Source organism: Paramacrobiotus metropolitanus, unplaced genomic scaffold (genome assembly GCF_019649055.1).
Source record: "Paramacrobiotus metropolitanus isolate TYO unplaced genomic scaffold, Prichtersi_v1.0 Parri_scaffold0000060, whole genome shotgun sequence".
Taxonomy (NCBI): Eukaryota; Metazoa; Tardigrada; class Eutardigrada; order Parachela; family Macrobiotidae; genus Paramacrobiotus; species Paramacrobiotus metropolitanus.
The window spans coordinates 782,445-851,555 of record NW_026570280.1 but is presented as its reverse complement, the minus strand read 5'-3'; the positions used below and the strand labels follow the sequence as shown (position 1 = coordinate 851,555).

At 47.2% G+C, this 69,111-nt stretch overlaps 7 protein-coding genes across 16 annotated transcripts in view; 3 read left to right on the top strand and 4 right to left on the bottom strand.

Moving 5' to 3' along the window:
• Positions 1 to 19,680: 19,680 nt before the first annotated feature.
• Positions 19,681 to 22,316, bottom strand: LOC129593162 (uncharacterized). The gene is made up of 2 exons (XM_055489367.1): positions 22,044 to 22,316; positions 19,681 to 21,107 (listed from the first exon to the last, which is right to left on the bottom strand). The coding sequence occupies exons 1-2, from the start codon at positions 22,159 to 22,161 to the stop codon at positions 20,485 to 20,487; spliced, it is 741 nt and encodes a 246-aa protein (XP_055345342.1). The 5' UTR covers positions 22,162 to 22,316; the 3' UTR covers positions 19,681 to 20,484.
• Positions 22,317 to 23,495: 1,179 nt separating this feature from the next.
• Positions 23,496 to 26,869, bottom strand: LOC129593197 (fibroblast growth factor receptor-like 1). 2 transcript variants are annotated; one of them, XM_055489405.1, is made up of 5 exons: positions 26,622 to 26,869; positions 25,638 to 26,018; positions 25,325 to 25,485; positions 23,949 to 24,087; positions 23,496 to 23,729 (listed from the first exon to the last, which is right to left on the bottom strand). In XM_055489405.1, exons 1-5 carry the CDS (start codon positions 26,701 to 26,703, stop codon positions 23,716 to 23,718), a joined length of 777 nt encoding a protein of 258 aa, XP_055345380.1. In that variant the 5' UTR covers positions 26,704 to 26,869; the 3' UTR covers positions 23,496 to 23,715. The 2 variants fall into 2 exon arrangements, with proteins under 2 accessions (XP_055345380.1, XP_055345381.1); XM_055489406.1 differs by having other exon boundaries at positions 23,949 to 24,079.
• A 2,922-nt stretch (positions 26,870 to 29,791) lies between these two features.
• On the bottom strand, positions 29,792 to 30,864 carry LOC129593211 (uncharacterized). Its single transcript, XM_055489426.1, has 2 exons — positions 30,382 to 30,864; positions 29,792 to 30,194 (listed from the first exon to the last, which is right to left on the bottom strand). The coding sequence occupies exons 1-2, from the start codon at positions 30,637 to 30,639 to the stop codon at positions 30,147 to 30,149; spliced, it is 306 nt and encodes a 101-aa protein (XP_055345401.1). The 5' UTR covers positions 30,640 to 30,864; the 3' UTR covers positions 29,792 to 30,146.
• A 1,046-nt stretch (positions 30,865 to 31,910) lies between these two features.
• On the top strand, positions 31,911 to 33,473 carry LOC129593204 (uncharacterized). Its single transcript, XM_055489416.1, has 2 exons — positions 31,911 to 32,310; positions 32,962 to 33,473. Exons 1-2 carry the CDS (start codon positions 32,053 to 32,055, stop codon positions 33,199 to 33,201), a joined length of 498 nt encoding a protein of 165 aa, XP_055345391.1. The 5' UTR covers positions 31,911 to 32,052; the 3' UTR covers positions 33,202 to 33,473.
• A 4,229-nt stretch (positions 33,474 to 37,702) lies between these two features.
• LOC129593200 (uncharacterized) lies at positions 37,703 to 44,771 on the top strand. 2 transcript variants are annotated; one of them, XM_055489410.1, is made up of 3 exons: positions 37,703 to 37,984; positions 40,520 to 41,168; positions 44,702 to 44,771. In XM_055489410.1, exons 1-2 carry the CDS (start codon positions 37,870 to 37,872, stop codon positions 41,128 to 41,130), a joined length of 726 nt encoding a protein of 241 aa, XP_055345385.1. In that variant the 5' UTR covers positions 37,703 to 37,869; the 3' UTR covers positions 41,131 to 41,168; positions 44,702 to 44,771. The 2 variants fall into 2 exon arrangements, with proteins under 2 accessions (XP_055345385.1, XP_055345384.1); XM_055489409.1 differs by lacking the exon at positions 44,702 to 44,771 and having other exon boundaries at positions 40,520 to 41,888.
• A 471-nt stretch (positions 44,772 to 45,242) lies between these two features.
• LOC129593203 (uncharacterized) lies at positions 45,243 to 47,394 on the top strand. Its single transcript, XM_055489415.1, has 3 exons — positions 45,243 to 45,606; positions 45,978 to 46,148; positions 46,782 to 47,394. The coding sequence occupies exons 1-3, from the start codon at positions 45,558 to 45,560 to the stop codon at positions 47,105 to 47,107; spliced, it is 546 nt and encodes a 181-aa protein (XP_055345390.1). The 5' UTR covers positions 45,243 to 45,557; the 3' UTR covers positions 47,108 to 47,394.
• Positions 47,395 to 63,188: 15,794 nt separating this feature from the next.
• LOC129593153 (uncharacterized) overlaps positions 63,189 to 69,111 on the bottom strand; it is a 9,266-nt gene continuing 3,343 nt past the window's right edge. For 5 of the 8 annotated variants that reach the window (XR_008691068.1, XR_008691069.1, XR_008691065.1 and 2 more), the window contains 7 exons: positions 68,555 to 69,041; positions 68,228 to 68,429; positions 67,621 to 68,102; positions 66,916 to 67,124; positions 66,790 to 66,858; positions 66,447 to 66,703; positions 65,997 to 66,148 (listed from right to left, as the gene is read on the bottom strand). Coding sequence is in view for 3 of the 8 variants with exons in the window: in XM_055489354.1 (XP_055345329.1) it covers positions 63,416 to 63,905; positions 64,396 to 64,618; positions 65,992 to 66,148; positions 66,435 to 66,703; positions 66,790 to 66,817 (1,167 nt within the window). In the remaining 5 variants the exon portion in view is untranslated. Of the gene's footprint in view, positions 63,906 to 64,395; positions 64,619 to 65,991; positions 66,149 to 66,434; positions 66,704 to 66,789; positions 66,859 to 66,915; positions 67,125 to 67,620; positions 68,103 to 68,227; positions 68,430 to 68,554; positions 69,042 to 69,111 lie in introns of those variants that run through there. The other 3 variants (XM_055489354.1, XM_055489355.1, XM_055489356.1) reach the window with 3 other exon arrangements.

Here is a 69,111-nt window from a genome sequence, read left to right as displayed (position 1 = left end):
GATGGGTGGCAAGTCCGGGTTTACGTTCAGCGCCATCCTAGGTTGGGGTTGGCTCGTCGGGACGACTGCTGGTTGAGTCGTCGGCTGTAACGCTCGGACTTCGTTATCCCTCTCCGTTAACTTCTTCGTCCAATGTGCTAGCTGGTTAGTGTTAGCTTCGAGGAATGCCGAGTAGCTCTGATGGGTTGGATCGAGTCCGGCCAGGCGTTTCTTCACCTCGTTTATGTGGTGAAGCGCTTCTTCGCGTTTCTTCGCTGAGTTGTCCAGCCGAGCCATGCGGATTTCCTCGTCGATCACCGCCTGTGTGGTCGGTGTCGGCGTGTCCGATGGATACAGAGTTCGTTCCCTGGCTCGTATCTGGCGTTCCATGTTGGCCGCGTAGTCGAGCTGTTTCCGCTCCAGTCGGCTTATTTTATCCAGCTCCAGACTGTAATTCTCCGTGGTCGCGGGAAGTTTTGTATAGCTCATTCTGAGCTTTACTGCCTCTTTCATGTTTTCCTCCTTTTGGAGTCTCATCTTTCCGATCTCCAGAGACGGTGTTCGGCTGGTCGTATGTTGGGCTGCCGAAGTCGACGTCACGGTCTGTGTGGCCGTGGTCGGAGTGTCTTCCTCCAGTCTCTGGGCCACTAGTCGGGCTACCGCTTCTTGGCAGATTCGAAGGCTTTCTGCTTCCCGTTCGGCTGCTACCGCCTGTTGTCTGGCGTGTAACTGCCGATTATTGTCGTTAATGTTGACCTGGTGATTGGCGATCTGGGCCCGCAGCGCTTCCCGGTATTGGGTCAGGTTCGGATCCGTCTGGGAGGTCTGCGACAATGCCTGTGTTAGCATTGCGATCTGAGAATGGGCCATTTGCGTCTGATAGCGCAGTTGCTCGTCGGATATTCCGGAGTCAGTTACCGGTGGAGGCATCGACGTTACGCCCTGTGTGGTCGTCGTCGGAACAGATCCTTGTGGGTTCTGTCCTCCAGTCTGAATCCTGTGTTGGTTCAGTCTATCCAGCAAGTACGTCGTCGCGTTCGGATTCGCCCATAGATTCTGTTGTCCGGGATGTCCGAGCTGGTTTGGCGAAATCGGTGGGGAGAGCGGTCCGACTGGTGTCATCAGCACGGCCCTCGGTGGCGAAACAGTGTTGTTCGGACCGACCATGGTGATTGTTGCCAGTCTGGTCGGAGATACCATTCCCGGTGTTGGGGGTATCGGTACAAATCGCATCGGCGGTCCGCTGTATGCCATGCTACTCGGCGCCATTGTGGGCGTCGTATAGATCGGTCCGGTTACGTTGACCATCCCTGGCGCCAATGTTGGTGCCGGGTAAATTGAAACAGGTGTGTTCATAAACCCTGGTACCGTTGTTGGTACTGGGTAGATCGGTCCAGTCATCATTGTTGATGCTGGACTGATCGGTCCAACTATTGTCGTCGGCACTGGCCATCGGTAAGGTGGCATTTGACCATGTGGGTCTGCTGCCGTTACCGGAGTCGTCTGACTCGCTGTGCCAAGATTCCATAAGCAGCCGGTGTCGTCGACCGCCGTGTTCGGTGGCAAGTTCTGTTGCGGGATCGGGCGGTACTGTGTCCGTTGTTGGGGTTGCCCGACCGTAAGACCTGCTAAAACGTTAACTGTTACGTTAGCATTCGGATTTTCTACCTGCGGTAATGGCGTCTGCATGGCCGACCGCGAATTATCCGATCGCGATGTCGAGCGATGAGAAGTGTAAGGGTGCGATCGGTTCGATCCGCTACCACTGCGTCCGCTGTTGGATCCGCTAGAAGGTTGGTCGTGTCGACGTCGGTCTGACATGTTGTTCGCTGTTAAGGAGATTAAATACGGCGCGTTAGAATTCTACCAACTCCCGTACATTCAACTGAAGATGTTCCGGTCAACTGAAGAGGTTTCATTTCGACACCAAAAGGTCCATACCTAGCTACTGTTGAGCTACCTAAGTTAAGTTCTTAGAAAATTTTAAGTTTTTCTCCTATGGCCCTATGACTGAGTCAATTCTGTTGTGACTGTTTTGGGTGTCTTTGGTTTTGCTATTTTGACTGGTTTTTCCGAGTCTGCCCGTCCTTCCGAAATTCGTTCGAGGATTTCCTTATGGGCTTCATCTTCAGCGACTTCAGTTTCCTCCAGCATTTGTTGTGCCGTCAGCTTCGGCTTCTTTGCCGTTCCATACTTCCTTTTAGGCTTGGTCGGTTCGACTGCCTGATCGGCTACTACGACGTCCGTGGTCGGTGCCGATGTGTTGGACTGGTCGACCTTCCGTTTCGTATACTTTCGCTTCGGCTTAGTCAGTTCGACTGCCGGGTCGGCTGCAACGGCCTGTGTGGTCGGTGCCGACGGGTCGGTTGTCTTAACCGTCCTCTTTTTCCGAGCTGGTGTAGTTACCGGCTTCGGTCCCATAAATTGGTTCGGTGTTTCCGCTTTATCCCCCGATTCCTCCGGTTTCTCCGTGGTCGGTTGGGGTATCTTCTCTACCGGTTCTTCCATTGTCGGTTCCGGTTCGGCGGCTATGACATCCTGCTTCTGCAGTTCTTGCAGTGCCGGTGTTTCGAAGTCGTTCGGTGGTTTCTTCCGAGGTCGACCTCGTTTCTTCTTTACCGTCGGTTCGGTTTTATCCGTCTGGTTGGTCGGATCCGAAGGTTTTTCGACGGTTTCGTCCGGTTTCTTCTTAAATTTTTCAGTTGCCTTCCCCTTTGTGAGGTCGGCTACTGGACCGGATGATCGAGTTACCGGCCGACGTGTTACGGCTGGGCAACGTTTTACTCGATCGACGGCTACCGTATCTTCACGTCCGTCCTCGCATCGAAGGAGCAAGTTGTTCGGGCCAACATAGTTGATGACCGTCCAAACTCCGTCGTAGCGTTCCATTCTAGCTGGGTCCTTAGTTGGAATTTCCACCGTTACCTTGTCCCTCGGTTTGAAGGTCGGAGACGACTTCTTTTTGTTATAATATTCGGCGTTCCGCTCGAATGCGTCATCAATGTTGATGCGTGCGATTTCGTGCGACCGCTGAAGTCGTTGCTTTATCCGTCGGATATAGTGTTCCTTATTCGTGAAGGTTTCCGGTGTGTTTGTTCCGGCCACTATGTCCTGTGGCATAGGAATTTCTCGCCCGTACAGCATATAGAATGGTGAGAACTTCGTCGAGGCATGGACTGCTCTGTTCATCCCGCAGACGACGTAGGGTAAGGCTCTGTGCCAACGGTGTCCGTCCTTTACGTCGCGGAACTTACGTATTCCGTCCCATATCGTCTGCATTTGCCGTTCGACTTGTCCTTGTCCTTCCGGATGATAGGCGGTTCCAAGTGTGTGTTCGATGCCGAAGATCCGTGCGACCTTGGCGAATGTTTTCGCCGTGAAATGAGTCCCTCTGTCCGAGTGGATGAAGGTCGGCATTCCGTACTTTAGTAGTACGTCTTCTACGAAGAATTTTTCGAAGTCCCTCGCTGTGTTGGTCTTTGTTGCCCGGGCAATGGTGAACTTCGTTAACTGGTCCGTTACCACCGCGATATATTGGTATCCCTTCGTCTCCGTCCGAGGAAGAGGACCTTTGAAGTCCGCGTAAATGCGATACCAAGCTTCGCCAATCTCCGTCTTTTGGAGTTTTCCCGGTGGTGGACGTCGGATTTTGTTCGACATGATGCACTGTCGGCATTTCTCGATGTATTCGATGATGTCCGTAGACATGCTTTTCCAGAAGTATCGTAACTTTGCTGCTTCGATCGTCTTCTCCCGTCCGAAGTGGTTTCCGGTTTTTCCGTCGTGGAGTGATCGAATGATTTGGTTGCGCATGAAGAGCGTTACGGCGAAGCATCGTTCCAACTTTGTGTTGATCGTCTTCAGTCGGTACAGAACTCCCTGAGCCATCTGGTAGTGTTCCAGATGCTTCGACTTGTGGTCGAGTTTTTCAGGTTTCTCCAGCTCATCAATGATTTTCCGTAGTTGCGGGTCTCGTAACTGCGCTTTCCGAAGTTCTTCGTTCGGGTGGGCCGGTTGTGGGAGCGTCTCTTCGGCTTCCAATCCGTCCGACCCCTCCTCCGCGTTGAGGGTCCTAACCGTCGATTCCGGTGTCTCCGGTGCTGGGATGTTAATGACATGTACCTGTGTGGTACTTAAGTCATGCCAATCTGTTATGACATTACATCCCGGAAGAGGCGGTGGGGGTAGAAACCTTTGTGGTTTCTCCTCGTCTTTTCGCTTCTTCTTCCGTGCGTTATCCTTCAGACGTCGGATGGTCCGAATGGTACAAGTTTTAATTTCGTCCTTGAAGTCCTCGAAGTTGGGGACTTGATCCAGTTCTTCGTGTGGATCTTTGTCGTCACTGCGTTCCAGTGGCCATCTCGACAGGGCATCTGCATTGTCGCAGAATACTCCTGGCTTGTACTGGATGGTTATGTCCCTTCCTTGTAGAGCCAGTGCCCATCGCGTTAGTCGAGGGTTGATGCCAGGTCGGTTCGACTCGCATCGAAGCAGGTTCTGCAGTGCTCGGTGATCCGTTCTCACGGTGAATGGTCCATGGTCGATGAAGTGCTTGAATTTCTGCACAGCCCATACCACGGCTAAACATTCCCATTCAGTAACTCCGTAGTTGAGTTCCGGTCCTCGTAAGACTCTGCTGGCGTAGGCGATTGGGTGTCCGTCCTGTGAGATCACCGCGCCAAGTCCGGCTCCGCTTGCGTCACATTCGATGACGGTCTCCTTGGTCGGGTCGAACTTCGCCAGTACAGGTGCTTCTGTTAGCGCCTTCTTAATGTCGTTGAACTCGGCCGTGTGGGCGTCCGTCCAATCGAGTTTAATGTTTTTATCCTTCCGGAGGAGCTCATACATTAGTGATGTCTTCTGAGCGTATCCTCGGATGAACTTCCGGTAATAGTTGGCCAGTCCGAGGAACGACCTGAGTTGGCGTTCCGTTCTCGGGCAGCTTTGTTCTGCTATACAGGCCACTTTTTCGTCATCGGTCTGGACTCCGTTCTTGCTAAGGACGTGTCCGAGGAACAGCAGTCTGTCCGTTCCGACCTCACATTTGGAGGGTTTGACCGTAAATCCGGCATCCCTTAGGCATTCGAGAGTCGCTCGGAAAGCCTCGACAAAGTCGTCGAAGGTTTTGCCGAAGAAGATGACGTCGTCGATGTAGGCGAACACACCTTTCTTCCTGGCTGATGCCGTTATCTTATCCATATGCATCTGGAATGTAGCTGGTCCGTTGCAGACTCCAAATGGCATGCGGTTAAATCGCCACATCCCCTCCGGTGTTACGAAGGTGGTGTAGTCCTTGGAACTTTCGTCCATGGGAATTTGCCAGAAACCAGACTGACAATCTACCTTTCCGTAGTACTCCATTCCGGCGCACCGGTCCAGTAGTTCGTCTGGGTTCGGTAGTGGGTAGTTGTTTTTCTTCGTCACTGAATTCAACTTGATATAGTTGATACAGAAACGAGTTCCTACCGTGCCGTCTCCGTTCCGTTTCGCGGCTAAGACGACGGGGAAACTCCATGCAGCCGATGACGGTTCGATGACTCCTTGGTCGAGCATCTCCTGCACGTGTTTCTGGATGAATTCCCTTCCTTTCCAGCTTGTCCTGGTGGGGTTCATCTTAATCGGCTGTGCGCCTTGGACATCAATGGTATGTGTTACCCCTTTGACGTCTCCGTAAGGTTTCTTCGAGGTCGGAAAGACGGTCCGGTAATCCCATGCAACTGCCTTCAGTATGGCTAGTTGCTCGTCGGTCAAGTTCTTACCGAAGTTCATGGAATCGATGATTCTTCGTCGTTCCTCCTGGGATTCCGCATCTTCTCCTTCCACGTGAGTTGTGTTAACTCGAGCTTCTTCTATCTTTTGGTCGTCCGTCATCATGTTGAAGGGTTCGACCCTTCCCATCGGTGCACCCTTGCGTAGGATGACCGAGTGGTTGGTGTGATTTGCCACCAAGACGGTAAATGTCTTTCCGTCGTGCATTGTTACACCGTCCATCATGTCGATCCCACATTGTTGGGGATCGGATCCACCCAAATACATGAGGTTCTGTAAGGGGGATACCGGGACATCTAGGACGACTTCGACTTCGGTTACTGTTCGAGGTAGGATGTTGACTTTCCGTTGGGCCCTAACTCCGGTTGTCTCGAAGATGTCGAACTTGGGAGATGGCTTCGGTTCCGGTCCGGCCGGCCATGTCTTCGCTACTCCAAGTGGGAGTTCCCAAATAACATGTTCGTTATCGATATCTGGTTCGTAGATATCGCTGTATTGCATGTGGCCGAGTCGTGCGCCTTTCTTCAGTAACTTCGGGTGTGAGGTAGTATTCTGGATGTTTATCCAGGCCGTGTCTATTTGAGGTCGGATGTCGATCTCTGCTTCGATCGGTCGGATAGGTCGGATTTTTCTCCGAAGTGTTACGAAGTGTATCCGCCTCCTCGGGTCCATTGGTTTGGCCGTCCGTACCTTGATAGAACAGGTGGAGTTCGGTGGGAGGGAGACTCGTTCATTGTTGAAGACCACTTGTCGGTTCAATGGCCTGAAATCTCCTCCGTCCAATTTCAGGTGGCAAACTTCTGGGCTTTTGTTGTCCAGGTTTAACTCTTCCATCGTCGCTTTTACGGTTCGGACTTTCCGTGAGTCCTGCTGTCCCAACTTCTGTTGGTCGGTTAAATTAGCCGACGTCGGTTGCATTGTTGCCAACTGTTGGACGACGACTGTTGGAGGTCGGGGGTCGGTTTCCTCCGGTTGTCCTCCTGCCCATTCGAATAAGGCTGCTAGTTGATCCTGTTCGGCTTGTGTTTCCGGGTCAACTGCTTCGGGTTGCTCGGTCGACTGTGTGTCGACTATGAGTCCGTATGGACGATCGACCGTAAAGCAGTTGTTAGCCTTACGTCGAAGGTCAGTTCTTCGTCCTCCGATGACGATTCGTCCGTGTCGCCGTGTCGCGGTTTATCCGTCCTGCAATGTCGGACTGACGGGTCGAATTCTTCGTCGTCATCATCTTCCTCTTCGGATTCTTCCGAAGGTCGGTTATCGGAGTCAGTGTCCGCCGAATCGCTCGTGCTTGGTACGTCCGAGCTGTCCGAGTCGCAGGGTTCGAATTCTACGGCCGATCCGTCTTCGTCGACGTCGACCTGTGGCATGTTACCGTATCCGACCTGTGTGGTCGGTTCGAACTGGTCGGCCATGTCCGTCGGTTGGGTTGGTCGACTGGTTCCGTCCTGATTCTCAGGGTCGGTTGGCCGTGAGTCTGTGTGGCTCGGCCATCGGATGACTGTCCGTTGAGTCTTCCGAAAACGGTCTACCTTCCGTTCTGGTTGCGGAGGTGCCGGAGACGACGGTCTGTCGTCCGACCAAGTCAGGTCGTGGTGAGCCTTTATGGCTCGTACCACTCCGTCAATATTGTCTTGACAGATGATACACCGATAAGGTTTATCGGTTTCTTCCAATAGGACATTGTCGTCCGGTTTGGGTAAGCTTCCCAAGAATTTCACGTTCCTCGGGTAATGTTCCGTGGTTGGTGGTAACGGGTCGGGGATTCGCCGAGTTATGGTGGTATCCTCGCCGTATCTTTGCCAGAACGCTGTTGTTCCGGTTGCTCCATACTGCCGTGTACGTTGCAGGTAGGAGAAGAGTTGACTGCCGAGTTCTTGGCAGCACATCTCCAAAGGGCGCGGTACGGGGAGTCCGTATTCCATGTACTGTCGATGGATTGGAACTCGTTCATCTTCCCATTCCCATGCTTCATCGTCAATGGTCTGTTCCAAGGCGATTATTGGTTCGCACTACCGTTGTGCTGTACTTATCTGGTCAGGTGTCGTTGCTCCGTTCTGTTGCAGAGTCGCTACTAACTCTAACGTCCGTTGGTCGAGAAAGCTGGCTCGCTCCAACGATGCCTCTGGTATCGGGAGACTGCACTACCGTCGTTCCTTCCGGTGGTTCCGGGTTAGGGATCGGTGTTAAGATGAAGGTGAACTTCGAATTAATCGCACCGTACTCGTCGGCTCTAGTGTGGTGACTCGTAAAGCCCTGCATTGTTACAGGTGCTGTACAACAGTGAGTGACCATAAAGGCGACTTGTCCGCCCACACCAAGTATTTTGGTGTAATGTCCGAGGGGTTGCATTGTCAATCCGTTCCTCTCGCAAAATCGTTTCTCGATGAGCGAAGTCTCCGCTCCGGTATCCAACATTGCCATTGTGGGTGTGGATCCGACCTGGATTTCATGTGTCCAGGCTCTGACCGTCTTCGGTTTCTTATGTGTGCCTTTTTCGAAGGTCACTCCCCGTACTGTCGGTTTGACGGGAATTAAGGACACTGGTCCAGGGTCGACGTCTGTTCGTCTCACTTCGGCTGTGACCACTTCTTGTACTTCGGGTCGGTTAGCTACTCCGTCCTTCAGTGCGTTGGCAGTTGCGAGCCGTCGTGCTTGTTCCCGTATCCACTCTTCTGTGGAGACGTCTGTCGGTCTTACAGTCGATAGGATGTACTTGATATTCTGGAACGTTCTTGAGCCAGTTACTTTTCGTGGCTGAGGTTGGAAGAAGTCCGGTTCCTGCTGCAGACAGTAGTCGGGTACTTGTGCTTCCAATGGGACAGTTTCCCATTCCTCGAATCCTCCCGGTTCTTCGGTGAGGTCGATGGCTGCTAATGTTGCAGCGTATCTATCCGTTCCGGATACGGATGATACATTGGGGTAGTTTCTGTTGCCCCCCTGCGCGAATTTGCGTCCCGGTCCTCCGCGTCTTGGGCCACGTCTGGGCTGCTCGGTGGGGTTTCTCATCACCGGCAATCCGGTCCAACTTCCGTGGCCGGTCCGTTCAGCGTCACTTTGTGTGGCTGACGGCGCGGATGCTGTGTTAGCTCCACGTAGGTCGGGCAATTCTTGCGTTCCGACCTCCGACGTTCCAGTGCCAAGTCGAGGCATTGGGTCGGCCAATCCGGGCAATCCATGCGTTCTGGCCTTCGACGTTCCAGTGCCAAGTTGATACACTGGGTCGGTTGGGTCGGGCATTTCCTGCGTTCCGAATCGGATCTCAAATCCGTCATTGTTGGCGAATATACCGAGTTGGGCTGCCTTGTTTCGAGCAGTCCTTGCCTCCTGTGTTGGGGCTGTAAGTGCCATCAAGAATTCTTCTTCGGTGCTGTTGGCATCCAGTCCCAGTATGTTTAGGACCGTTAATATCCGTTCTTGTGACGGAGTAAAAGTTGGTTCGTTCCGGTTAAAGTCAGTTCGGTTAGTCGGGTTATCCTTGTCCGGTGGTTCGGTGGGATGTTGGAGGTCGAATGAGTCACCGGGGCTCATCGACCTTAGGCGTTTCCCGGGGAGTTCCCCCGAGCCGGTCCATTGTTGGACTGTGGCACGCCAAAAGGCTGATGTGGCGGTAACTGTTGCCGCTGTTCCGGAGACCCTTGTTGGCTCCCACCGCTATTCCTGCGGTTTCCCCCCGACCCATTTCCTGAGCCGGCCTGCTGGTTTCCGTTACCAGCTCCACCCGAGCCTCGCCCCTGTTGGCGTTGGCGCGGGGGTGGCACGATCTGTGCCGAGTTCTGGTTGGCCGATCCTACCGGTGCTCCCGACAGGTATCGTGTATGCCAATCCTCGTACCATCGGCGGTTCGGGTTGTCCTGCACCCGAGTGCCTGCGAACGCGCAGCGTGCCTGGTCGTGGTTGCCAAACTTGCAAAGGTGGCAAGTAAAGCTGTTCGCTAGCGTCCATTGGAGGAACAGTTGTTCCATCTTATCGGCGTATGTTGCCGCTTGCCGAGCACTCTGTTGTGCTTGGGGGGACCGGTTCCCTTGTTGGTTTCCTCCTCCTCCTTTGTTGGAGAAGTTACCGCGGCCTCGATTCCCGAAGCCACGTCCTCTACCGCGTCCATAACCTCCGCCGCCATATCCCTGTGTCGGAACTTGGCCGTATGCGGAGTACCCTTGGTTAGAGTTCTGGTTGTAGGCAAAACCTGCGTTGTTTTGGTTACCACCCGGGCTATAACCTGCGCCTCCGTAGTTGTTAACGGGAGCTCCAGTTCCAGGTGCCGGGGGTGGGTTCAAGTTCATCGCTACCGTTCCGGCCCAGGTCGGTTGCTGGACGGGTGCTTGTTGCATCGGTGGCGTCGCCGCTCGGCTCGGTTGTCCGAACTGTGCCGTAGGGGTTTGGTATCCTGGCATCGTATGCGGCTGATACACGGTCTGTTGCGGTATCGGTGACGGCAAAGCCAGAGCCGGTGCGGGTGTTGCAACTCGGACTCGGACTTGGTCGCTGTCGCGCGACTTCCTTACTTCGTACATTTCTTTGCCGTTGACGAAGCTCCGTATGTAGTCTCGGAGTTCGACTGGTGTTGTCGGCATCCTGATTTCCAGGGCCGCCCGCAGTTGGGGCTCATGGATATTCTCCTTAAGGTGATATAATACCATATCATCGGTAATCGTGCGGACTTGGGATTTGATGAACATCATGGCATCGTAGTACTGTTCCGGTGTTTCTTCGCCGAAACGGAATGTCCGTTTGTTCATCCGTGCTATGGCGTTCACCTCCCTGTTTTTGTCCGCGAACCGTTCCTCGAACTTGGTCAGCCATACGTTGACTGGCCATCCTCCGAGCGGTTCTTCGGCGGCAGTTTGAATGTGCCATTCCTCCGCTTGACCCTTAAGTTCAGCTATCAAGTCGGCCATGAAAGTCTGATCGGTTTCGTACCATTGTTGGGCTTGCCGATGCAGGCTGCGGATTTGTTTTAACCACCCATGAAGTTTGGTGTGGTCGCCGTCGAAGTCCGGCATGGGTTGCCTTCTTCCGTGGGCCATCGCTCGTACGATGGCGACGTGTGCTGGGTCTTGTTCCGGGGGAATTGGCTGTGCCACCGGCGCAGGCTGTTGTGCGACCGGGGCAGGTGCCGCATTGGCATATTGTATCCGACCTTGTTGGTTCGGATAGCCCGCCTGATGGTGAGCCGGTTCGTACTCGCCATCGTATCCGTCCTGTTGCGGATGCGGTGCCTGGACCTGGTTCGCGTAACGAGGCTGTTCCGGCCTGCCTCCATACTGTTGTGGGGGCGGCGTCCGAGCCTGTGACGTCGGTTGTCGTGGCCTCGGTTGTTCCGAGTAGCCGCCGTATGCCTCCGGTCCCGCTTGTGGTGCCGGGATCGTCCTTAGGGGTGGTGGGTAAAATCCCCTGGGTTGTTCGTTAACCCTGCCGTACAAGTTGGGTTGGGTTCCTCTCGACGGCAATCGACTTTCCGTTGGTCGATGTGGCGGTGCCCGGCTTTGTTCCGGGTAGCCATTTGAATGGCGGTTCGGCTCCTGTTGGTCGTAGTGTCCGCTCGGGTCGGCCATGTTATGTGACGGACTCCTTGATCGCTCGTAATCGAACCCTCGTTGGTTCGGGCAATCCGAATTTCCCATTTCCGGGTGTGAGTTCGTTCGCTCTCCCAATACCCGTCGTTGTGGGCGGGTAAATGGAAATCCCCTTGGTGCTTCCGCTCCGTCGCTGTTGTCAGGGTGGGACGCGTTGGGGATCGGCGCGTGCATTGTTGTACGCGTCGAGAAGGAGGTGCTCGTATACGCACCGGCCGTCGCTACCGTTGTAGTCGGCACGTTCGAGGTCGGAACATACGACGTCGCTGTTGACGTGTTACGTTCCGGCTCGGGCTGACTCGGTATCGGGTTCGGCTGAGGAGGCGCTCCAGTAGACGGGTCGGTTGTTACGACTCCGACGAAGTAGGAGGTGTTCGTCTCCTTCTTCCCCAGTTCTTGGGCTGGATTATCGCCCCACAGGATGTCGCGTATTGTTTGCGACGGGTGGTAATCCTGTGCCATGGACGTCCTGTAGGATGGGGGGTCGGCCCTGGTTTGTTCCAGGTGCTTCTTTTCCTCCCGGAGGCACCGGATCTCGGTGTCCAACTCGTCCATCTGCCGCATCATTTCCGTAATGTTGCTGGCGGCTTCGGTCCCGTAGTCGAACAGTTCGTTCTCACGGGCTGCAAGGTAGACGATGCGGTTCCGTTGCGCTTCGTTCACCTTGTGAGCTTCGGCCAGGTTGTATTCCAGCTGGGCTCGGAGTTTCTCCTCCTGTTTGAGGTACTCATTTAAGCCGTAGACTTGGTCGACCAACTGTGTGTTGGCGTCTTGCAGGTCGGCTATGATGGTTCTGTGTTCCGGCGAGGGTTGCTGGCGGCCAAGGTAAGTCGGACTCTGTTGTCGACTCCTGGCCGTTAGCACTTCCAACTCGGTTTGGAGTCGGTCGGCTAATAGTCGAAGCTGGTCGACCTCGTTGTCGGCCTGCCGTAGTTCGACTATGTACCGGTCCACTTCGTTCCGGTACACTTCCGCTTCTTCGTTAGCTCGGTTGAGCATTTCGTGGAAATGTCCCGCGGCTTGTTCCGAGGCGACCAAGGCCGTTTGTGTGTCGGCCAATTCCTTTTCCGCGTCGGCGAGTTGTCTCTTCAGTTCGGAGACGGCCTGTGTTGCCTGATCCAACTTGTTGTTAAGTTTGGTGACTTCATCGGTGTCGTACCGACATGGTCCTTCAACTCGTTTTATGAAGGCTCTTAGCCGGTCGATCTCACGCTGTTGGTCGGCGATGCCTTTGTTGGCGGCCGCCATGTCAGCTTCCCATTTCCTCCGTTCGAGGCGGTGAGTGTCTTCCGACCTTGCGCCTGAGTCTTCCGCTGCGTTAACGAGTTTGTCAGCCAGCCCGATCTGTGTGATCAGCTGGTGACATCGTTGTCGAAGCACATTGATGTCTTCGATCTTCTCCGGCGGTGTTGCCGAAGTCCACTTGCGTGCGGTGTATTCCAGCACACCAGCGTCGTATGTGTCCTTGTTGGACTTGGCTGGCGTCTGGAGGGATTCATCCCCGCTGTTGGGTAATGATCCCGTTAGGTCGAAGACGTCGTCGGTTGGCAACGATGTTTCGCTGTCCGACTCTCCGACCGCGAACTTAGGGAATGCTGTCCGGTTGTCAGGTCGGCTTGTTGTCGACTTCCCTTTTGTTTGAGTCTCCGTTGTTCGGGTCGACTTATCCATTGTTGGTAGAGGTCGACTCACCGGTGAGGTAACCCGTTCGTTGGGTGCCGGTGTGTTAGTCGGTGATCCAACTGGGTGGGGGCCACTTCGTGGTGGCACTTCGAATTCTTCCGTTCTGACCGTGGGTTTGGTCGGCTGGACTCCGATATCCGACCTGTTGTCGGTTGGTTGTTGTTGTGGGTTGGTCGGCTTCGAGTATCCGACCTCCTTTTGACCAGCCTCCGAGGTCGGACATTGTTGTCCGACCTTCGTGGTCAGTCGCTGTTGACCGACCTTCGAGGTTGGTGACGTCCTTCCGACCTGTGTGATCGGTTGGACTTTGCCGACATCGGTTGTCGGCTGTTCGACCTTCCGTTGGTCGACTCCGGACATCGGACTCTGTTGTCCGACCTTGGCCGGTTGCTGTTGATTGGCTTCGGTGATCGGACTTTGTTGTCCGAACTCCTTTGTTGATGGTTGGTCGACCTTCCGTTGGTCGACTTCCTTAATCAGTTGCTGTTGACCGGCTTCAGAGGTCGGCGATTTTCGTTGTTTGACCTCGCCGATCTCCGAAGTCGGACGACAGGAGCCGATCTCCTTAGCCGCTTCGCCAATGTTGGACGAGGTCGACTTCGGTTGCTCACCCTTTGAGTTGGGTGATTTGCGTCCGAACTCGGTGGCCTGTGTAGCCGTTACCGAGACAGGGTCGGCGTGAGACAATGTGGTCTCCGCCTGCAGCTGTTCCGCATCCCCCCCAGTCGGGTGGGACGGGGCTGCTGTGTCAGCGTGGGCCTCCAGGAACGTTTTGTCCCGGGCATCCTCGAAACTGTCATCCGATGTTGGATTCGAGTCCGCGTGGAGGATCCGCTCGTTACGCTTCTCCCTTGCTTCCGCCGACTTGGTCGAGTCGGTTGAAGACGGCTGACTTCGTTCTTGACCGGAGTGCCGAAGTGAGTACGGCGCGGTCGATGTTGCACGCCGCGAGTAGTCGGTGTTGAACTCTCGGGCGTAGATATCCTTCTTCGGGTTCGACATTGTTGTCGAATGAGGTCGGCTCTGATGGAGCCTTAGAGATCTGTTGCTCAGAGAATGTCAGATCGAACTATCTCTTGTGTAGAGATGTTCGATGAGTTCAGGGACGTCTTTAGGTTCAGGAACTTCCGAGTGTCAGGAACGTCCGGAGAGATGTTGGTGTTGATGTTGTTGTGTCTGTTGGTGACTCAGTACACAGGGTTAATATGCAGTACTATAGTACAGTACAGTATGTAATAAGAGTACGGTGTAGTACGTCCTATACTACTGTGCTGACCAGTATGACGTAACAGGGTTAAGTGGTCTTGCACTTATCTGCCTACGTCACAGAATGCGAGCCGCGTGCAAAAGTTTAAAAAATGATGATTCACGCCTATGTTAGACTATGGGAACTTTCCCCTGCACGCTGATTGGCTGCCCTCTAAGTACTGAAATCCGGTCGTTATGACGTCACAAGGAAGTTCGCGCTATTTTCCGCGAAAATTAATTTATTTTTAGTTCGGCCAGAAGGTTTATCTGGTCGGATTTTTAGGTTTTTATCCGTTAGAAATTAGTTTTAGGAATTAAGAAATTTTTCTGGCGGTTGAAACGCCGTTAGAAATCAAAAAGAGGAAAATGTCCGACCTGTTGTCGGTTAGCCTTTGTTAGACTGGGTACGTTGACCTGGGAGGTCGGTTCTCGACCAAAAGTAAAGTTTTGAGTTCGGATTCTCCGTCAAAATTTACTTTTTCACCGTTAGAAAATAAAATTTAACCGTTAGAAATAGTTTTCTACGGTCAGAAAGTTGAAAGCCGACCTAGTTACGGCTAAAATCGACCTAAACCGTGACTTTACCGGTGTCGGCGTCGGTGTCGGTTCTGGTCGGTTGCACTTCGTCCGAGGTCGGAAATCCGTCGTTTCTCGATGGAATTCCGCGAGTAAAGTTGCGGGTCGGTGTTCAAACCGATGGTCCCCGTATAATGGGTTAATCCTATCGCGCTGCGGACTCTCGTTCGAGTCCGGTCCGTCAGTTGGGAAAGAGAATGTCCGTGCGTTCGGGACGCGTGCTCTTCAGTGTCGAAGAGACAAGAAAACCGTGGCTCACCAGCTGGGCAGAAATCACTTCAGTGATCTCCGTTTCGCCGCAGCTGTAAGACGATGCGACCGTTTGTTGATCGACAGTCAAAGAAGAGGCTGCTTCAGCAGTCTCAAACAGTGACTGAAAAGGTTCTCCCGAGTTCTCCGAAAAGATGCCTTCACCGTCTCCTCAAAGATTCCGTAGGAAGGAAAACCAGAAAGATGCTGCTACCATGTAACAGACTATGGCGAGGAGCTCACGATGCTGTCTTTATTAGACAATAAAGGCTGACAATACTGCGTAATAGCAGGAAGAAAAGAACAAAGGCACGTGTGGCCAAATAGCAAGTGTATGCTCAAAAGGTTCTTGATGCGTCTCGTTGGCGAGTAAGTGTCAAGTGATCCTGGCGGCAAACACGTGCGTGGTGATGCGGGCCAAGACGTGAATCAGCTGTGTGATGCGCAGACTGGACTCTACCCAACGCGAGCGTATGAACGCTGAGTAGTACTGCGAAAGAGGGACGAGAGAGCAAGTACGCTCAGTGTGTGCGCTGTGCGGTATATCCACTTCAGTGGATGGGTGCAGTGCAGCGTCACACGTACGTACACGAGAGAGGCAATATGGCATGTAAGTGAGTGCAAGTACGCTCTATGTTGAGCCGTACGCACCACGCACAGGCTCATGTGCCTGACAGTACCTAGTACAAATTGTACGTACTAGGTTGTGCTGTCAGTCAACAAAATTACTGCTTAATTTAAAGTTAAAAGGTTAACGCACTTCGTTCACAGTTTGGTCATTATTCCGGCATTGCATGGTACATCGCTGATATATTTCGCGCAGTTTGCGCAGGGTCAGCTAATTTTGAGTAGAGAAATGTTGGCGTTCCTTTTCATTTTAGTATCGCAACTAGCTTGTACAAGAAAAGTTTTACTAACAAAATTAATATAAATATATTATATAGTTAACAGGAAAGTGAGCACAAGTTAAAATTAAAAATTCCAGCCCAAGAATCTTTAAACTGCAAAGAGCTGAGAAAACGTAGTTTTGCGAAATAGTCTCAGGTCGCGATATGAACGGAGAGACTCCTCGCCAACCGATCAGTTTAAATTGCAAAGTTAGTTTCGTTGATTACGTTTCTGCTATACACTGGCGCGGTGTTGGGTTGCCTTTAGACCAAAAACCAGTCAGCTGTCCTGTTTGGTCGACATTGCAAGCATTGGTCCACTCGGCTAGCTCGTCTCCTGTGCAGTTGTTTGGTAAACACCATTTTTCTTATCACTTACTGCTCACATCGTAGTAAATGTCAGTTGTGAACGAACAAACCGCTGTATCACGCTGGGGAAAATGTATATTTGCTGGATAATGATATCTAACATTAAGGGGCACAAAATAGTTATGGAGTAGTGCTACATAGAGTACTTTGCATAATAAGGAAAGTATTATCGATTCTCTTCGTTCTTAAAGGTAGGGAAAATCTGGAAAAGCCTTCATAGTTGGTCCGGTCTTCTCGCGGTACATGAAAGGAAATTCGTGTACACTCACGAAAACTTTCGCTTTCAGCACTCAACAACTTCTTTGCTTTATTCTGTGACATTTTGTAGCCAGTTGATTTGTGTACGGAAGCGTGAAAACTGTTTGTGCGCGCAACATCCGGTTGGGAAGTTATGACTGTCAGGAAATTCCTAGACGTTAATCGCTTCTAGGTGAAACCGAAGGTGTCTTTATGACCGATCTTATTTAAATTTTGCACTAACTGTACAATGTGCATAAATCGAACCAGAGTTACAATAATTATTTCTTTCACAATGGACCATTGGACACGCAGCTGACACTGTATGGCTGGCTTCGTTGTACTGCGGCTGATTGGCAACCGATGAGGTCGGGAGCAGATTCGCTCAGTTCTGCCCGACGTTAACTGCGCTTAGTGCACTACCGACTCCGTTGGACTTACACCTCCGCCGCTCCGCGTGCGACATCGCCGTGCGTAATAGCATGTTTACGCATTAAAACATGCTTACTCTGATCCAGATTTGTTTGAATATTTCCAACTGCCGTTTTCGTATTTATATCGACGCGTGATAATTTTTTTTTCAATGTTCTTAATATTTATTGTACAAGCCAAACGCCATTTGACACTTGAACTTCTGAAACCAACTTAGAATAAGTAGAATAATTCTTCTAGTTCTCTAGAACACCCAACCGTTCCCAAAACAGAAGCAGCGTTTCCACGCTGAATTTCAACACTTATACGCTGCCACAAAAATTCGGTAGCGCGCGTTAATACAGCGCGTGATAATACAATTCGGTAGCGCGTGATAATACAGCGCAAGCGCAGGTACGGATTGTATAAAACATACTGTAATATTCAAGCACATAAAAAAGTCGCTCATGGAATTTATCATGTCAGCCCGGTGTCATCCTGTTAGAGAACTATCCAAACCTAGGTTTTTTCACTTTATTTGGAATTACAACCGCAGACTCCGCAGTTTCCTGTTGGCGCCTTACCGCTATCTGCAATAAATCCCCAAACTCACTAAAATCCCCGGTCTGGTCATCAGTTTCCATCGAAACGTGTCGGTGCCCGGTGGTCCTGGCCTGTTCTGCGCGACCACGTCAACCATCATTGTAAGCGAAGCGACCAGTCCGCAGTCGGCGCGGGTGGAATACTGGCTGCGGACCGGTCTCCGACGGCATGAAGGCTACCATCTAGCATTTGTGCCGACGGCATAGAAAGATCCAGAAGTATTTGAAAAAGTCCATAATCTGAACTGAAATGCACCGTATCGATAATAATGATACGAGTAAAACATTCCCGGGGTTATGCCTTAAAACGTTCTGATGAGACATAAGTACTGGTACAACACTACTTTTTCTTGCTTATAGTACAAATTTATTGGGCAAAGGCCATCAATGTAACAAAAAGTGCATTCGCGTAATACTGCTTAAAATGATAGAAATTTAAACGTTAAAAAATTACTAATACTTGCTTACTACTTATGTCCAGTTGTAGTGTCCCAGATTACTACGCATGCACGCGCCTTGGATTCGCCCATACAGAGCACATACTCTTAACTATAACGTAGGTTTAGAATACTATATAATAGTACTACTCGAAACGCACTTTAAATGCGTTCTGTAAGATACAGAGCCGCGAGGTCTGTAAAAGTGAATCTACCAATGGTACAGCGCTGAATCTTATAGAGCGCTACAGAGCAATGAGACCACGGTTTCTAAAAGCGCCCAGTTACCGTAGTTGAATTGGTCAACGATTTATTTATTTTTCACAACAATTTTGTGGCCGTTTCCTTTCTGTTTTTCTGACGATTTTAAGTTTTGTTAAGTTACGAAATCAAACGACTGGTGAAAAAGCGAAAGGCAGTTGCACGTAAAGTGCGCCGAGGTATTCCTCGCGCTGACGGCTATGGCGAAGTTGCCTGTTGCCATCGATACAAATTCAAACATGCACAGTCGGAGGCAGCTAAAATCACTGAACAAAGCAGAACTGGAATGTTTTCGATAGAAACAATTAAACTCCCGTTAATTACACCCTCAAAACTTGAAAATTAAAAACAAGACTTCAGACTTACAGCGGACTGTGCATCCACATCAAAAAATAAATGCTGAAGGCTCCTCATACCACCGTTTACCACCTTAGGCTCCTAATACCACCTTTCGTACCGCCTTTGGCTCCTAATACCACCTTTTGCAGACCACGTTTGACTCCGCATACCACCATAATTTTTTTTTTACTTTTAATAAAATGATATAAAAATGGTGTTGACTGTGTGCCATTTGCTGCGGCATTCGCATATGTCCTTTTCCACAAAAGAAGCCCGGCAGAGACATCGTGTACCGGCAAAAGTATTCGAAAATGGATTTTAGAATAATTTGAGAAAAAAAACTGCTTCCACTAAAAAGACGCACCGGAGGAAAAGCCCTGAGAATTACCAATCCGGGATTTGATTTCATATATCCGCTTTAGATGCGGGATTGTACGAAGCGCAGCGTGTAGATATGGATGTAGCTGCGCAATCTAACCATTCAGCTATTTCAGATATAAAAAATTTAATAAAAATGGATAGACACATGCATAAGTTAAGTACTAAATAAATGGTGGCATGCGGAGTCAAAAATGGTGTCCAAAAGGTGGTACTAGGAGCCAAAGGTGGTACGAAAGGTGGTATTAGGAGCCAAAGGTGGTATAAAGGTGGTATGCGGAGCCTTCACCAAAATAAATTTGACCTAGCAAGAAATGCGAGTTCTGTATCGTAACGGAGCCAGGAGAGTTCCTTTTAGATACAGAACACTTTAACTCGGCCGTTTAATCAGCTGTAAGGGGGTGTGATCGAAACGACACAGAACTTCCGGCTCTGTATCGTAGATAATCGTACAGAACGCATTTGCCTTTCGAGTACAGCTAATATTATCTGGACTGCCTTTCCGGGCGGCCGTTGCAGTAGCCTGACTTATCGATCGTAACTGTAATCAACTATGGTGGTGCTGCAATAATGGAAATACCGGATAGTGGTGACAACAGCAGATTGGGGCAGTAGTTTAATGCCGTTCGGTCGGCCGATCATTCATTCGTAAGCGTTAGCATCGAATCCGGAAATAATGGAAATACCGGATAGTGACAACAGCAGTTTGGCGGCAGTAGTTTAATGAAGCTCGGTCGAGCGTTAGCATCGAATCCTCTAACATTGACAGACTGTCTTTTTTATGGAAGTAGGCGAACAAATTACAGAAACGTAAGCTGTAACGTAGGTAGGACAAAATGGGAAAGTGAAGATTTTAAACTTACGAATTTACGATCATACAGTTTTCAACACTCTATAAACAACTAGTTACGGTCACAGTAAACAGTGGGTTAACGCTAAACTATACGTTGCACAACAGGGCAAGTCTTCGGTAAGGAAAGCAGCCATGGTTGTGCGGGAACATTCCTATCGGAAATGGCGGAAGGAACACTACACGGGGAAAGCAATGGATGAGAAAGCACGTCGGCTGGGAGGGGGTTTGCAGTGGCCGGAGTTAAGCACCGTGGGTGATCCGTAATGGCGCCGTGACGCGGGAAATACGAGAGATAAACAGAAAGTTCTCCAGAATATATAATGATACTTATTATGATAGCCAAACAGGAGAAGCTCTAGGGAATCGAAGCAAACAACAATGCCGTACCGAAATACTATGTGCTAAGATAAAAGTCATGGGGCAGAAGATGTATGATATATAAAAATCTGCCGATAAAAGCTGTAGTACAGGTATCGAGACAAATATCTAAGCACTGTCTACTATATACGCATATTAAAGGGATGTAAACCGTAAAACTGTTTAGCGCTTTACTGTTAAAGGTCATTCATTAACAGCGAACTCAACGATGAATCGATGCCTCCAGGTAAAGGTCACATTTGTCACCTTATCCTACGCCGACAGCGCAATTTTTCCGCCACTGTACGCGGGCGGTGGTTCGTTATACTCCTTCAAACGGGCGAGAAGCTTGTGCTCTTCCTTGCAGGACTTGCGATCATCCGCATTCCTATCAGCCAACTGCAGCTCTTCTCGGACGGCTTTACTTTGCCGAAGAATGAAGACCACCACGATGACACCGGCGATCTGCAGCAGCACCGCTGCCAGCATGACCATCTGTCCGGTGAAGTCCGCCTGGAAGGCTTGCTGAACGGCTTCCCACGCCCCCAGTTTGGGTTTGGGTATAGCGTCCGGTTTGGGAAACATGAGGTCCAGTTTGGCCGACAAAAGGAGGCGGTTCGCGACGAAGCCGACCTGGCAGAACCAGGCGAGGACCAGGGCCAGCAGGCACACGCAGCAGCTCATGAGAGCCAACACCTGGCACATTGTGAATTCCCGCGCAGGAATGTTGCGGACACCTTCCCCGAAGAAGGCGGAATTTCTCTGGCCCCGCATTAGGCGCACACTGGCCACCATGAGACGGACGCCGCATACCAGCTGCGTTGCGTACAACGGGATGGACACGATAAAGATCAGCGTCTGCCCCATCGGAATACTCTCGTCCGGCGCCAGGATGCCTGCAAAACAACACATAGAAAATTCTACAAAGTGATCAAAAAATCTTTCAAAGAGAAAATCGAGTTATTGTGATGAATGTCTTACATTAAAATTTCAATGATGAGAAAAAAGTATCAATCTCAGCTTCTCAGGAGCGTGTTCTCAGCGAAATTTTTGCAAGGAACCAGGAAAACGAATATCACTGCCGGCTCAATAAATTTTTATCATAACCAATTTTTTTAAAAAATAGAAGTCCTTGATGTTTTAACACTGCGAAGCTATCGAATGGGACGATAATGTGGGAAACTGTAGTCTGTCTCCAACATCATGCAGGAATTCTTATTACTGAAAATTGCAGCCGGCTGATCCGTGAATACAAGGCAATAATTACATGCAATAACACGATAATACATAGCAGTAAAGACACACCTAACATGTGTGGTAATACGCAATGCAGGTTAGAAAATATATTAGGACTATTTAGTCATGTATTGTACTGTAATCAGACTGTACTGCCGATCGATGAAAGCTTAAGACAGCACGGCATGTGATCGCTGTGCATCATCGCAGGCACAGTTTGTACGTAGAGTAGCACCCCGGCGTTACATGCAGAATGATGTCAGTGGAAATTAGAATAGTGCCCGCTGTTAGTCACATCTTTTGCGCTCTGCCAACCACGTCCGAATCTAATTATCTATTTTGCAGAGTTAAAAAACAAGCAGATAATGAACGAGTAACATTAAGCCAGATGGTTCATGGTTGAAAAACAGCTTGACGGAAATTAAAAATTTAAACCGCAAACAGCGAAAGGAAGATATCAAAATATCAATGTAAACTTTATTAAAAATGAACTTTAGTTGGCTTTATTATACGTAAATTTGGTCCTGTTCCAGTGCTAGATAATGCATACAGCTTGCAGGAAATAAAAAAACGGCATCCGCTGTTTCGCTGCTTACCGTAAAACAGGTTGTAGAAATTTGCCGCGAATCCCACAAGTGCCAAGAGGACTTCCGCAATGCTGAGTGCCAACACACTGCAAGTGGCCTTTGGAATCTGCGGTAGCTTCTCCATCATGTAGTCGGATCAACAGTCAGAAACTCAGGCGTTAGTCAAACCAATGCGGGTTTCAGAAATGTTTCAGAAATAATACGAGTAACTCGCTATTTTAAGCGATAATGAATAAGCACCGAAACAGTCAACTGGTTTCACAGATCGTTCAGACGGAGATCGTGCACGACATGGCGCATGCGGTATTAATGCTTATAATTGAGGATACTATCGATCGACAGTCAAAATACGAAGGCGGTCCTTGGATAACCAAGTGCCGAGTAACAGTACAACGTATAACGTCTTTATGGTACTGCCTTCTCGAATCATCAGGCCCGGATTGTGTCGTATACGATGCCGCGCCCCCAAAGAGTCGATGTTGGTAACCTGCACCGTACCTGCTTGGTTAGGTTTGTAAGCTTGAGAAACCGCGCGTAAAGCGGATCTCGGTCATAATACTCGTGCTACGGTAATGCTCCAGAGCCATGAATATGTAGATACAACATCAGTAATTCTTAATATCAACAAGCAATCAAAGGTAGTACGTACTAGGTACAGTCTAATGTAAATTGAAGCTTAATGTAAATGCTTAATGTAAATTGAAGACTTTAAAGCAGTCAGAATTCATTAATTAACATTTATCAGTACTTTGCATTTAATAATCTCGAGTACATCACCATAGGTTAAGAGCCTGACAGCATTTACCCGGCATGCAACATCAATTCTGACCGAACATAATGGAGATATGCTTGTTGTCGTTAACAACTTCGCTAAACGCAGGAAATGATCAGAGTAAACATATCAGAATGGTGGATCTTCGGCAAAAAAGCGAGCCGCCCACCTTTCTTCCAAGGTCGGAAGAAAGTGGACGTTGACCTTTAGAAAAGGTGAATGTACTTCGGCAGAAAATTCGACAGCTAATCCACCAATCTGTTGACCTTCGTTAGAAAGGTAGATGCGATTGCACTGAACAAGTGAATCCGCCGTTTCCGCGCATTTTTGCCTCCTTACTAAACGCCGGAACTTTTTGTACTTATGTCTATATATGTACATGGGCCAGCACGACCAATTTTTGGATCGTTGTGGCGTAGTGCAGTGGCACTGGGGTCACGAAAATGTTGTGTCCTGTGGCGTAGTGCAGTGGCACTGAGGTCACGAGAATGTTGTGTCCGCTGTGACCTCTACGTGGTGTGTTGTCCAGCATGGCAACTGCGGTTGCAGCGTGCCATTGTTGTCCTGATGACAACGATCAGTTGGTTGTTTGCGCCCTCAGTGGCGCTTCATAATAAATACATTATGCCGCCACCTTCAAGTCGTGACAATCGTGTTTTCAGGTTTTTGTTGTAATAAATTACACACTGTTTCACTTTACATACTTTAATGTACGTAGGTGCTTGATTGGTTCCGAGAAACAAGCAAAAAGTAAGAACGGGCAGCGATCGACCACCTCGAAAGTGAACAAGCAGTCAGGCAATTGCATGACTGGCATCGCGTCGTCTGCTTGATAACGGATTATGCGGGAGGAACTTCCAGATGCACGCGCAAACCATTAACTGGCTGACGCATGCTGTCTTTTCCCGATCAGCTTTTAATGTCTGAAATCAACACTTCTCATTAGTTATGGTGCAAACTCACTGAAGGGCGCTGCCAGTACTGTATGTACACAGTACAATGTACAGTGCGTCGGATGAGCCATGCAACAAATAAAAATGACAGTTATCCAAGTTTTTTGTACAGTTACTACTTACTCGTATATCGTATATCTTTCCGAATAATTTGTACTTTTTTCAATCGATTTTGTTGTTAAAACTTACCGACGACAGCAAGAGCGTATTTCGCCACTACTGATCCGTAAATATTTGTGGCAGTGCATTGGTAATGCCCTCTGTCGCTCGCTTGCAGATCTTCGATCCGCAGGGAGAAGTCTTCTTGAGACACGGAAATCCTTTTCGTCTATGTGCAGTGAAAACGCCAGATCAATTCATAAGGAAAGTGGGCCGGTACATGCGTGCAAAATTCGTGTGCATGCATAATCTAATTTATCTGTAGAAGCCTGTACTGAAATAATCTGAAGCATCTTAAGGAAAGTGGCCCGGTACATGGTACCAAATTCCTGTTCATGCACAAAATCTTTCACTTTCGCGCACACCCGCATCCTTTTTTCTCTTGTTTTATGACATTCTACAGATATAGCCAGAAGATTTGTATACACTGGCTTGAAAACCGGTTGCGCGCGCAACATCCGGTTCGAGAGTTAGGGCGGTTAGAAAATTACAAAAAGTTTGAATGCATTCGGGCGTGCCAAAAGTCACATTATGGGCCAATCTCCCTCAAATTTTGCACGTAAATGTGCATGTCCATGAACATCGTTTGTACACCGATCCAGACTTCCATGATTTTTTTCAAATTTTAAAATGAATATTAAAATTTTTGAAATTCATTTTAAAATTTGAAAAACATGCTAGAATAGTGGATCGGTGTAAAAACGTTTTTCCTGGTTATGTGCATTTCCGTGCAAAATTTGAGGGAAATCGGTCCATAATGAGACCTCTGGAACACCCGAACGCATTCAAACTTTTTGTAATTTTCTAACAGCCATAACTTCCGAACCGGATGTTGCGCGCACAAACGGTTTTCACGCCAGTGTATACAAATCTTTTGTCTACAGAATGTCATAAACCGAAACAAAAATGTGTTTTCGTGCAGGTACACGAATTTGTTACCATGTACCGGCCCACTTCCCTTAAATGCTCAATTCCTGAAGCAAGCATCTAACTTGAATGATAATAAATACTTACTAATCTGCAGTCACGCAAGCGCCGGTATGCTATTCTAATCGCAAGCGCTGGCGTGCTGCACTACTCTGTAATTTTAGCGCAAGTACACTAGTACGCAAGATATTTAGCGTGAAAGTTGCACTATACAGTGCACGGCAAAAAGAAGTTCATGAGGGGCGACCGCACACTGGCCGGTCGATTTCAACCTCTTTCTGTCGTCCATTGTAAGCAGCTCCCACTACACTACGTGCAACTCATGAACTCAATTTCGTAACTCATGAATTTTTTATTGTTGCTTGTACATTAATATAAGAAAGAAACAGTTAATCGCCATGTTGATGCGTGAGAAATTACGGGAGAAGCTTGTACTAATGCAGCTATCGCCAGTTAGGCACTAGGCAGTACCAGCTTACACTATTATGAACCACCGCCCCGTCCTTCGTCCAGACGACCAACGACTGCGGGTATCCCACTGCCAAACATCCCAATAATCCGCTGGCACCCACCAGTTTTGTCATTTTAAATTCCAGCGTTTTGGTTCCGGAATGCATGAAAAAGTACGGCGCTTGCGGTTCTAAAAACTAGCCCGGTAATCGTTGTTCTTGCTGTGCGCTACGGTACATTCGTATTAGTTTTCTGATGTACTGTACTTCCGATGTACGCAGAGTTTGTTGACAGACAGACTAAGCAGTCAGACGTGTGAAACAGCTACCAGAATCCACATACCATCCTGTTTTGCTTGTTCCACGTTGTCGTCCTCAAATATACTGGGCATGCGGGGGTGTCCTGGTATTTTTGCCTCAGAAATCACTATCAAGGTCACATTATGCCATGTTGTACCGTGTGCGTTGGTTAATCGGCAGCCGATGACGCTGTTATGATCGGATAACGTTAAATTATGCAGCACCAGCACGAAACCGGCCTTTTTGGTGACGAAGCGTCGGTTGTCAGGATCCCCGTAAGGAATTATCTCGGATCCATTGCGAAACCACGTAACGGATGTGGAGTTTGAACTGTCGTCGATTTCGCAGTTAACTTCGGTCTTCCTGGTTCCCGCCATGGCATACAGCTCCGGCTCATCTGCTTGCAGCAAGTGCGGACGATTATCTATGCAAACATAATCTTTAATTTGATGGTTTTGTCAATTCGTAATTTCCCATTAAATTCCATGAGATCCGAACGCAAACCTCAGAGCTGAATAATTTATTATCCTTACTTAAATACAGCAGAAAGATTACTAAAGCCGGGTTGAAAATACTGGTATAATGCCAAGCCTTCACCAGTGCCAAGCTGTTAAAACTAGCAAGATTTAACAATCTGCAGTAATCTAATGTCCTACTGCATGTCTCCAGAGATAATATGGTATCTGTATTAAGGGAAGTGTGCTGGTACATGGTACCAAATTCCGGTACATGTGCTAAAACTCCCAACTGGATGTTGCACGCGCAAACGGTTTTCACGCCAATGTATACAAGCCGTTTGGCTATAGAATTCATAAAACAATGCAAAAAAAAGTGTCGAAGTGCGAGAAAGCGAACGTTTAAGCACATGTCCCCAAATTTGGTACCATGTACCAGTGTACCGGCACGCTTCCCTAAATTCTGTTCGCAATTGGTGATTTAAATCCTTCGATTGGGAAGTCTTGGTCTATAAAAAGACTTTATTTTAGTCTACATCTTTCCTTCCTCACGTTCACTGTAACGTACGTACCAGTTATTAACGAGTGGTGCCCATTCTGGGCAGGATGTCCATTTGTTAACGATAACAAGCAAAAGAGCCGAAGTAAATGCATTGCAAGTAAATGTATTTATTTACGGTACATTAAAATTGTGCGAAGCTCGGCGAAAAGCAATAATTTTATATTATTACGATTTTTAGTACGAGATAAAAACTATTGACTTCTCTAAGTCGGTTGCTAGGCGGATGTTCAGTATAGTACACCCTGAAACCAGACTGAAAATGCGCTTAGAAGGAAGAAAAAATATGAGGCTTGCGTTATTCATCTATGATACTTCGTACTACACTTCCACAGATTGCACATGCATGCGCACTTTAGACTTGTCACAAGCTAACCATGCGGCATTGGCGTGAAACTGTTTAAAAATGTTTTTCGATGCTTGTGACTACCTGACTTTACACGTCAATGTACACGAAATGTTATGGTATACCGTAAAATCCGATATTAACGCCCTGGGCGTTTATTTTTTCGAGAGGCTCGGGAGGGGGCGTTTAAAACCGCAGGGGGCGTTTATTACGGGGGGGGGGGCGTTAATATCGGATTTTACGGTATGTACTTTATACACTATGTACCTGCATATGTAAGTGTCTCGTAATTATCTGAATTTTTTTGGATGATATATTGATCAGACTGTACCACCAAATTTATATCAGTATGTATCTTTAGGAGAAAATATATATATATATATATATATATATATATATATATACATTTACCGCTCTATATATAAAAAACTTTATTTTTCCGCCTGTCATGTCAATACTAATCTTTCACCAAATTAATTTAAAGGCGGACTTCAAGACGGACACAGTAGACACCGTCATATTGCGCAGCGGCCATCCTCCATTCCGCTAAGGCCTTGCGTACCGGAGGCATCTCTGAGGCGCTTGTTCCTCCAGAACCGTGGAAATAGTTCTCTGCATTATTTCCACGTATTCTATGTATTCTATTTAATTCTATGTATTCTATGGAGTCTGTGTATTACTATGTATTCTGGCACTAATTAATTCTATGTATTCTATGTACTCTTTGGGTAATAGTACAAGCCGGGCCGGGGAATTAGCACGAAAGAAAACATCAGGTTATATAAATCGAAATGGCTACGCGCGAGAGTATCGCGCGCGCAGTACTTTGATTACGTGCGAGAGTTTCTCGCTCAAAGTCAAGTAACTACGCGCGCGAGTTACCGAAATTAGAAATTTATCGATTTTGAACTGACTGTTATTATATCTGAATCAGCAGCCAAGGTCAAAATTATTAATGTTATGCTGGTGTCCGATTTCTTGCATATATACCAGTACTGTGTGCAAGCCGGCATAATTCGTATTACAAGCCGGAACAATTAAGCTACCTACCGGTACTCGTGACGGTTGTTATTCTTAATTTTGTACTATTTACTCCTCTAAAAAGGACTCGCCTCTGCTTTAAACTGGAGGTCGTTTTATGTCATACGAAGCAGCTGTAGAAGCTGTCCAAGATCAAGGACAACTGATCAACCAAGTTTTCGCAAACCCTGGAGGAAACGCGAGGACATCGAAAACACATCCGCACCATGCAACTTTCCCATACAGTTCCGCCCGCCCATCTATAAAAAGGGAAGCGAATATCGCCCACACGGGAAGGACGAGCAGGTTACCCACAAGTCCATCACAACGACGCTCAGGAGTGGTTGCAAACCATACGTTCATCTGAAGCTTCTTAACGGTATGATGGAAATCGTGCATCTGCCGGCGTGGAGGACCATAACCATGCGCTTACAAGCACCATAGTCAAACATATCCCGGAGAACAAAAGACTGTCCGCAACGGGAGTTGACACCGGGCTCTTCATCACCCGCGTACCACCTCGTATTATCGCGGGTGCCATTAACGCGACGGGAATTTTCGGGACAGTCATTACGAAAGACAGTTTTATACAAGGGACGAGATTTTGCAAGGAGAACGACTGGGGTGCACTGGTAGTATTTCTGTACACGCACAGGCTTCCGAGTCCGGAAGTCGGCCGAGCGCTGGGCACTGCAGTTACTTATTCTTCCGCGAGAGTCATCAGAGGTCAGTGTCTGCTGTTTCTCACCCCGTGTACGCACTGTACGATTGTCTGAAGCCTGACGTTGTAAGGATCTTCTGCTCGACGGGACAACAGCCAACAGATCTTCTAAAGTTGCAACTATTTCGCTTGTTCTGTTTCCCGGATTCAAATAGTCAGGTTGAAATTGAGTACGTCGCAGTCTGCGGACAGCCGCCGGTGAGGAGCAACTGCCTAATTTATGCGTTTGCATTTGCTTATGACCTGCTGCTGGAAAACTTAACTAGACAGCAAATTATTACCCCGACCGAAAACTTCGGGAATGGTTTCGCGAAATCGTTATAACGGGAGTGCTGAAGCAACCGCCAAAAACTAAGGGGCGAAATGCCCGTAGTAAGACAGTGATCACCTTTCAAAGCATACGCGTTTCCTCACAAGAAGCCTAAGCGGTGGAGAAAAGCAGTGAAGCTGCCGCTTTAACGAGGAGATACTGCTCTCTGAACTCAAATTATGATTTTAGAATTATTATCTGTAATGGTGCGGCATTTGTAGTTTATTATTGCTCGTTTATGAAAATAAAAAAAAACAACAAAACTATCGCGCGTAGCTGATTCTATACAAGTTTTACTACAGGCGAGAGCTCTCGCGCGTAATCAAACTACTACGCGCAGGAGCTCTCGCGCGTGAGTTCTTTCGCGCGTAGACCTGACCAATATAAATTCATGGCTTACCGTTATGCCACTTACGTCAAAGGTCAAACTACCGCACATTCTATGGCGCGCCACACCACGGTATTTTACATGGTACACGCTTTTGGCAAAGTTGGTGTTTGCCAAATAGTCGGGAACACTCGTAATCTGTATTAACGAATCACAGTAACCGTGTTCGCCCAGTGGATAGTAGTTACGCGAAAGTCGGTGCAATAGAGAAGATCTAGGTAACTATGGAGCACCGTTTTCCATTGCAACAATTGCAGACTAATGTGTCGGTCATGGTTCTTAGCGCTGTGTCGCTGACAGCGCGCTCACTAAGCACTAGCTGTATGTTTAGTAGTTTACGTGTTGAAATTTCGGACCGCCAGGCTATTGTAACGTTATTCTAATTAAAGCGATATCTCAACTCGCAACTCCCAAAAGAAAATTATGTCGTAGCATAACGTGCGATTTTTACAAGAGACTCTTTCTGCGTCCTTGTAAAGTATCCAAGATGGCTATTTTTCTCAGATTTACATCTTTTAGGTTATGTCGTGTGAGCGAAGAGCGCCATCGCAAAAGACTCGAAAGCGTCTTCAAATGTATGAGTGTTCTTGCATATTATTGCCGCGTAATGCATAGTTCAGATGCGTTAATACAGCACAGCAAGCACTTTGTATTAATATATAGAGTCAAGTGCACAAAGCATGAAAAACAACGATACAATTCACGGATCACTGCAGAGTGAACACCCCGGTGCGCTTGATTAATCACTTCCCATCACAAGGCTTGTCCGTTTGTGCTGTTGTTCCCGTTATCGGTCTGCACCTGCATAATACATAATAATAAATATTTACTGCAAGCGATACCAGATATTGAAGAAGCTACATTGCACCCGTGTTTTGTGAAATGCGAGTGAAAAAATAACATTGCTGGTGCAGGAATGCACGAAACGCTTGGCATGCGACAACGTTATCTCAAAACTGCTTTACTTAGGTATCGGTACTACTCTTACCGTCTCTGTGGATCGCTTGCGCCGATTTCCGCCTCCAATGTCCGCATCGCCGTTGGAGCCGGTTCCGCGGCAGTACCTGTTGCAGCCATTGGCGCCGCAGTAGCTGCAGCACATGCTGCCCCATCCGCGGCGAATGCAGTCGGTGTCGGTGTGGCAGTTGTCGATGGGTCTTCCGTTGGGGATGTAACGCGGACAGCCGCCGCAGACCAGGCCCAGCAGCCCGGCCAACAGGACGACAACTACCAGGATTTTCTCCATTTCGTCAAGGCGGTGGAGTGCTAAGCGCGTTAAGCTCAGCTTTGTGGAATGGTCTTTACTGAGGCTACTTAAACACGTTGTTTTCGACTCATAAACAGGTCTAACGCATAGCGCATACTATGACGGTGTACTGTAGAACAAATCGGTTTTTTATACAGAAGTCAGAAATCCCACGACCTGAAATCAGTGACGGCATATCCGTCGGTGAGCCTGCCCTTTGCACATCCTGTTCTACTACTCATTTTGGGCTGGCAGCATACGTTGGGTGCGTGCACTAACTGCAGCGCCCTTGTCAGAACGTTCAAGGTTGTCAGCGACATACACGAACCTAAACCGTGGTACACTCAGGAGGGTCAAAGTGCAAACTCCAAGTGCAACTCAGTTGATTTTTGCAGTACAGCTATAACGTTGACAGGTCCTTCCGGCTTCCAGTGTGAATAACGGAGCTTGTGTCGTTTAAAGGTCTTACGTCCTCCAACAGCTTGCAAACCTGATGGCAGAGGCAATTACTGTAAATGACGAACGACATCCACGAAAAATAGTAACTGGACCACTACTGCGGTAAATTTATGCTGGATCTAGAACCACATACTAAATGTTCGAGTTGCCGCAGATTTAATTTTTATTTGCATCAACTTGGGTGTAGTCCGGACTTATATACCGTACAACTGCTTAATTGACCAAAATATTTCCTGCAGCTTACTTTCCGGTTCCCAAAGCATTGTTTGTGCAGACTTTTCCCTGTTAAATACTGGAAAAATCGTGATACTCATTATAGCGTATTACGGGAACAGAAACAGGCAGAAAACCATAAAACAGGTGTTACGAAACGTGTCTGCTGCTGCACAGTTGCGGACTGCTGATTGCGCCTACATTGCAAGTGTAGAAGCACCTCATGGTTAGCTACTTAGCTTCGCTCGACAAAATCGCCGAGCATAGTCTCGAGAGTCGTGACACACGGCCACTACCCTTTACCACGGAGCACGGAAACACAGTCGGAATTGGTCCAGAAAACGTACAATAAACGGACTTTGACATTAACAGCGGATTTTCTCACATGCATATATCAACGGTCCGTATCAGCCTTTAAAGAAATCACGACAAGAAGGAGTGACAAAGTATTGTGCCAAGGACGTTAGTGCACGCACCCAACGTATGCTGCCAGCCCAAAATGAGTAGTAGAACAGGATGTGCAAAGGGCAAGCTCAACGACGGATATGCCGTCACTGATTTCAAGTCGTGGGATTTCTCACTTCTGTATAAAAAACCGATTTGTTCTACAGTACACCGTCATAGTATGCGCTATGCGTTAGACCTGTTTATGAGTTGAAAACAACGTGTTTAAGTAGCCTCAGTAAAGACCATTCCACAAAGCTGAGCTTAACGCGCTTAGCACTCCACCGCCTTGACGAAATGGAGAAAATCCTGGTAGTTGTCGTCCTGTTGGCCGGGCTGCTGGGCCTGGTCTGCGGCGGCTGTCCGCGTTACATCCCCAACGGAAGACCCATCGACAACTGCCACACCGACACCGACTGCATTCGCCGCGGATGGGGCAGCATGTGCTGCAGCTACTGCGGCGCCAATGGCTGCAACAGGTACTGCCGCGGAACCGGCTCCAACGGCGATGCGGACATTGGAGGCGGAAATCGGCGCAAGCGATCCACAGAGACGGTAACAGTAATATCACTGTAGTAAATCAGATTGTTGTTGTTTGACTATGGACTATGTAGTCAGAGATTCAAAAGCACTTTCTCGAATTTAGGATAATAACCTTTTAGAATACTTTAGAAAGTTTCAAAAAGGTCAACAACTGCATTAAATTTCCTACAGTTTTTATGCGCAATGAGCTGGAGGTGCTTATAAGTTATAGCAATATTAAACGATAAATAATTTTCATGTATGTATTGACATTCGATTTTTTCAATATTTCTGAATATTTATAAATATATCCAGTTCTTCGGAGATCCACATTCTTTTTACCTTTGAATTTCAATGTGCTTGAAAATTTCAAACTTTCAGAATTTTAAAAGTATTTCCAAAGCTGGTTCGAAGCAGAGATCAGTACCTCTTTATTTCGATTTCGAATGGCTATATGCGCGACCGGTATTTGCAATAACTTAGTAATAACAACTACTAAGTACTAATACTTATTTTTCTAATGTATTACATTGTTTTGATTTTATCGGTAAATAATATTATTATGTATTCCGTGGTACTCCGATTCAGGAGTTCCATACGGCACCTTCAGTTGTTCTGCTCACAATCCGTTGGTCTAACGGGTGAACATTTCGGTCGGACCGTCTTGACGTTCTCTCGTTCCAGGAGGATACGCGTGAGCTGGTTCGTGTGGAGAGGGCGATTCCCCTGACCACCTGGGCAGCCATGGTGGCCGCCGGGGGAACGGCGGCTGGTGGGGCCGCAGCCATTGCGGCGGCCGCCAAGAGCGGCAGCCCAGGTGCGCCTCCTGCCGGACCGCCAGCTAACGATTTCGGAGGAATGGCGGGCAACGGTGCCACTCCGTTCGGATCGGGTGGCAGCTATGCTACGCCCTGGGGAGGATAAGCCTGTTGGATTATACGTACTTTAACTTCGAAATGACCAATCATATGTGTACATCCCGCAACCGTTTTACAATTCTGCCCGTCTATCTCTGAGATCTGGCGTGGCTCAGTAAGAGAGTTTTACGGCGTTCAAACCTGTTTTTTTGTACTCCCTAAGGCAGACTCACTGGTGTACTTTATGAAGGTAACCAGATTTCTGAGTTATCTCAATGTCTTTGGCCTTGGGTGTACGTGCGGGTGTGGAATAAGAAAATAAAGGGCAGAGAAACGGAACTTAAGGAAAATGGCCCGGTACAGAGCGTCAAAAATGGTATACATACACTAAAACTTTCGCTTGCGCGCATTCCAAATCACGTTTTGGTGATACTTTATGTCATCCTAAAGATAAGCTAGGGAAGTGCACCGCTTTTGGCTAGCACTATAAGACCGAAGCGAAGCCCGAAAAGTTCGCACAATTAGATACTCCTCATACTATGCACATACATTAAATCATCTAAAGTTAAGTAGGGCTTGACAGGACAGACAAGGCAATTGTCTGATGTACATCTAAAAAAAAATCTGCTTTCTCCCTATGGAAATTTTCCTTGTAGATTTGTTTATAGATTGTAATTTCTACTTATCTTAAAATGACTGAGCTCAAAATTCCTCGATTTTAAAAATCGTTTTCGAACATTTCATAGTACAGCACTTTTCCCCAGTTCCTTTTGCAATACCATCCATTTATGTCAATACCAGGGTCGTCTTCCGGTACAGAGCATGTGCTTGTTGAAGACCGCTGTATGAACTTAAACAAAAGAGAAAATGGCGAACATCCATGCTTGAACTACTCAGGGCGGGTCTTCGCACATAATTTTTCATTTGAATTTTTTTAAACGCTGCAGGGTGGTTGGTTTTATTATGATCAGCTATGAGTATCTACTTTGAATCTTTGTTTTCTTTCTTTTCTGAATTCATTCTGTTTCTACTGTTGCATGTGAGTTTTAAAAATATGGATTCTGTCGTTTCTGAACAACGGTACGCTAATAAAGTGAATCACTATAGGCAATCCTCTACACCCTCGTCAATATAAGCACCCCTTTCCGCACCCAGTATTTTACAGACACCTTTTTCTACTCGTATTTATTAAAAAGAAACACCCGGTTAATGTATTTTGTAGGCAACCTCTTCAATTCGTTTTTGTACATACATAATTTCATGTGCGTGCGTTGTCTTAAAACAGTGCACTTGCATACAATCATGTATTCCATCCGATTACCGAGCGGTGACGTTGATCTGCTGATTTAGATCCAGTGAGAATGGCTTTGTCAGCAGTAATTTTGATGTTTCGTTTCGAAATCATAATTTCGTTGGCCGGTTCTCTTTATACGCCGGCCGCGAATGACCTCCTCGTTGTTCAGCGCTTTTGCTAACCATTATTTACATAACGCTTTTAGCCTTGAAGTGTCTGATAAAAAGTTACGAGAACGCTACGTTACACAATACTTAAAAGAACATAATAATATTAATACTATTATAGTTACTGTATTGTGGTGTATGTGTGTACACATACAAATGTTGTACGAGTATTTCGTGAATCTGGTTGATGTCCTACGGATAAGGCGCCGTAGGAACGGGATAGCAATATCCAGTGTTGTTGTTAAGTTTAGAGTTTAGTTGTATAATTGGCTGGGTAGCGAGCAGTCTAATGAACTACTGAATACACCGCTGCTATATATATATATCTCACGTACATAGGTTCTGAAGCTATAGTTATAAGCTAAAGCTGCAAGGGGTGCCCATAAAAAACAGGGTGTACGAAAGAAGTTAATTAATAAGATAAGAGCGCCTTTAGTTAACGGGGTGCGGACAAGGGATGCTTATGCAAAAAAAGGGTTTTCGGAGTGCCTACAGTGTCACCCAATAAAAAAAACCAAATTTGATTTCATAACAAAAAGAGACCTTCAGTTTCATGTTCTCAGGTATTGCATTTCAGGCTGCCTTAGTGCTCTACTTGTCAGGTGCTAAGGTTAGCGGCTAGTCTTGCTTATGCCGTGAACGACGGATAGGTTAGTGCACGACCGACGGACAGAAAAGATTCCAGTTAGCCTTAACACAGGGCGCCTTGGCTTCGATACTAAACCTTCGTAGGTACAAAGCCTTAGTAGGTACTAAGGCTTAGTAGGTACTAATCTTTAGTATGTACTAAGACATAAGTAGCTTTAGTACCTACTAAGGCTTAGTAGGTAGCGTAACTTAGTGTGTGACCGACGGACAGATTAGTGCGTGACAGACGGACAGACAAAAGTCCTAATTTCCTGAACATAGAGGACCTCCGCTTCGCTTCGGTCGATTATTTGTATACATTGTTATGAAAACGTGATGAATATAGATACGTGTTCTAAATGATCTGTATACATGTTTGCGCGCGCAACACCCGGTTGCCGAGATATGGCGCATTAAAATGGGCAAGAAGTTTAAATGCATTGTCGCGTACCAAAAGTCTAGTTATTACCCTATCTTCTTGAAGCTTTGTTGCAAAAGACACATGGCCATGAAGTCAAAAGCGAACTAATTTCAGGTTCATAGCACTTTTCCATAATTTTTAAATGAATTATAAAGTTTTTGAAATTGATTTTATAAAATCGAAACAAATACAGAGAACTATGGATATGATATCGGATCACTTTCGACTAAGAGCATTTACTACATTGCAGTAAGGGTATTCGAAACTGAAAAAGCGACTGAATACGCGGCGAATGCATGGAGGCGCGAAAGCTGAGTGAGCGCGCTGGAGATAAGATAACGCGCGCATGTACGTGCCGTTGTATGAAGATTCACGCCATACGCGGCCAGAAAAGCTACTCCGGAGTAGCTATTCTGGCCGCGAATCGCGGGAAACGGCGATTTCTCTCATACAGCGTCACGTACATGCGCGCGTTATCTTATCTCAAGCGCGCTCACTCAGCTTTCGCGCCTCAATGCATTCGCCGCGTATGCAGTCGCTTTTTCAGTTTCGAATACCACCAGTGTATCCGTGTATTTCATAACAAAATTTCGAACGATAAGAAAAGAATACAAGGGGAGAGGATAACCAGTGCTCACACAGTGACGCACCCTGTTGTCCGATGAAAACGAGTCTTCCTCATCTGATAATGTAAAGTACGTTACTCATAGAACGTAGGCAATGATCAAAATTAAAAGGTCCGCGCAGGCGTTCCATTTCGCGGTATTTTGTTGGGTACTATTCTGCCCATTGGGTAGCATATTTTTCGTCAGTTGCTGGACGTTGGCCGGTAATAGTGACCGGTGGTGTGGATAATGGATCTCAGTTACCGGTTGAACATTATTCTGAGTGAACAATTTTCCATCCCTTGGAGTGTGGAAATAGTTAAACCTTTAAACTTTTCTCGTCCTACTCCGGAAGCAGGCTGTCTCTCTTTACAGAACCGGTAATTTCTCATCTCGATTCAGCTATCAGGCAGATTCTGTTTAGGTGCAAAACAGCAGCTCCACTTATAAGTCAGCATAGCTGCGCTTTTCTGAACAACTGGATAAAGAAAGAAATTTCCAGGTTCAGCCAGCTTTCCAGCACTGTGCTGTTCGAACACAAACTTCCATCCGTATGATTTCCTCTATAGTGAACATCTGCAGCGAGTATTTCATGACATAACCTGCCAGGTGTCTGTGACGGACGCAGCCCACCATATCTTTTCGCCCTGCAATAAGCCGCGCTCCATATCATACAGATACAGCACTGTATGTGTATGATAATCGGGTCATTTGAGTGTACTTTAGTTTTTTATGGTTGCAGGCTTACAGCAGTACCAGTCATATAAAAAAACTATTTCTGATATCTTCGCTCTGATCATTCCTGCTTTGGCGAAGGTAGTAATGACTATTAAACCGTATCTCTATGTTATGTTCGGTTAGATTTAATACTGCATGCGGTGTTGAACTTAACCAGGTCATCTTAACTAGGTCTTAACCAGGTTGAACTTAACCAGGAACTAATCACCCTATCATGATATAATTATTAAGCGCAAAGTACGGATCAGTGCTATCGCCTCCTGACTGCATTAAAATCCTAACTTTGCATAAGGCATTAATTATAGATGGCTGTACCTAGTACGTCCTACCAGCGATTGCTTGTTGATATTACTACAAAATTACGAGTCTACTCAGGTACTATATGTACATATTCATGGCATATCAAACATTAGGGCGAGTATTAAAGAAATCTGTATTATCTGTACATGCGGATTCTGAGGTTGCAAACGGCTAACCAACAGCTCATTCGAGAGCCGACGAATTTTATACTAAGAATCCACAACTGTACTGCTTTGAGTCATTGACTGAGCCTGATGATTCGAGAATGCTATACCATGAAGACGTTATACGCTGTACTGTTATTAATATACAGTCTGTACTTGGTTCTCCAAGTACCGCCTTTTTACTTAGACTGCCGATCGACAGAATTCTTGTTACCATTACCATGCATGCGCCGTGCGGCGTACGATCTCCGTCTGAACGATCTGTGAAACCAGTTGACTGCTTCCGCACCATAATAATATTACGGTCATTATTCAGTATCGCTACTCAAGAATTACTCGTCTTGTTTCTGAAAGCGAACATTACAAACGGCACTGGGTTGGCTAACGCCAGACTTTCTAACTGTTTATCCGACTGCATAATGGAGAAACTATCGAAGGTCCAGAAGGCAACTGGCAGTGTGTTGGCACTCAGCATTGCGGAAGTCCTCCTGGCTGTTGCGGGATTCGCGGCAAACTTCTACAACCTGTTTTACGGTAAGCAGCGAAGTAGCGGATGCCCTTTTTTATTTCCGGCAAGCTGTATGCTTTATCCAGCACTGGAACGGTGCCGTAAATTTACGTATAAAGTTAGCTGTAATTGGTCTTATGATAAAGTCTGCACTGATAGTTTTATATCTTCCTTTCGCCGTCTGCGGCTTAACTTTTCTGTTCTTTTCCGTCAAGCTTTTTTAACGATGAACCATCTGCCCAGTCGTTGCTTAATAAAATCCACTTGTTTTTAACTCTGCAAAAAAGATAATTATTTATGAAGATTCGAACGGAGTACACACCGCGCAAAAGATGTGACTCACCGTCAATTTTCAAACTGGCGGATGTAATCGCTTTACCAAAAACTATTCATCCAACAACACCGGATGAATTTCGTCCTATTTCACTTTTGTGTAATTTGTCAAAATTGTTTGAAAAATGCGCCCAACTGCAGCTGAACAAATTTTTGAAAAAAGAAGGCATTCTTGCGCCTAACCAATCCGGTTTCCGCAACGGCCATTCATGTGAAACGTTACTGTTAAAAGTGACGGAGACATGGAAAAAGGCTGTCGATAGCAAAAAGTGTGTTGCAGTTGTTTTTCTTGATTTGAAAAGAGCTTTTCCGTCAGTGTGCCATTTGACTCTGTTGGAGACACTCCGCGATATAGGAGTAAAGTCTTCAGCGTTAAAATGGTTTTATTCGTATCTGACCGGTCGCTCGCAACGTGTACGTCATGGCTTGAAGTTCTCTTCGTGGGAACATGTTTGGGCAGGCGTTCCGCAAGGGTCTATACTTGGTCCCATTTTATTTACAATTTACATTAATGCCCTACTGAAACTGCGGCTAACAAACGTGCACTTAGAAAGCTTTGCTGACGACACCATCTGCTATGCTGTTGCTAACACGAAAGCGGATGCAGCAAATGATCTGACTGAAGCACTACCGGCAGTCTGTGAGTGGCTTAATTCCAACCGGTTGTTCGTCAACGAGAAAAAATCAAATTTGTTACTAATAAGCTCAGCGCATAACCGCGAAAACAACGTAAGCGTATCGCTGAACGGTCATAAATTACTTCCAGAAAAGTCAGTGAAACATCTTGGAGTGATACTGGATGAACATCTCAGTTGGGCTGATCATGTTAAAAAGGTCCAAAAGAATGTTCGGTACGGTATATCACTGTTAAATCGTGTTAAAGTCGGCCTGCCAACATCCCAACGCATTGCGCTTTTCTATGCCTTTGTTCAGTCTCATCTGGACTATTGCTCTACAGTGTGGAGCGGGGCATCTGTGCGCTTGCGGGAAAAATTGGCCGCAATGCATCGTAACGGCGTCCGAGCGGCTGCAAACTACGCAAAGATACCCACGGAATCGTTCATGAACCAACATGGGATCGTACCGCTTTTCACGAGATGGAAACAAAAGGAAGCGATATGGTTGTACAAGATCAAACATCCGGAAAAATTCCATGTGCCGCAGTACATCTCTGAGATGGTGGAATTTGATGACCGTATCAAGCCGTACAATCTTCGGAATAGAAACCGCATCCTGATCAAGGCGGAAGCGAAGAAGAAAGTTGGCGAGACGACCTTTGCTTGGAAACTTAATAAATTGTGGACATTTTTTGTTGATTCTAATTTTTCTGATCTGTTTGATATTCGTACTATTGGTGCCTTTAAGCAAGCTTTGAACCGTGTTAATTTTGTTTAAGAAGTCTTTTCTGTCTGTCTGCACTCGATTTTGCTATTTGGCCAGGTTTAAAATCCCTGCTAGAATGTCACCCTAGCCGGAAATGGGCTACCTGCTCCACGATGAATAATAATAATAACAGCTGGCACTATTCTAATTTCCACTGACATCATCTGCATGTAAAGCCGGGCACTACTCTATGTAAAAAACTCTGCTGCAATGATGACAGCGATCACATGCCGCACCGGTCTTCGCTTTCATCGTTTGGCAGTAAGTACATACTCATGACTAGATAGCCTTAATAATGCTTAAACGCATACTACCGTACATGTGAAGTGTGGTCCTTGCTGCTGTGTGAGAACGTGTTCGATATAAATACATCGCATGGGTGTTACTGTGTTGTCGAATGTGATGATTACCTTGAATTCACGGAATAGCCGGCTGCAATTTCAATAATAATAATTCCTGTACGAAGTTGGAGATCGTCTACAGTACTACAGTACATTGTCGTCCCCTTCGATTGCTGCACTGCTAACACATCAAGGAGCTTAAATATTGGTAAACAACAGCATAAAATAATTTCTGAGTTCGTGAAAAACAGATGGTAATAGGAATACCAAATAAGCAGTGCCTGTGTTAGTGAAAACAAATTGGTAAGAAAAAAAAGTGTATTGAACCGGCAGTGATATTCGATTTCATGGATCGTTCCAAAAATTTCGCTTACAACGCGTTCCCGAGAATATTTTTCCCATTATCGAAATTTTACCTTAAAATGCGCATATCACAATAGCTTGATTTTCTCTGCAAAACATTATTTGATCACTCGGCAGAATCTGCTATATATTGTTTCACAGGGATCTTCGCTGCGGACGAGAGTGTTCCCATGGGACAAACGCTGATCTTTGTCATTTCCATCCCGTTATACGGAATACAGGTGGTATGCGGTGCCCGGTTTATGCTAGCCAGTGTGCGACTATTGCGTGGCCAGAGAAACTGCGGCTTCTTCGGTGAAGGTGTCCGTAACATTCCCGCGTGGGAGTTTGGACTGTGCCAGATTGCGGCTCTAGTGGGCTCCGGCACGTGCCTGGTGGCCTTGCTTCTCGCATGGTTCTGCCAGGTCGGCTTCGCCGCTAACGACCTTATCTGGTCCACCAGACTGGACGTCTTGTTTCCCAAACCTGACACTGTGGCCAAACCGATACCGGACGCGTGGAGTGCAGTCAAGCAGGCTTTCCAGGCCGACTTCACCGGACAGATGGTCATGCTGGCAGCGGTTCTGCTACAGATCGCCTGTCTCATTGTGGTGGTCGTCATCATTCGGCAAAGTAAATCCATCCGCAAAGAGCTGAAGTCGGCTACTCTGAACGCGGATGGTCGCAAGTCCTCCAAGGAAGAGCACGAGCGTCTAGTTTGCGTCCATTCGAAGGAGCTTAACGGGCCACCACCAGCGTACAGCCATATGTGATCTTTACCTGGAGGCATGGATTCATCGTTGAGTTCGCGGTAAATGACATTTAACAAAGAATCCTTGAGCAGTTGTACGGTTTACGCGCCGTGTAAGAATTGTAAACTGCGAGTTTAAAATAGACATTGCTCAAATATTTGTCTCGATGTCTGTCTTCTACGAGAAACTTGCATGATACGTCTTCTGCTCCATAAGTTTATGATTTATCTTAGCGCATAGTACTGTCGTATGGTTGTGTTCTGTGCTTCGATTCCCGAGAGCTTTACCCGTTTGACTGTCGTAATAATTATCGTTAACGATCCTGGAGACCTTCCTGCTATCTCCAATATTCGCCGCTTGACGGTGCCGTTACGGATTACCCAAGATGTGTACCTCCGGTCACTGCAAACCCACCGTTAGCCGATTACGCCCAGCCGACGTGCTTTCTCATCACTGCTTTCCCCGTGAAGCCTTCCTTGCGCTATTTCCGGAAGGAGCGCTCCGCAAAACCATGACTGCTTTCATTTGCAACGACTTATTCCGGCTGGCTGGAATTCGAAAATGTCATACAGCTCCATAATTATTACGCTTTATTTTCTTATTCGGTAATGCTAAACGGTTTGTCTGATGCGTATTGTCAAAGTATAGGAATATACATATGGTCGTATCTATTGCGGGATGCTTGTTTTAGTGTTTCTGTTAATCTTGTAATGGTGATTGTGTCAAATTGTGTGAGATTTTTAATCTCGCAGCTCACAGGAATATATGGAAAGAATCAAAGTAAAATATAGATGATTTAATTATACGGTGGTCTTCACATCGTGCGAGAGGAATGACGCGTTTGAAGAGCTAGTTCTGCCATTTGACAAATTTGTAAAGTGAATTAACGATAAGGGAAGTGGGCCGGTACATGGTACCAAATTCGTGAACATGTTCGTAAACCTTAACTTTCGCGCCCTTCCAAATTTTTGTTTCGGTTTATGACATTCTGTAGCCAGAAGATTTGTATACACGGGCGTGAAAACCGTTTGTGCGCGCAACATCCGGTTCGGAAGTTATGGCTGTTAGAAAATCCAAAAAAGTTTAAATGCATTCAGGTGTACTGAAAGTCTGATTATGGACCGATCTCTCTCAAGTTTTGCTTGTAAATGCACATAACCACGTATCTGTAGACCGTTTTCACACCGATCCACTGTCCTAGCATGCTTTACAAATTTTAAAATTGATTTCAAAAATTTTGAGATTCTTTTTAAAATCTGAAAAACATCATGGAAGTCTGGATCGGTGTAAAAACAATCTTCATGGTTATGTGCATTAACGCGCAAACGTTGAGGGAGATGGCTCCATAACCAGACTTTTGGTGCACCTGAATGCATTTAAACTTTCTGGAATTCTGGTTCACCCATAACTTTCCAACCGGATGTTGCGCGCGCAAACTGATTGCACGCCTAAGTGAACAAATCCTCTGCCTACAAAATAACATAAGGCGATGCAAAAGGGACCTGGGAGTGCGCGGCAGCAAAAGTTGCCGTAAATGTACAGGAATTTGGTGTTATATACCTGGCCAAATCCCTGAAAAACTGGTTAAAACAGGGAAACGGTTTAGTAATGCAACAATTTTTGTAAACAGGTACGCAGATGATAAGACACACATTTTTGCATATGGTACATAAAACTACAGATACAGCTCGCTGAAGTCAGAGAAGCCGTTTTTCTAATGGCATCCAACGTTACTTTCAGTTTTGTAGTGTCTATGGTCTAAGGAAATGTTGATAGTTCGCTTAAGCAGAATTTCCTTAAGCGAGAAATGTGTTGGATTGGAAATTTCTTTCAAGCTTTCCGTTCCATCCATGGTTCCGAGTACGGAAGCCGCGTTACCCCGTTGAATTTCCATCGTCCGGCGTTGGCGTAGAAATTCGAGTGAGCGAGGTTCGCCTGTGTGCTGCTGCATTCGCTTTCCGAGTTCGTTCGCTAAAAGGGCAGCCGATTTCCTGCAAGGTCCGTGAGTTCCAAATGCTAGTGGGTCAGAAATGTACCTGCCTTCCGCTCTTCCGCAAAAGCGTAGGAATACTCAAAACGGGAAGAATAAAACGTGTTCAGTCGACGCACTATTCTCAAAAAATTTCTAAATTACATGCGCTAATGATTTAACAACTAATAACGATCTGAATTAATTTACGATATGCAGCATTAACTGCTTCAGTTGCAGTACAAACGGCAGAGCAGGACATGCGTTGGCAAGCCGGTGGGAAAGGTTATGTTAAACTTACGCTCGATTAGTTCGCGAATAGGATGGCATCGAGATAGCATGACAAATTCCGCGATCACGCATCGATATAATTACGGAAATGGCCGTTGGAAAATCAAAGCAAATTTTAATCATACCCAATAAAAACATGATTATTCTCACATACTACTAGTAATGTATGCACGGCAATGTCGTACGGGGAGGTGTTCAACAGAGTCGCTATTTCCAGACAGCTGCTGCCCGGAGTACTTCATGTAAAGTTTTATGGTAAGCCCGAATTTGGTCGAATCCTGGTGATATTAACAATATTATCTAGAAGAAACGAAGATTACTTTTGCTCTTAACCAGATACAAAATACCCATAACAACCTGCTGGCTACATACAGTCTGATCAAATCAAACAAAATTACAGCGAAGCATCGGTTTTCAATGTGTTGTAAGTGGCTGAACTCGACTACGTCAACAACGACTACGTCAAGCAGATAAAAATGGTTAAGTTTAGTTTTTTGGCTGTCTTTGAGCCAAAATACCGTTAAAGAATTAACCATCAGGCATCATGGACAAACGAAAGCGTAATGATTTGATTTTGGAGAAAATGTTTGAAATTACCGTATTGATGCGGTCGTTCACGATAAGCATAGTTATCACAAAGCGGGAGAAAAAACGTTTAACCGATCTCATGCCAGTGTTCAGACGATTTTTTAAAAAACCGCCAGTTCATGTTCTTATGTAACCCAATCATGCAGGTGTATTCACTGTACAGGATTTCCCCCCTTTGTTATAGTCTACGGGATGCGCCGGTTCAGGTTCCACCGTATTTAATTTTCAGGTGTTTTTGTTTACCAAGTGTATATATCTTCCTAAAACCTACCTCTACATATATGTAGAGGTAGGTTTTACTGTACGTTAATGAGATCCATTTTGTATTATCTACCTGGAACGTGCTTCGTGCCAGCTTGCGTGCTCAGACGCCAGCCATGATTTAAGTTGCATAGTTCAGTGCGCCGTTAACGCAGGTCGGTTGATTTCGCATCAGCTGGCTCCATGCTAAGCAACTGCAACAGAAACTCCTTTCTTATGATTTATTCTGCATTCTTTAACAGAAAGAACTGCCAATAAAAATTTCTTTTTCGTAACGAAAATCAGAAAGGAAAAGAAAGGAGATGCTGAAAAACTGGCAAGACAACAACCGCATTTATGCTGCCACACCGGGCGGTTGCAGCTGTTGCAAGGATCGGAAGTCCCTGTTTTTCCTGCTTTTTAAATTTTCCGCTTAAACTCTTCAGTGAAATAAAGCTCACGTTAGCTGAGAAAGGTATTTCCTCAGAAGCTTTTGCGTTGCAGAGGCCCGCATGACCAATAACGTCATTATGTCATCCGCCCTGGGAGGACGCCGCACAGCCACGCCCGGAACAGGTACCGTCGGGCTACAGGAAGCGTGCCGATCGACTCTACAGCGAGGTGTAACCGTAAGAAAATCTAACCGTTACATTACAAGGAATTTACTGGAATCAGCGGTTTTTTCAGGTTTTTTCTTATTAACCGATGTTAAAGAAACTGCTGGTGAATCAGTGTACGCTATCAGTAATTATTTAGACTGGTTTATGCATCCGTACACTTGATAATAATCATACTGCACGGAAATGCACAGCGTGCGACTAAAAAAACCCCATATTATCCTTGCCGTCGTCCATGTTATAGGGCGTCCGGGGTGTTTTCTACGTTTATTTTTACAGCAAGCGCGTAAAGGGCAGTCTCATTAATCAGTGGCTGGCGTTGCGCCATCGCCAGAACGTTATAAATAAACTGCAGCCGCTTTCGACGAGATAGTCAATTCTCGCCGGCTGCCTTCTTCGTTCGTATATATAATCGCATAATTGTGTGTAATACGCCGGCCAGGAAGAAGCATCCATCTAATTATCGGCGATCGGCTGTCGGCCTGTTCCGCTGTCTTGCCATTGGCCGGTCTGCAACAAGAAAATGTAAAAATTGCCGCGGGCGCGATGTGCGCCGCCAAGAGCAACTGAGAACGGAGAAGCACTTCTCTACTGGCAACAACATCCATTCAGGCCGACCCGTTCTTCCGGCTGCCGATCCGCCGCTTTCCGCACGCCTGCATCGCCGGATTACACTGATAAGCGCCGCAGCCAGCAGACAAACAGACTATTCTTTTCGCAGTGTCCATTTTCAAGCAGCCAACATGTTTTCTCTGTACACTATTGGACTGTTTATCTTCTGCAAGCTGTTGGGTAAGTATATATAGTAGCGGTCATTATATGTTGATTTACGGGGATTAATCGCGTATATATGATAGACATATAAATATATGTAATTAAAGTAATTTAAAAAAATAAAAATGATTGGACAACGTTTATAAAAGCATCTTTTTTTACGGTACCATGTTATAAAATTAACAAAACTCACGACGATTGTACAGGTATTGATTTTTAAAATATATTTAATAAATACTGGAGTCTTATATTTTATGTATTTTCTTGGTGTATTTTTAAGTGTACTTATTATTACGTGTATTTATTTTTATAAATACTTGTCTTTGTAAATTGTATTGAATTGCAGTAGTTAGTTTGGTGGACGTCTAATGCGTATGCCTTTTTTGCAGGAGCGGCGGTGGCGCTGCGCTGCTACGAGTGCAACTTCGACCCGCTGCACCCGACGGCCTGCTGGAACGTCACCGCCCAGCAGTCGGTGGTCTGCGGGAACGCCCGCGAGACCGTCTGCTCCGTGTCCGCCTTCCACTTCCGCGCCGACAAGGATGACAAGGACACCGAACGTAAGCCGCGCTAAATACCGGCTAACAGCACAGTTATATGTGGTTACCTCCAATTTTTTACCTATCTCTCCGCTACCGGCGCTACGTACTGAATATTAGCCGGTTTTTTTTAAAATTAATATTATTCAGTGATTATTAATTTATTACTTATATATTATTATTATTTATATCGATTATTATTTATGTTATTATTTAGAGTATTCACTGATTGGCTTTTTTTTCGGCCGAAAGCACTGCATATTTTCCAGACAGTTTCCTTTTTTAATTCTGATACAGAGTATATGCTTTTTCATGTCGATTTATTTGTACGAAACTGTGCTGTTTAACTGCATGTTAACTTATAAATTAACCATGCAGTTAAGCAGCGCAGTTTCTTTCTAAACTTTGAATTTTAAAGCCCTTAATTAAGGCCTTTAAAATTCAAAGTTGAGAAAGAATTTGAAAATTAAATGTAAAAAGACGACCATTTCATAGAAAACTTTTTCGAAAAAATTCATGTAATTCATGTACTTTTTAATTAATATGAAAAACCTACTTTGTGCATGCGCTTTCTACCAGACTTGAAGTCCCTTTGGGCCCGGGTTGTCTGCTCTGGTGCCGTAACAATAATAATAATAATTTTGGATATTGTAGATTTGTTGATTACGCGCGGATGCGGCCGCAACATCCTCTCGGGCGCCCACACCGACACCACCAAGCACTACCAAGATAAACGGCACAATGGCGTCACCTGCGTGGCGGCCAAGAGCGAGGAGGCCACGGTGGAGTGCTGGTGCTCCACGGACGACTGCAACGGCGCCACCAGCCTCGTCCTGGCCGACGGCAGCGTCTTCGGATCCCGCAGCGCGGCGGCCACTTCCGCCCCGGCCGGCGTCGTCACCGCCAAGTCCACCTCCGCTTCCGGCGCGCTCCTCTCGTCCGGCCTCCTCACCGGACTGGCCGTCTTGCTGGCGGCGTAACGGTGTCACGTGATTTATTTTTACCCGTGCCTTGAGCATTATGCAAGCGTGTTGATGTGGTGCGGATTACGCGAGAGCGAATAAACTGACATTCGTCGAGTGTATACGCCGGTTGTCGGCGTCGTTAACCGGCGGTTATGTGGTGTGTCATTGGAGATTTCAACAGTTATTATTCTCCCAAGCTGACGCTAGATAAATTATGCTCACTTCACTGCTGTAGTTGTACGCGGCGGTATCTTGCAGCACATTGTATACAAAGTGTACCCTTACTCAACATATTTATATTGGCTAATCGGAGGATTTAACAAGCGCCCAGAAAATTTTTCCGGGATATTTTGTGCAAGACAACATAATAATAACCAGCAATGGCGACACAAACTATTACAGGTTTCCAAAAATTAAATGCATGTGCATGCAGTAAAATATCTTAAACAGAAAAGCGGGCATATACAGTATGTTCTAATTTCAAAATAATTACAGTACGTATAATTGACAGCCAGAATAGATGTCGCGAAATGTTTACTTCTCCCCGCGGAGCACAAGCTGGCATACTCCACGGCCTAAAAACATACGTTGTATCTGTGGCAGCAATGGAGTCTTTTTGGGCTAACAGCATTGTAAACATTTTGTAACAGAACAATGGTTGTTAAAATGTGTTTCTTAGTCCAACCTTAATGCGTATAATTATGTTGAAATGTTTCCGACAAACCGCGAGCAAAATGTGACTGGTGGCCAAGGCTCCGGACCAAGGAGAGGGCAAATACGGTCCTAGTAATAATTTATTTTAGAATTTAAGAGTGATTTTGCTTTATCAGAAACGCGAGTGAACACTGTAATTTCCATCATACCGGCAGCAATCTCGGGCGTTTTGTAAATTGTATCTCATTGTCAGTACATAACATCATAACGGACATAATGGTAAAAAAAAGTTTTTTTCTCGAGATCGCTGGCCATCTCGATCCGGCTCGCTTCCTATGGTTGATAGTTACATTTCGTTTTATTTCGTTATTGTTCCAGAACGCTTATATGCACTCAGTGTGTTATGCAGAATTCTTAGGAAATGCTTTGCTGTGTGCTTTGCTGACCAGGGCACATTTTCTGGGTGTAAATTTTAAAAAATCTCGTCTTATAAAAAGATTGTTGACTACCGTAGTAAGTTTAAAAAGTGAATCATTTCTCATCTGCCATGATCGATAGAGTACGGCCAAACAAAAATCAGATGATTATCATATACAGTAGTAACACTACGATAAAGTGTTGCACTGCAATACTAAAGTACAGATTTCTCGGAATTTTTTATTTTGGCATCGTCCAATTCAGTGCTGGACATTGCATTAGATATGCCATGAACAGCTTCGACGTGAATTAAGCGCGCGTTGGTTTTATGCCGACGCTGGTAGAAATACTTTATTTAGTTGATCTGTAGTGATATACATGTATAGGTATTCGTACATAAAGCGTTGTTTACAGATGGCCAATACTAAACGAATTTTTTTAAAAAATTCACAATAAGCAGCGGTGGCATCGTCCAAGTCCGTGCTTGAAAATTTTGAAACGGTTCATGGGCATATCTAATGCAAAGCGCGCAAAATAAAAAATGCCGAAAATCTAGAGTGGTACTGGACTGTTATTCGCAGTACTATTTATGTGTGAATTATGATACTCATTTCATTTCTGTTTGGCCACGCCCTATCGACCATGGCAGATGATATAATCTTTCTCAACATACTGCGGCCTTTTTACAAAAGATGAGATTTGTTTAAATTTACAACAGGAAAATGTGCCCTGGTCAGTTCGTTATCGGGTACCTTAACCACAGCTGAAACACAGCCAAAGCCGACCATCCCAGTCGCCGACTGCAGCAGCTGCAGCCGCGGGATTATCGGAAGTTATTCCCGAAGGTCACCGTTAAATTACTGCTGCGTCAGGGTTAGCGCGCTCAGGACAGGACAAGGTCCCGTTTTTATGGAGCTGTAGAACTGAGAAGGCGCGGCCGGAGCGCTATTAAACCGTTTCCAGATTCTACAGTACGTCATACAGACCTTCTGTCTCGCAGGATAAAGGTCAGCTCGCAACATTTCCTTCTTCAGCCGCCGATCTACAACACTGCATTAGAAAAGCAGTCAAACGCGTTCTTAAAGTTATGCGGTACCTGCACAGTTTTGCGCCTCCCTTCAACACGGGGCCAGTTTTCGAAAAGTCACACGGATGAGTGGATTGAAGCTGACCCACATGCATTGCGCTAGAAGGACTTGTATCACGGTGTAACCACCAGTGATGGAACGCACCATCTCATCGGCTGCTTTGCTGGCATCCAATCCAACAGGACGGGCAGACGTGAGCGGCCCGTTATTGCTGTGGCCTCCAGTTGAGGTGGAGGTCTGTGAATGTATTACTATTGACGTTGGCCATTCACGAGATGGGAGCTCCCATCTTTTGGATGGAAAAGTGAAATGTATTTACACAGAAACTTTATTTTGGAAAGGGTATGATAGAAGTGGCCTTAAGATCTGGTGAGAAAAGACAGAAAACAAACAGCTTGACCGAAAATACACCTGGTATATGCATAGTATCTGTATTGGCACATTCGTGTCCAGTACGTGCACGAAAACTAATTGCTCTTTCGCGGGTAACCCGCCATTTTGTCGACGACGAAAATTCGTACGCCAAAGCAACTGCAATGTAGTCAAGACGAACTTGTCCGCAACGTTTTACTGTCCAACACTGCCCACTGTACTGCGCCCCAACAGCCCATGCTGTTACATTATAGTAAAGTGCATTAACTGTAGTATTATCTTGTTGTACGCATAAATATAGCGGCTCGAGGAAGTTGTACCACAGAGTTTGTGTACAGAAAATCAGCCCCTTCAACGTGTGCACTGCCCCTACAATGCGAACGCAAGTATACGCATTTCCACTCAGACAACTCGCACCTAACGCATATAGCTTAGAGTGACCTTAGACATCCTTTCTGCACTTGTAATGGTCATTCTCCCTCTGACAGCGCCCTATTACGATGACGCGTCTCTTCTATGTACTGATTATTTCTTCCAAGTTGCAACTACCTATTCCGTAATTGTCTTGTAGTTTTTTAAAAAAAATCGGGTATAAATGCGTCACATTTATACACCGAAAGAGACAAATTCACATTATTCACCGGTTACGCTGAACTCCCTGACAAGACGCGCCACATACGTCATACTGTAATACGCTTATAATAATAATTATTTATCTTTATCTTGTGCTTATGTTTATGACTAACTGTGATACTTCAGAAGTGTATTAAACTTAATCGACCGGAGCGTAGCGGAGGTCCTCTATATTCAGCATTAATACTTTCGTTGATTTCTGTCCGTTACGAAAGGTCGTTACGAAAGGTTGTTACGAAAGGTTGTTACGAAAGCCATTTCCAAAGAGAAAATGGAAGTGCATGCTTATGTTGCTAAGTCGCAGTATTAAAATGTATTATACAGAACACTAATAAAACGCTGCGCTCCGGTCTGCCAAATGCACGCCAACGTGCATTTTTCCTAGTATTAATATTAACTTTGCTCCTTTATAATGGCCTTAATTATTGAGAGGGGTATCTGGTTTTGTGGTAGTGTAGTGACCGACAATCATTCACAGAATCACAGCGCAAACTTCGCGCTGAATACAGTGCTGTATGTACTTTTATGTTAGAAATTACGGAATGATTACATTATTACAGATAACACACTGCAGATGCTTATAGCGGGCAGAGAAGTTTTTAAAAGCCGGCAGAGCCTAAAATAGTGTCAATTATTAGACACAAGTGTCAAACTTTAAAAATTTATGTCAAACTTTACGGGAAAAACTGTCAATCTTTTGAAAGTCGAAAAATGCATTAAAAAAGACGAGGGGGTCCGCGATTTAAAAAATAAAATTAAAAATGTGTATTAAAATATTATTTGTTTCATTGAACTACGCGAAACGCACTGTCAGCAGTTTACGTAATCATTACTCTGTACATCTCAGGTATTAAAGGCTGAGTTGTCGTTGGCTCGAGTAGTAGCGGCAACCCCGCATGGATTTTTTGGTTTAACGCGTTGGGGCGTGGTGGCTAAAGGCTGGGGCGTGGCTAAAGTGCGACAGTTTAAAGTGGGCTTAAACCAGAAAATCCATTCGTGTACATAGAGCGCCTTGTATCAGCGTGCAACCTTTTCAAAGACTTGTTTCGCTCTAACTGCTTTCTGCTTATTTTAATGACGTGCATCGTTAATTTTTTAGTTCCATCTGCTTTACTAATTTTTACTATGGAATTATGTTTTCTCAGGCTATCCAGTTGGCTATTTGTTATACAGGGCAATATGCTAACGATAAGATTTCAAGTTACGAAAATTACCAGCAATACGTCACATTGTGTATCGTTGCGATAACCTTATGTCCAGCGTTTGTCATTCACAATACACACAAAATCTTTGTATATGCTTTTCAAAGTTTAAAAAATCTGCGCCCCCTGGGGGGGGGGGCTGAGGGGCAACCCCCCAGGGGGTGTCAATCTTTAAAATTCTCTGTAAAAGCGACCGAGCATATCCGCGACTGCGAAGAAGACGGTATTTATGAAATATTGGTTTGGACAGCTTCTTAAAGCTGCTCTAAAAATAAACGCAAAACCACCCGCAAAATAAACGCAGAACCATTACTTAATTTTCAGAACAGAAGGCGGAAAGAAACACTCGGCTTTCACTTTGGCTGTACGATATATTCTAGTACACATACAGTATGATCTGTTCTTTTAACTCAAGACAGCATTTAAATCTGCTAACCCTAAGAAAAACAAAACTTACGTCCACGCACCAGTACCTAAGCTAATAGAGTAAAAGTCAGACAAAAACATTATTCTGGCTGCTTTTAATAAATCCGAAACCCGAAAAGCGCACAATATTTGTCCATAAAAAACCATTACTCCGTTTTTAATCCTTCCAGGATTCGATTGAGGCTAGTAATTAAAAACTTCCAAGGCGGCGTGAACACGGTAGGCAGCTGTGCCAGTGTCATGCCGCTGCCCGACATGTTTATGGCGCAGATGCCCAGCGTGAGCGCGACTGGCGGGCGTCCAACTGTGGCCGCTTCTAATGAGCCCTTGGGTTAAGACACAGGTGATATTTAGAGTTGTTACAAGGCTCCCGGTACTCGACCATCCAGAGTCACGGGTGACACTGTGGATGGAAGAGGTACCTGTGACCGTTATCGTATCAGGTGTAAGCCAGGGGACATCCAAGACGGCCTCCAAAGGAGGTGGTACCAGAAGCTGAGGACAGCATAGCATCTCTTTGGCTGTCTTCAGCATCTGGTATCCCCTGTAGCGCTGCAGATCGGGAATGCCCGGGAAAGGCTACGTAAAAACTTATGTGGAGCAGTGCAGATCACCCGGTGTACACTGATACATCCAGTCGAGCGAATAAACTGACACAAATGCCGGCACTTTAACTCAGTTTGCTGCCGTTGTCAAGTGGCAGCAAAAGCAGCAAAAGAAATGAGGCTCGCCTTTCTTTTAGCGAGACGTACCGTGCGCTATTAATATAATATAAACCCTGCATTCTGCACCCGTTAAGACGGCTTATTGCTGTGCGGCATACGTGATGTGTAAAGCAAACGTACAAGCTGATCTCGAAATCTTTCGACCACTTTCAGCGGGATAGTTGAGAAACGCAGGCTTAAGCTATTCAAGATGTTGTTGCACGTCACGCTGCTGCTCGTTAGCGCCGGAGTGCCGGAGATATATTGTATGCTCTACGCCAATACATCCAATGTAGACTGTAGAGTAAGTACTCAGAAGATAAATAGAGCGCTACTGTGCGCTATTCCTCGCGCTTACAGTGGACGAAAGGTTGCAAGATGGGATGATACTAACGTTTTCATAAGCTATTTATCTGTACCAGGAACACGACATAACTACTTGCTGTACTACAGGTAGCATGGCATTTGTATATAAGGGGAAAAACCGCTTTAATCAAACCATTTCCCTGTTCTGCTGCCGTCAGCCGGCTGGAGTTTGAGGTTGTGGCTTGAAAACACGGGGTTTATGTACCGCGCCAGAATTTTGCCATATGTTTTGCGGCTCACTTTTGCCGCCACGTCACACTCTGGCCGGTGAAGGCAGCCGTGCCGTGAATTGGTTCGACTAAAACGGTTCTCCCCCTGTACAAGCTGCTATGTTTTTGCACTGCATGACGGTAGGACGGCCCAATAAAAAATAATACGAGTAATACTTTATTATAATGCCATTGCATTCAAGATCTGATGGTGGCCGCCACTGGCCGGTGTCATATTCCGTGGATTTCGGACCCGATATTGTAGCTAGCTGGTGACTACTGTGCTGTACATGCTACTGACTCATAAGGGCGCTATGCCCGCTGGTTCTACCGTATTTGATATGCTTCTATGCTTGTTGCTTACATACAGAATGGCTGTTTGCGCAAATGCGTAATAACAGAAAGATTTGACAAAAACTTGACTCGAAAATCACATAACATCTTGCAGATCTGCAGCTGAGACGGCGTAACGTGGACGTATCCATTGGGGACGGTGGGCTGGCCTTGGACACGATGGCCGGCTTGTAAGGGTCCTTGGAGCGTTTGCAACCGTCATGCAGCTGCGACTGGACATCATAAGGATGGCCCATCCTTATGATATACAGTCACTGACGCATGCGGATGGCCAAAGGTGGCCTTTTGACGGTGTTCCTTGACGCTTCTTCTCATCTCTGTCGGATATCATGTTTTTGGCCTCGATGTTGACATGCTCGTCCCGATCTGGGCGTTCATGCTTAATCCCAGTGCGTGCATATATATACCCGGAATATTTCCGTGCATATTTGTCACCCGGCACCAGCGAGAAGGCTAAATTGACCTGAATCCGGTGTTGTGATGGAACAGAACGTGTTCTTCCTGGGCTTTGGCGCGTTTCTTGCGTGTTGCGCAGCCGTTGGTGCACCACTCGATAGCTTGCAATTGCAATGCGCTGTCAATAATAATTTTCTGCTCAACGTTTGCACGAAAATTACAGACAAAAGTACGAGAACATTATGACACAACGTCGGGTCCGGTAGTACTTAACAGGTAAGTGGTGAGGCACTGGTGAATCCGGCCAGTTCATAGGGAATCGGTTGTTCCGTTGGGCCAGTATCCGCCAGGTGCCAGATGGCACCTGGCGGATACTGGCCCAACGGACAACCGATTCCGTATGATGTACCGATTTCGTTTGTTTGCGTATTCCGATCAACGGGCTATCTCGCACCTCGCACGATGTGAATAACTCAGTTATTCACGGACTGATAGTCATCGAATTTCCGCCGGCAAAATGACAAGCCATCTTCTACCGGAGAAATGCAACGACGTTCCCGTAATCCATAATAACCATGCACAAAATACCGACTGCGAACCATGCATTTTTTTTCTTCAGGTGAAAAGATAGTCTTTGCCTGTTTAAACAGCTTTAGACAGCTGCTCCAGTTCCCAGCGCAAACACGAGAAGAGAGCGTTTATTACGACTTACGAGCGTGGCATTCGGAGCGGTTGACGGCTTCTGACTAGCAATACTACAATAGTAGCGCCCGTACTACTCGTAAAACATGTGGCCTAGTCTCAGCATTTCACATTTTCCCGCGGCAAGACAAAGGAAAGCCGGTGTGGCACCGACACAATCAACGGCAGTTGAGCACCAACGGTGATTGTATCGGATAAATGTGGAAATCGAGCATAACATTTTGAGCCTGGAGTAAGAGGCTTTGGTCGACCTTTGGCTTCGCCAGTTCTTCCGATGAAGCAGTCCAGATTGCTGAAATAGAAGCCGTTATACAACTGACTACTTTTTATTAGCACAAAGCCAGCAACAATACAGATTCTGTTACAAAAACAGAATTATATACTCACTCAGCAGCAACTGCGCGCAACGCACTAGAAAGCATTGCAAACTTTGACCTTCACCCAAAAAGTCAGTGAAACCGCTCTTGAAAATTTACAAGGCAGAGTATTCTTCAAAAGGCATTGCATTACCTTTATGCAAAATGCGGGAGATGAACGTGGAATATGGTGCATGCCTACATCGTGTAAAGGTTGGAACTGCAAAAGACGCAAGAAATTTCGCAACAAAGAAATGAAAGGGAAACCGGTGATAAAAAGGTCTCTGAACAGTCATTTGTTCCATACCATCACTGCGTTTCCGCTTGATTAAGTTTACTTTAATTAGTTTATTAAGCACAAAAAGACACGCGGCACTCAAAGTTTTGTCAAGAGAACATCCAGATGACGAGAAACAATGGGTGGCAAAAGAATGATATCGGTCGGTGGGTTCGCAGTTGAAAAATTTTTAATTAATAAAGTTAACAAACCCGGGAAAATGCCGGCCCACAAACTAATCGCTCAGTGGTAACTGGTGGGTCAGTAAGAAACGCTGCACTTAAGATTGGGCAAGCAGTAGTGATAATGACGGAGTACTAATTAACCGAAGTTCGAAGATAAAAAGTCGGCACATTGTCACGCCAGCAGAATGATAACTTGTTCAAACTATGTATACAGTTCAACATTTCTCAACAATTGATCACTTATTATTTTGTACACGGTATTTTGTGAAAACCTATTAATATTTCTAATGTTTCTCATTGCTGAAATACTCCTGATTGTTCGCATTCTTTCTCTCATTTTTATGTTTACATACATCATGTATACATACATGATGACCAGCCTTATAAGTCCGTCAGAGGTTTCTCAAATTAAACGTGCAGTACTCGTACCTATATTTTGGTGATTCTCACCCACGCTATGTGTAGTCTGGTATGAGCTGCAGCAGTGCAGCGCACAGCAGCTTTTATGTGATTTACCACTGGGTCGAATTTTTCCAATTTTTCCTGCACTGACCATGTGACTGTTTCCTGCACTGATGAATGACTCGGGGCCCGGCTTGTGCCGGACCCTGATGTGCGTGTGACCTTTTCACTGATCTGGCGTAAACGGAAAGGCGCCGCCCAGCGGATGGGTTGGAGACCGTGGGGAAAGCCGTTCAGTCGCGTGGAGATGGGTTTCAGCTGCAGGTACGAGTCTCTGGCGCCCGTGACTTCCGACGGAAGTCACTGGCGCGGTGGACGAAGGACAAAAACGATCAGCTGTATGGTGATGATTGGAACATGTGAGGCATCGATATATAACAACGGCGGCTGCGCTTCCGTCGGCCAGCGGAAGTGAAGGGTATAGCGCATTAGAAGCGGCAACTGCACCAGGGCAACAGAACCACCTTTCGACGCACGCCGCTACCGCCCCGGGCGTTGTTTGCCCGGTGCGTTAGGCGTAAAGGTAACTGACAATGCACAGACAGTTACACGAAATCAGAACGTGGATGTAGACGATATTCACTGTTGAAACACTTAACCAAACGAGAAGAGGAGTAAAGGTTGAGCGAAAACAATTTACTCCTTGCTGAGCCCTGCTTCGTCTTTAATACGATATTATTTAGAATGCTATGCAGTGGTTTGCAAGTCATAATTCTTCTGTTTTCTCAGTTGACGGTAGTGTTGTTTGATTAAGTACTGAAATAGTCAAAGAAAACCAACTAAACGGTAAAACGGTAAAACTATCGATACAGCAGAGACGAAACAGCACGTGAAGAGTTGTTTAGTACATACGAGTATGACCGACTATTTGCTCTGTGCAAGCGTTGCTATTTGCTCAATATGTTGCAGTTGTTCCAGTATGCAAAAGCCTATATTATGGCGCCGATGCAATCGACAACCGTCCAGCAGCACCGCCGTTAACAAACCAACAACTGCGCAAATACATATTTCGTCAATAGGATAGCAATTTCGCACACTTGGCTAGCAAACGTATTGGCCTGGGACTTCTGTCAACACTAATCTTTAAAAAGATTGCTGCTTAACGTATACAAACAGACTATTCTCAACGTTGTTGTCATTCTGAAAGCTGGAGTTGGCAGGCAACCCGGCAATCTGGTTTTACGCTCGATTTGATGGCGAGGACAAATGGGCAATTTCCTGTCTAGCACCTTCCTAACCGACACAACATCTTTCCCGAGACTTTAATTGATACATTTTGCTTTGCAGCAAGCCTAAAAACGCTTAAGACGGTGACAGTGCATCACTCTGTCTGTGCGTTCAATGGATTCCTACTTTCCAGTGAATGTCCACTGGACACCCTTTGAACGGCGCGACAATGACTGCGCTCGCGATGGCCGCATCCACTTCTGATGGCAACGTTTCCATTTCCAGGATAATTCTCTCGTATTACGTATATGAAAACATGTACCAGCCACCTAGGACTGGCTCAATCCGTACCAAGATTGTGTTGCGCAACAAGTTGCGGAACCAACAGCATTATTTGACGCAACGAGACCGCAACCAGTGCCAGCGTCCGCGCTTGCACAGGCTGCCGCAACGCCGCAACAGACGCAACACGGCTTATAAGCCGCAACACGCAGCAACGGGCCGCAACCAGTGCCAGCGTCCGCGCTAGCACAGGCTGCCGCAACGCCGCAACGGCCGCAACACGGCTTATAAGCCGCAACACGCAGCAACGGGCCGCAACCAGTGCCAGCGTCCGCGCTAGCACAGGCTGGCGCAACGCCGCAACGGCCGCAACACGGCTTATAAGCCGCAACACGCAGCAACGGGCCGCAACCAGTGCCAGCGTCCGCGCTAGCACAGGCTGCCGCAACGCCGCAACGGCCGCAACACGGCTTATAAGCCGCAACACGCAGCAACGGGCCGCAACCAGTGCCAGCGTCCGCGCTAGCACAGGCTGGCGCAACGCCGCAACGGCCGCAACACGGCTTATAAGCCGCAACACGCAGCAACGGGCCGCAACCAGTGCCAGCGTCCGCGCTAGCACAGGCTGCCGCAACGCCGCAACGGCCGCAACACGGCTTATAAGCCGCAACACGCAGCAACGGGCCGCAACCAGTGCCAGCGTCCGCGCTAGCACAGGCTGCCGCAACGCCGCAACGGCCGCAACACGGCTTATAAGCCGCAACACGCAGCAACGGGCCGCAACCAGTGCCAGCGTCCGCGCTAGCACTGGCTGCCGCAACGCCGCAACGGACGCAACACGGCTTATAAGCCGCAACACGCAGCAACGGGCCGCAACCAGTGCCAGCGTCCGCGCTAGCACAGGCTGCCGCAACGCCGCAACAGCCGCAACACGGCTTATAAGCCGCAACACGCAGCAACGGGCCGCAACCAGTGCCAGCGTCCGCGCTAGCACAGGCTGGCGCAACGCCGCAACGGCCGCAACACGGCTTATAAGCCGCAACACGCAGCAACGGGCCGCAACCAGTGCCAGCGTCCGCGCTAGCACAGGCTGCCGCAACGCCGCAACGGCCGCAACACGGCTTATAAGCCGCAACACGCAGCAACGGGCCGCAACCAGTGCCAGCGTCCGCGCTAGCACAGGCTGCCGCAACGCCGCAACGGCCGCAACACGGCTTATAAGCCGCAACACGCAGCAACGGCCGCAACCAGTGCCAGCGTCCGCGCTAGCACTGGCTGCCGCAACGCCGCAACGGACGCAACACGGCTTATAAGCCGCAACACGCAGCAACGGGCCGCAACCAGTGCCAGCGTCCGCGCTAGCACAGGCTGCCGCAACGCCGCAACAGCCGCAACACGGCTTATAAGCCGCAACACGCAGCAACGGGCCGCAACCAGTGCCAGCGTCCGCGCACAGGCTGCCGCAACGCCGCAACAGCCGCAACACGGCTTATAAGCCGCAACACGCAGCAACGGCCGCAACCAGTGCCAGCGTCCGCGCTAGCACAGGCTGCCGCAACGCCGCAACGGCCGCAACACGGCTTATAAGCCGCAACACGCAGCAACGGGCCGCAACCAGTGCCAGCGTCCGCGCTAGCACTGGCTGCCGCAACGCCGCAACGGACGCAACACGGCTTATAAGCCGCAACACGCAGCAACGGCCGCAACCAGTGCCAGCGTCCGCGCTAGCACAGGCTGGCGCAACGCCGCAACAGCCGCAACACGGCTTATAAGCCGCAACACGCAGCAACGGGCCGCAACCAGTGCCAGCGTCCGCGCTAGCACAGGCTGCCGCAACGTCGCAACAGCCGCAACACGGCTTATAAGCCGCAACACGCAGCAACGGGCCGCAACCAGTGCCAGCGTCCGCGCTAGCACAGGCTGGCGCAACGCCGCAACGGCCGCAACACGGCTTATAAGCCGCAACACGCAGCAACGGGCCGCAACCAGTGCCAGCGTCCGCGCTAGCACTGGCTGCCGCAACGCCGCAACGGACGCAACACGGCTTATAAGCCGCAACACGCAGCAACGGCCGCAACCAGTGCCAGCGTCCGCGCTAGCACAGGCTGGCGCAACGCCGCAACGGCCGCAACACGGCTTATAAGCCGCAACACGCAGCTAACGGGCCGCAACCAGTGCCAGCGTCCGCGCTAGCACTGGCTGCCGCAACGCCGCAACAGCCGCAACACGGCTTATAAGCCGCAACACGCAGCAACGGCCGCAACCAGTGCCAGCGTCCGCGCTAGCACAGGCTGCCGCAACGCCGCAATGGCCGCAACACGGCTTATAAGCCGCAACACGCAGCAACGGCCGCAACCAGTGCCAGCGTCCGCGCTAGCACTGGCTGCCGCAACGCCGCAACGGACGCAACACGGCTTATAAGCCGCAACACGCAGCAACGGCCGCAACCAGTGCCAGCGTCCGCGCTAGCACAGGCTGCCGCAACGCCGCAACAGCCGCAACACGGCTTATAAGCCGCAACACGCAGCAACGGCCGCAACCAGTGCCAGCGTCCGCGCTAGCACTGGCTGCCGCAACGCCGCAACGGACGCAACACGGCTTATAAGCCGCAACACGCAGCAACGGGCCGCAACCAGTGCCAGCGTCCGCGCTAGCACAGGCTGGCGCAACGCCGCAACAGCCGCAACACGGCTTATAAGCCGCAACACGCAGCAACGGGCCGCAACCAGTGCCAGCGTCCGCGCTAGCACAGGCTGCCGCAACGCCGCAACAGCCGCAACACGGCTTATAAGCCGCAACACGCAGCAACGGGCCGCAACCAGTGCCAGCGTCCGCGCTAGCACAGGCTGGCGCAACGCCGCAACGGCCGCAACACGGCTTATAAGCCGCAACACGCAGCAACGGGCCGCAACCAGTGCCAGCGTCCGCGCTAGCACTGGCTGCCGCAACGCCGCAACGGACGCAACACGGCTTATAAGCCGCAACACGCAGCAACGGGCCGCAACCAGTGCCAGCGTCCGCGCTAGCACAGGCTGGCGCAACGCCGCAACGGCCGCAACACGGCTTATAAGCCGCAACACGCAGCAACGGGCCGCAACCAGTGCCAGCGTCCGCGCTAGCACTGGCTGCCGCAACGCCGCAACAGCCGCAACACGGCTTATAAGCCGCAACACGCAGCAACGGGCCGCAACCAGTGCCAGCGTCCGCGCTAGCACAGGCTGCCGCAACGCCGCAACGGCCGCAACACGGCTTATAAGCCGCAACACGCAGCAACGGCCGCAACCAGTGCCAGCGTCCGCGCTAGCACTGGCTGCCGCAACGCCGCAACGGACGCAACACGGCTTATAAGCCGCAACACGCAGCAACGGGCCGCAACCAGTGCCAGCGTCCGCGCTAGCACAGGCTGGCGCAACGCCGCAACAGCCGCAACACGGCTTATAAGCCGCAACACGCAGCAACGGGTCGCAACCAGTGCCAGCGTCCGCGCTAGCACAGGCTGCCGCAACGCCGCAACAGCCGCAACACGGCTTATAAGCCGCAACACGCAGCAACGGGCCGCAACCAGTGCCAGCGTCCGCGCTAGCACAGGCTGGCGCAACGCCGCAACGGCCGCAACACGGCTTATAAGCCGCAACACGCAGCAACGGCCGCAACCAGTGCCAGCGTCCGCGCTAGCACAGGCTGCCGCAACGCCGCAACGGCCGCAACACGGCTTATAAGCCGCAACACGCAGCAACGGCCGCAACCAGTGCCAGCGTCCGCGCTAGCACAGGCTGCCGCAACGCCGCAACGGCCGCAACACGGCTTATAAGCCGCAACACGCAGCAACGGCCGCAACCAGTGCCAGCGTCCGCATAGCACTGGCTGCCGCAACGCCGCAACGGACGCAACACGGCTTATAAGCCGCAACACGCAGCAACGGGCCGCAACCAGTGCCAGCGTCCGCGCTAGCACAGGCTGCCGCAACGCCGCAACAGCCGCAACACGGCTTATAAGCCGCAACACGCAGCAACGGGCCGCAACCAGTGCCAGCGTCCGCGCTAGCACAGGCTGCCGCAACGGCCGCAACACGGCTTATAAGCCGCAACACGCAGCAACGGGCCGCAACCAGTGCCAGCGTCCGCGCTAGCACAGGCTGCCGCAACGCCGCAACGGCCGCAACACGGCTTATAAGCCGCAACACGCAGCAACGGGCCGCAACCAGTGCCAGCGTCCGCGCTAGCACTGGCTGCCGCAACGCCGCAACGGACGCAACACGGCTTATAAGCCGCAACACGCAGCAACGGGCCGCAACCAGTGCCAGCGTCCGCGCTAGCACAGGCTGCCGCAACGCCGCAACAGCCGCAACACGGCTTATAAGCCGCAACACGCAGCAACGGGCCGCAACCAGTGCCAGCGTCCGCGCTAGCACAGGCTGGCGCAACGCCGCAACAGCCGCAACACGGCTTATAAGCCGCAACACGCAGCAACGGGCCGCAACCAGTGCCAGCGTCCGCGCTAGCACAGGCTGCCGCAACGCCGCAACGGCCGCAACACGGCTTATAAGCCGCAACACGCAGCAACGGGCCGCAACCAGTGCCTGCGTCAGCGCTAGCACAGGCTGGCGCAACGGCCGCAACACGGCTTATAAGCCGCAAGACGCAGCAACGGGCCGCAACCAGTGCCAGCGACAAAATAAGGAAGGTATGGAATAAGAAAGTGATGACGAAATGCGGAAGATGCGGGATAAGAAAAATATTCCGTTATATGGAAATTATATTTAACTTCTGGGGCGGAAAGACAGTTGGACAGACTTTCAAATTTTGTTGAATTCAAGGATTCAACAAAATCGCTACGGTCATTATATCGGCTATTCATCCTCTTTGAAGAACATGATACACACGATCACGAGGGGAATTCGTGCGAAATGCGGATGCGAATTTTGTATTCAGGTACTTTTTTGTCATGTTTCTCATTCTTTTTAATGCTCCAAGCTGAGGCTTCTGAAATACAGTTTATAGTCCGCACAGCCATGTCACCATTACAGTAACAAAAAGACAATTTCAACAGGATGTATTTGCCGCGTGAATCACGGGCGTTTTGGCTGCGACGGACGCCCTAGCCAGGAGCCAATACGTCTATAAAAGCACAAAGAGTATCGAATCGAGAATGAGCAGCATTAGCCAAGTAGGGAACCAAGTTTTCTTCTGCAAGACACGTGATAAAGTTTTGGCAAATAGTACGAGAGGCATCAGGAAATGAGTATTCCACAAATGACCTTGATTGCACCTCGGTACCGATTTATCAGTAGTACCTGGCGTCGTGGGAACGCTTCTTGTAGCAATAGCAAAGTGCCGCAGACCGAGTAATTTTATTGGATCCTGGTGTAACCGGAAAAATCGACGCCCAGGAATATGCAGTCCCGGAAGAACCGACCGTGTAGAAGATACAGTCCAGACGGTTCGCCCAATCGAGAAGTTTGCAAAACCCCGGCCGGGCAAAATTTAAGGCGGACGTATATTTTTTACCGCCTGACTGTTTTACCGCTGTGCAAGTAAAATTGTCCATCCGTCCCTTCATCCGTTCGAACGGTTTTGCCCGTGAAAACCACAGAAACAACAACTAAGACTGGGTCAAATTAGCGTGCGTGCAACTTCAGAAAATATTCGTTCAAGGGCAAATGTTATCAGCGCCCTGGAACAAATTAATTGTGAGTGGACGTGATGAAACTAGTCAAAAGAGGAGCTCAGTATTTGCCAAGCTGCGCATTTTTAAAGTGTTTGTGTAAATTACAAATGCTTCTGGGCTAGGTAAAGGAGTAGACATTGCAGTAGAGAACTAAGGAACATTTGATTAGGTTTAAACGTTAATTTTGATCTTCGTTTGAAACTGTGTACGAGCACAACGCGATAAACAGCTTTTTTATTTTAACTACGGAAAATCAATTTTATTGAACGTCACACATAAAAACGCAATGAAACGTTCACATGACCAAAGAAAGTTTATTTATGCTATCAAATTCCCAATCAGAAAAAGTTTTGTTTGCATAACGCAAACCTTGTGCCAGGCGCTATCAGAGCAGCAAAAGCTGCCTACTTTTCCTTGAAGGTGCGCATGGTACCGCCAACAGGCCGGCTATTGTCCGCTAAGCAGTCGGAAAGATAATCGTTTCGACGAACTGCCATTCGGTGAATGAAGAAAAACTGCCTGCTTTTGTTCATTGCATTCAGTTGCTTCTTGTACTTGGCTAGCCAAGAGAAAGTCTGTTCGGCAGCCATTGTATTTCGCTCAGTGGCAGTCGGATGGCTCTTTAAGTACAGACTGGGGTGGTATTTTTCTTTGCATTTGGAATCCTTGTGGTTCTGAATGTGTAACCCGTCGACGATTTTGGATACACGACTCCAGAGTTGGTCAAAAGGCTCGGGAAACGGCAAAGGTTCGGCTGCGGCCTTCAGTCGGTTGAGTTGACAGATGTTATCGTAACATATAAAGACTTTTTCCCATTCTTCCGGCGCGACGTCTTGCAACAACTCGTACAGCGCACCGACAATAAACAGGTACACCTGCCCAAGACTCTCGGCTCTAAAAGCAAACCCCGTGATGTTAGCAGTGGTTACGTTAAATATTTCATAGATTTTCGAGAAAAAATTTCAAAGCCGTTTTCGCAGATTTACTACTTCTTCTTAATGACAGCATTAATGCTGTTATGAGGAAATGCGCAACAACTGCAAAAACTGCTGTTCTCATCCTTTAATGAAGTGCAAACTGCAAGTTTACTGCCAACTGCATGCAAAATTGCTGGATGTAATTTTTTAAGCTTGCTGTAGCGGTAATTTACCGCTACAGCAAGCTTAGCCTGCAATATGATCAAGCTTGCAAAGCGATAGCGCGCAATTTTGAATTAATTTTTAATATTTTGGTGGGAACGGTGACTATCGACTTTTTCGTAAACAAACGTTGGAGATTTGTTTTAGATTCGCATACGTTCGTGCGCGCTCGATTGATTTTAAAACCGATCACAGGCACTACCGCGCGAAATATAACGTGCCTTCAATATCGTGAGACAGCGTACCTGTAGATGGGAGCGAAGCTGAAAATATGGCCAGTCGGGCCCACCAAAAACAGATAACCGCGACTGTACAGATGCCCGCGCTGGTTTTCCCCTTTGTCTTTCCTGCAGCCGAGATTCGGATCAAACTTCCGGCAGGTAATGTCTTCAGACCCAGCATTCACTTCCCCGCTTAAGATTGAATCGATGCTCATTTTTGCTTTAGTCTGTAATGCCCTGGAAACTCCTGCAACAATCAAAGTCTGGCAACACACATTAAACACTGTGCGCACCGCGCATAACGTGCACAGGTAATGTAAAAAAAGTTTGAAACCGAAAACCGTAGAAAATCAAGTTTGGTAACGGCAACGTGTTAACGGTAATTCGTTTTCCAAAGGCAAAGGCTTGTAGAGGCCGCGTGTTTTGAAACTTTAAATTGTTTTGATAACGGCTTTTCCAAAGAAAAGGCAAAAGTAAAGTTACAAACGGCAAACTGAAACGGCAAGTTAAATTGGACGGCAAAGGCAACGTTGGCTGACCCAGAGTAATGCACTGCTTGTGGCTAGCACTACAAGACTGAAGCGGACCCAGAAAATCTTGTACAAATATCTCAGTGATTCAGAGCAAACGGTCACTGTTTCTTTCATACTAAACAACCGGTCAACAGCTTCCAGTCTACCATGTGCGTTTTCGCCGTCATTTTGCAGGTTTTTAATGTTGATCACAGTTGCATTAATGTGTACAAGGGACATAAATTTTGATTTTACTCGTGCATCAGCTCTGCGGTATCCGGTTTCTTAACTAAGTGAGAGGAAAAAAACCGAAAGTTCGGGGCGACTGGTGGTTCACAATGTGCACACAAAATACGCAAAACAACGCGCGACATTTCTGTTGCACACATTTTAGCTGCAGCAAAAAATTTGTTTGGCCGCAGCTTTCTCTTCGATCTTTCCCTTGGCTCCATTTGTTTCGGTGCCGCTCGGGACCAGTTCGAGCTGCAGTCTCGAAAAAGTTATTCCTGGATTCCTAGCTCATATAATAAACCTTTTAGGACAGTCAGCACTATAAAATTCAGATTGAAAAATATCACTTAAGGAATTTTTTAGAAGGTCGCTATACAAGCCCTCTAAAGTCACGGCTTCCCTAACCCCGTTTTAACCGATTGGATGCGTATTACCACATCCAGCGTTTGAATCGTACCACAAGCACTCTGATCCGTAATCAAAAATTAAATTTTATAAGTACAAAATTCAAAGTAAAAAACAAAAATATTTTTAAATTTAATTTGCCGAACTATTCGAAACTGGTGCGAGGCAGGAATGCAACTGTAAACAGTCACCTATCGATAAAAACATTACCGGAGCAGCATTTACCAGATGCATGCTGTGCGTTAAATAGCCGAAGCGTTTGTGCGGTGAACTCAACCGCGGTTAACGACTGGTAAGTAAACTCCACGGATTTGCAACTAAGAAAAATTACTAAAAATACTCGCTTCCAGCTCAGATTAATACTCGTACCGTTTTGATGTACATGGTAACAGCTTTACCAACACGTAACAGAGAAATCGACGCTTGCAAATGAGCGTACCATACATTTCACCTTGGCAATAACAGTACTTGCCTGCCATATGGATTGTGATTCTATCGCTTTCTTTTCCATTTTCTTCTTCTTCTTCTTCTTCGAAAATGCGGTGTTTCAGACAGAACAGGGAATTGCCACATGGCGAGTGCATGCATACTTGAGGAAAGTTGATCAGAGAAATCCCTTTCACGATATTCTGGAAAAGCATGCTCTTAGATTTACGGTCACTAACATTTTGCTATCATAAAACTGATGCGCAACGGCAGCTTGCTGGATGAAAATTACTCGTAGGTCTTTGGATCATGAAACCATATTTTAGCTATCAGGTATAGCATGGTATTCGCAGATCACGAGCGAAAGCATCAATTGATGTACCGGATATCGTCTATAATAATGATGCTGTAATACGTAGCTTAAGAACAGCTATTTGAGCGGCAAGCAGGCCCATTTAAATGTGCTGAGTTTGCAGGATAGGTTCATACATCACCACCCACTTGCACTTCAGCTATACAGTGCCGAAATACGATTTTCCAAAGTCCATCCATAATAAACAGTTTTCCACACTGCTTGGCGACGCACTCATCAGAACAGCGGTGTTTGTACGTGCTTGTAAAGATTTCATCCATACGCTTTTCCAAATATTGCAGAACACTTCTCTGCTCCTCAAACTCGAAGTTGATCTTTTGTTCTCTGATGTCGCATTCAATTTCATGTCGCATAAAAATGGCAGCAACAGTTTTTCGTGAGAACACTGGAAAAGAAAAAAATTTTAAAAGGCTAAACGCCGTACATCTGTTGAGATTAATGTTTTAATCACATCAGATGCCTATGACTTACATTTATTCCAACCATACGTATGCTTCATTGTTTCCGCGATTCCATCGTAGGTGGCGTGATTAAAAAAATCTAAAGAATACTTACTAAGCAATAAAAGAATCTGCATACAGTGGTGTCGAAACATACATGTTATTCACGATTTCTTTAGCAAATTTCCTGCAGACGAAAATGTCCTGTGAGACATCAATAAATGACTGCTCCGTGTCGTAAAAACGATAGGTAGAATTTTGTCGGTTCGTCCATGTGCATGGAGAGTAGCGGGATTCACACCACCGGCATCTCAGTGTTACAGCTAACCCCTGAATAACCTTCCCAGCGCCGCCAAAGATTGTCACCTAATAAATGATCAAATTTCCTTAATAAAGATCTAACCAGGGCCCCGTCACCGGCTATAATTTAAGAAAACTGTGCTGTTGTCTATGGGAACTTTGGGCTAGGCTGAATGCAGTGTATAATTCCGCTAATACCGAACAATCTGTACGAGGTTAGTTTAATTTTATGTGCTCGTTCACCGTTTCTGGAGATGATGCAGTTTACACTTACGTTTTGCAGCAGAAATTGGATGTAATTTGTGGTATGTAGCAATTTTTTCAACCATTACGAGATCGAAGTTAAACGCGCGCACCGATCGCTCTCCGCAGAAACAAGCGGAACAGCGCGCGCTGCGTACCATTTGGAAACCCGTTTCACAAGCAGCTGGATTGTGAAATTTATGTATGCTTAAGCCTTTAAGAAACACATAAAAATTTTGGAGAAAAGCAGTTAAAGTTAAAGTGGGTTCGCACAGGTTGTTCAGTAACGTTAAAACGTATGATGCGGTACTGTACGTACTGTACTGTACTTGTAACTGTACGATCTTCAGCAGGCGTTTCGACAGGTACATCCTCATTGTAGCTCTGCTCAACGATTTCCGCCGGTGTATCATCGAAGTCAAACAGGTCCAGATGTCCAACGCATATATTATGGAGCAGACAGCAGACAAGTATTACGAGATTCACTGTGTTCATATCGCGATACGGAATGTGGAACATAATTGTCCACCTTCCTTTTAGCTGACCAAACGTTCGCTCCACACAACTCCGTTTACACGATATCATCCTATTGTAGTGTTTTTTGCTCCGGTCGAGTGTGCCATCGTCGCGAAATGGCGTAATCAGCTGCTGGCTGAAAGGGTACGCGCTGTCACCCAGCAACGTAGCGCTGGGGGGCAACCATTGCGACACTCCCGAATTCTTGTACACAGGTGCATCATGTACACGACCGGCAAACCCGAATACAGCGTGCAAAATTTCGCAAGATGGGGAAGCAACTGCCTAAATTTTAAACTAAGTTGAATTCAGGATAATATAAACTTGAAAATGTATTATTACTTTCTTTCAATTTGTGTTACGAGTACCTACTGTATGTATGTGTTGAAAATTTTTAGTATAATCGGTACCTGTAAGATAACGCTGTGTGCCATCGTCGCGAAATGGCGTAATCAGCTGCTGGCTGAAAGGGTACGCGCTGTCACCCAGCAACGTAGCGCTGGGGGGCAACCATTGCGACACTCCCGAATTCTTGTACACAGGTGCATCATGTACACGACCGGCAAACCCGAATACAGCGTGCAAAATTTCGCAAGATGGGGAAGCAACTGCCTAAATTTTAAACTAAGTTGAATTCAGGATAATATAAACTTGAAAATGTATTATTACTTTCCTTCAATTTGTGTTACGAGTACCTACTGTATGTATGTGTTGAAAATTTTTAGTATAATCGGTACCTGTAAGATAACGCTGTATCTCTGCTTCCGGTTATAGTAACCTTCTGGGCCCTCAGACGGGGCGTTAATATAAATATGCGAACCATCCACGGCGCCAATAATTTTTGGACACCAAACTGCACCTTTTTCACGAAAAGCAGTGCTGCAGTCTTCCGCATATTTTTCGACTTGGGCAGACGTAAGGGGTTGGTTTAATGAATCACCAAAACGTCCCTTCATAGCAATCAAAAATTTTGCAAAATATGCATAAGCAGTTGACCTCCCGATGCCAAAAACAGCAGAAACCACTGTGAAACTCGCACGATGTCCAAGAATGTATAAGGAAACTGCTACTGATAAAGTAATGCAGTTATTTGTGAACACCCAATCAGTCGCAGGCATGTCGATGGTAACTTCGGGATATATCAGTGGCGCCAGCTGTTCACATAAAACTTGAAAAGTGGACCGATCCAGTCGAAAGTGGCGGCGGAATTCTTGGTTGGGAAAACTAAAAATGTCATTATTGAAATAACCGTAGTGCAGTGGCTATCATTAAAGCGCCAACATCGCGCTCATTA

Coding starts and splice junctions, on each gene's coding strand:
- LOC129593197 (XM_055489405.1), bottom strand. CDS start 26,703: ATGCATTTACTTCGGCTCTTTTGCTTGTTATCGTTAACAAATGGACAT. Junction 25,486..25,637: donor GGAACAAGCAAAACAGGATG/GTATGTGGATTC, acceptor GCTAGTTTTTAG/AACCGCAAGCGCCGTACTTT. Junction 24,088..25,324: donor GGGCGGTGGTTCATAATAGT/GTAAGCTGGTAC, acceptor CACTGCACATAG/ACGAAAAGGATTTCCGTGTC.
- LOC129593200 (XM_055489410.1), top strand. CDS start 37,870: ATGGAGAAACTATCGAAGGTCCAGAAGGCAACTGGCAGTGTGTTGGCA. Junction 37,985..40,519: donor CTTCTACAACCTGTTTTACG/GTAAGCAGCGAA, acceptor ATTGTTTCACAG/GGATCTTCGCTGCGGACGAG.
- LOC129593211 (XM_055489426.1), bottom strand. CDS start 30,639: ATGGAGAAAATCCTGGTAGTTGTCGTCCTGTTGGCCGGGCTGCTGGGC. Junction 30,195..30,381: donor GCAAGCGATCCACAGAGACG/GTAAGAGTAGTA, acceptor TGTATTATGCAG/GTGCAGACCGATAACGGGAA.
- LOC129593162 (XM_055489367.1), bottom strand. CDS start 22,161: ATGATGGAGAAGCTACCGCAGATTCCAAAGGCCACTTGCAGTGTGTTG. Junction 21,108..22,043: donor TTTCTACAACCTGTTTTACG/GTAAGCAGCGAA, acceptor GTTGTTTTGCAG/GCATCCTGGCGCCGGACGAG.
- LOC129593204 (XM_055489416.1), top strand. CDS start 32,053: ATGGAGAAAATCCTGGTAGTTGTCGTCCTGTTGGCCGGGCTGCTGGGC. Junction 32,311..32,961: donor GCAAGCGATCCACAGAGACG/GTAACAGTAATA, acceptor CTCTCGTTCCAG/GAGGATACGCGTGAGCTGGT.
- LOC129593203 (XM_055489415.1), top strand. CDS start 45,558: ATGTTTTCTCTGTACACTATTGGACTGTTTATCTTCTGCAAGCTGTTG. Junction 45,607..45,977: donor TATCTTCTGCAAGCTGTTGG/GTAAGTATATAT, acceptor CCTTTTTTGCAG/GAGCGGCGGTGGCGCTGCGC. Junction 46,149..46,781: donor GGATGACAAGGACACCGAAC/GTAAGCCGCGCT, acceptor TGGATATTGTAG/ATTTGTTGATTACGCGCGGA.